Source organism: Papio anubis, chromosome 4 (assembly GCF_008728515.1).
Source record: "Papio anubis isolate 15944 chromosome 4, Panubis1.0, whole genome shotgun sequence".
Taxonomy (NCBI): domain Eukaryota; kingdom Metazoa; phylum Chordata; class Mammalia; order Primates; family Cercopithecidae; genus Papio; species Papio anubis.
The window spans coordinates 162,103,777-162,175,865 of NC_044979.1; the positions used below are offsets into that span (position 1 = coordinate 162,103,777).

The following is a 72,089-nucleotide window of genomic DNA, read 5'->3' on the forward strand; positions in this document are numbered from 1 at the left end:
TCTTCTATTCCTTCAATATGATTGTATAATGTTACCATTTTAACCACTAAAATATTAGAAGACCAAGATGGGCACTTTTGGCTAAATCAATAATAACTGTACTTTGAGACTTGAGCAAAACTGTGGAAGATTTCACAATGGATAAAACAGATGATTAAAATATCCTTTCAATGAAATGCAAGAGCCTTTGGAGATTATGTGGAGCTATGGTGATGTGTGCCTTCATCTTTAACTAGGCTTTTTTTGAGACGGAGTCTCAGCTCTGTCGCCTAGGCTGGAGTACAGTGGCCGGATCTCAGCTCACTGCAAGCCCGCCTCCCGGGTTTATGCCATTCTCCTGCCTCAGCCTCCCGAGTAGCTGGGACTACAGGCCTCACCACCTGCTTTTTTTGTATTTTTTTAGTAGAGACGGGTTTCACCGTGGTTAGCTCAGGATGGCTCATCTCCTGACCTCGTGATCCGCCTGCCCCGGCCTCCCCCAAAGTGCTGGGATTACAGGCTTGAGCCACTCATCCATAGGGCTTTTTTCCAGCTCTATAGAGGTAGAAGTGAACTCGTAGAAATTTGGTAGGAATGGAAATAGTTTCTGTTGCTAAAAATGCAAATTATATCCCTTGGATTATAATCGATAATGTACCTCCACTAAATCTCCCAAGCTTCACAACCAAAAAACCAGACCAAAACGAAAGAAACCGTCGTAAGAACCTGAAATTTGTGTTGAAAGCAACTGACTGATATTGCATTAGGTAGCCAACGTGTCTTGTTATAACTGGTGGCTCTGAAAATTTGCATTTTGAATATATCTAATAAATTAAAACTCTAGCTAGGAAGTTTTAGAAAATGACTACAATATAGTAAATTTATTTGTATGCTGTGAGAAAAGTAGACAAATGAGAAACCCATATAGCTCATGCCTTTTCTGGATTCAGATAGAGATCAGTAAATGTTTTTCAATTATAATCATATGGTTATTTCGAGAGCAAATCTAGAAGGATTGTTTGCAATCACCACTGTAATTCATAAGTAAAGATTTAAATGGAAAATTTTGTGTGTTTTGTGTGGGGGTGTGTCCTCTGAAGAGTTTATGCTACTCACTACAATGTATACTTTGGCTCATCTGATTGTTCCTGGCTCAGGAATATAGACGCTATCATTGTCTTGAGACCCTTGAGCTTACATTCAGCCAGATTTCTTTATCTCCTTCCAATATCAGCCTCAATCTAATTATCTTTCTCTTTCTAAATTTTCCTTGGTGTCCTCTTTTCAGGCTGACTTGCCTGTCCAGAGAAGAGGGTTTTTCTTTATTGTGGTAAAATATACATAATATGAAATTTACCATTTTAACTATTCTTAAGTGACATTAGCTACATTCACCTTGAAGTAGAACCATCACCATCATTCGTCTCCAGATCTTTGTCATCATTCCAAATAGAGACTCTGTATCCATTAAATAATAACACCGTATTCCCTCCTTCTCCGTGGGTTGGGTAACCCCAATTCCACTTTATCTCTATGAATTTTACCTCAAATGTAAAATCAGACAATATTTGACCTTTGTCTCTCTGCCTTATTTCACTTAGCTTAATGTCTTGAGGATGTTGTAGCATATGTCAGAATTTTATTTCTTTCTGTGGCTGAATAATATCCTATATACAACATTTTGTTTATCCATCCAATGATAAATATTTGGGCTGTTTCCACCTTTTGCCTGTTATGAACAATCCTGCTGTGAACATGGATGTACAAATATCTGTTCGAATCTTTGCTTTCAGTTCTTTCTGGAATATATCCAGAAGTGAATTGCTGGATCATATGATAAGTTGATGTTGAAATTTGAAAAGAAATTTTTAAGGAATTGTTTAAGGAAGCACTGAGATTGAAAACAATTTGAAGTAGGAGCAGCCTACGGGTGAATGTGTTATTTAGTGACATTAAAAATTATGTAAATTTACTGTTTTCCTAATGGTTGCACTTCATCCATATTATGTCAGTGCTTGATATGCATCGTTTGACTCTAGGCCAATCCACCACTGCCTTCATTACAGCATTAGAGTCAAAAACCATTGTCTCCCTGGTTTTCACCTCTAACTAACTTCATTTCTGAACGTGCTTTGAAATAATTTTTCCATTCTGAGGGAAAGAAGCCAAAACAAAAAAAGTCCAGCAAAACACACGAAGTTTCCCACATGTGAGGATTTGTTTGCTGCTTTTATCTATCACAACATTCTCTCTAACAATCTCGTTCACAATTGTGAACTACTCAGGGTTCTCCAGAGAAACAGAATCAATAGGGTGAGTATGTGTGTGTGGGGAGAGAGAGACAGAGACAGAGACACACACACAGAGAGAGAGAGAGGGAGAGAGAGAGAGAGAGAGAGAGAGAGAGAAAGCGGGAGATAAATTTATCTTAAGGATTAGTTCACATATTTGTGGGGCTGGCAAGTCCCATATTTGCAGGATAGGACATCAGGTTGGAGACCCAAGGGGAAGTTGATGTTGCATTTGAGTCCAGAGGCAGTCTACAGGCAGAAATCCCTCTTCCTCAGGGAGGTTAAGTCTTTTACTTAAGACCCTCAACTAATCGGATGAGGCCCACCCATGTAATGGAGGATAATCTGCTTTACTTAAAGTCTGATTTAAATGTTAATCTCATCTAAAGAATACCTTCACAGCAACATCCACAGTGAGTTTGACCAAATATCTTGGTACTATGGTGTAGCCAAGTTTCACATAAAATTAACCATCACAATAATGCACTTCTTAAAAAAAAAAAAGTGGAGGGGTGTTGTACAAAGCTTAAATTTTGTAACCTCATTTGGTTTGGGTTATTATTGGCTAACTTCTCATTTATCTTAGTTGTTAAGCAGATTTCAGTCTACTCATAAATTATTTTTGTGTGTTTCCAATTTTTTTTAGCATAAATTTTGCCTTGACAGTTGGATTACATTTTCCTTAAGCTTGGGTCAAGATTTATTTGGTAATATCCTACCTATTACCAATACCATCTATCATAGCACTCAGAGGGAAGTCAGTGTTTACCAATCACCAAGTAAATACTTCGGCAGTATCTGAAGCCTCAATTTAGAGCTAACTTCCTTCCTGGCATCACCAGCACCGTCCTTTGTAGCCGTCAGGTTTTTATGGAATCTTTATTACTTATAGTTATCTCCATTTTGTCTGAAGTCCAAAATGTTTTAATGGGTCATTCCTTTACCTTTTTTTCCCATAATTTCCCTGAACTAAAACTCTGTCCTAAGCTTCCTTCTACCTCTAAGATTTTGTTCCAATTTCTGCCATACTTGGAGGAATGCCATTCTCAGCCTATCCCAATCCCACCCATTGTTTAGATCATAGCTTAAATTCCTTTTCCTGCACAGATTTCTCAAGCATCCTGGTCTACAGTACTCTGTGTTTAATCTATTGCCTGTTTTATCTGTAACTCGTCATGTTGTTAGGAAAGCATGTAATGCCACATCTTGTTGTTCAGTAATTTTATATGGGAAGTTGACTTCCCAAAGGTAAATGTAAATGTACAGACATACACTCTTTTATTTGTCTCACCTTTCCCTCAAAAGTAAATCAAAAGCTCCATATAGGCCAAGTACAGTGGCTTACAACTGTAATCCCAGCACTTTGGGAGGCTGAGATTGGGGGATAGCCTGAGTCTAGAATTCAAGACCAACCTGGACAAAATGGTGAAACCCCATCTCTACAAAAAAAAAAAAAAAAAAAAAAAGTCAGGCGTGTGTGCACCTGTAGTCCCAGCTACTTGGGAGGCCGAGGCAGGAGGATAGTTTGAGCCTGAAAGGTTGAGGATGCAGTGAGCTGAAATCATGCCAAAGCATGCCAGTCTTGGCAGCAGAGTGAGACCCTGTCAAGACAAAAAACAAACAAATAAACAAAACAAAACAAAACAAAAAGCCCTTTCTAGAGAGATAATGAGTAAACATTTTAAAAAAGTGAATTAATGAAAATATACTGGGATCTTGTTCAGTATAAGGTCTGTCCCATGTGTTTCTGAACTTTACCTTGAGTTTGTAGTCAATGTATACGTGTTAGGTAAGTGTTTTTGACTTTATGTTTATGTGTGACTTGGAAACAATATTACCTCATTTGAATTACTGGCATATGAATGATGTCAAAACCTTATCTTTTGAGCATTTTTTCTACTTAAATTCAGAGCTGTTTCATCTGAACACTGTGTTTACCAAGCTGAAAAGTCTCATGTTCTCTTGGATAATCTCCAGCCAGAGTTATCTATAAATGATACTTTAGGGACTTTCTTTACAAACTGAATTTGTTTTTCTTTGCACAATGCAAATAAATAAAACCATAAATTAAAGTACACGAAAAAACATTTGAGCCAGTTATTTCTTCAGCTAGCTCACATGCAGCTGTTAAAATCTGTATCGACCATTAGTTTCTGTTCACAGTCCCATTATTAATATTTTGTAGAACTTTTCTTTAGCCATTTCTCATTTTCAAGCTGGTCTCCTGTTACTGAGAGTACATTGCAGCGTTTGCCATTTTGTTTGGGATTGGGACCGTGATACAGTACTTCAACATTGCTTTCATTTCCCAGTATGTCAAACAACATATAAATGTCAAGTATTTTTAGTCTCTGCATCATCATCGTTAACAGGATACCAGACTCCCAACGTGCATTCCATCTCCAGCGTACAAAATCACCGTGAGTCATTTCACTAGGGGATAAAAGAGCTTTCCACCCAAATGCTGTTACAATTTTCATACCTCAAATGATATGTTAGAGTCTTAAAGCATTTGTAGTCATAGCAACTGGTTTTTAAATTTTGCATATAATCATTTTAATGATTAGGTATTTGATCTAAAATATAAGGAAAAGTTAATACATGTATGAAAGATAAATAGGCAGGCTTTTAAAATTACTGAAACCTCTACATTTTCTAGGAAAGAATTTAGTATTGTTTGATGAAGTGAAAACATTCAAGCTGTCAGTGGGACAGTTCCCACTTAGCTCCACTAGAGGTCTCAATTGATATTGTGTGTGTGTGTGTGTGTGTGTGTGTGTGTGTGTGAGTGTGTGAGAGAGAGTATATATTTGTGTGTGTGTATATATGTGTGTGTATTGTGTATATCTATGTTTCTGTGTATATATACATACATATGTATATATGTACATCCATAAATGTGTATGTACATACATATGTATATCTGTGTATGTGTGTATATATGTGTATATGTGTGTGTAGATACATACCTATACACACACAAATATATATATATACACACAAATATATTTTTTAAGAGAAAGCTAAAATATTGCACTGCTCTTGTGGATGATCTGATAGCAATATTGCCAAAAGGAACAACCACCATAGGAATAATACATTTTAAAAATCATTATAAATCAAAACAAGCTCTAGTACCTTTCTTTTTCCAAGGTTTAAAACTTTATTGTACATTTCCCTTTAAAACAAGTACCATATTTAAAAACACCTTTTAAAAACTCCCAATACTTTTTATACACACAAACAAATATAAATAGCAAATGTTTCTTTATATAAAAAAAAAAATGGGAAATTTATTCGGGGTCATTTGTTGTGAACTTTTTTTAAACCACCTATAAGCTTGCTCTGTATTATAGCCATAATTTTATATATGTGTAATAAAATAACATAATAAAAATTATATGGTCATAATTGTTATTTTTAGGAACTCTGACTTTCCATCATTAAACTTATTGATCAAAAGTGTATGCTAGGCCGGGCGCGGTGGCTCAAGCCTGTAATCCCAGCACTTTGGGAGGCCGAGACGGGCTGATCACGAGGTCAGAGATCGAGACCATCCTGGCTAACACGGTGAAAACCCCGCCTCTACTAAAAATACAAAAACTAGCCGGGCCAGGTGGCGGCTTCGCAGTCCCAGCTACTCGAGGCTGAGGTGGAGAATGGCTGGAACCCGAGGCGGAGCTTGCAGTGAGCTGAGATCCGCCACAGCACTTCCAGCCTGGGCGCGACAGAGCAAGACTCCGCCTCAAAAAAAAAAAAAAAAAAAAAAAAACAAAAAAAAAAAACAAAAGTGTATGCTACTTATTTTCTAATTTATTCTGAAATGTGAACCAAGGAAAGGGGAACATGAAATTTTTGCTTCAAGGGCCTAGACAGTATAAGTAGTGTTTAGAACCTTAGTCATCTAGGATAGCCATCACCCCATCAAACAACTCTTATTAATTATAATAAAAAAATTTCTCCAAAAGCATTTTCATGAAGTTGGGAATTAGTTACATTTAATAGAAATATATATACATGAATATATATATTTTTATATAGTTTCTATTTTTAATATAAAATAGAAAAAATATAAAATTATATTTTAATAATTTTATTTAATGTTATGATAAAATATAATTATATACTAAATAATTATAAAATTAATTATAAAATTATATAATTATAAATTAATATATAATATATATAAATTTATATATAAATATATAAATTAATTATAAAATTATAATAATTATATAATTAATAATGTGTTATATAATAATATAGTAATACAAAATTATATAATTTTGTATTATATAATATATAATTACATGATTATGTATTCTATATTGTATAATTATATGTCAAAATTAAATTATATAAATTTATTTTATTGTGTATTACTATATATACTCACTATAACATATAAATAACATAATACATATTTTTAATATATAGTAATATAATATATAAATATATTTATATATACATTATAAATAACATATATATTTATATATAAATGTATTGTTATATATTATAAATGATATATCATTATATACTTATATTTAAGTGCATATAAGTATATATAATTCTATATAAAATACTACATATTATTGTATATATTATGTAATAGATATATGTATTATATATAAAATAGGGAAAATATATACATTATAAATAATTGTATATTTATATAAAATAGATATTTATGTCTATTATATATACTATTTTACATGTAAAATATGTTTATATGTATCTATATTTTTTTCCTCTTAATTCAATACTTTAGGAAAACAGATATTTTTTACTTTATGATGGAATGTACCACTCACATTACTTGTTGCTTGTTACTTTTGGAATACTGTCCAGGACATAATTAACCCTAGCTTGCCTAAGCTTTTGTTGCAGCTGATAAACTTGTCAGCTTCTAGAAGCTTCCGAAGGCCAACTGAACTCAGATTCATTCTTTTTACCAAGATACCTTCTAAAGTAACTTGAGTCGTGTGTCCCTAAATCAGAGCAGGGTTGAGAGCAGTGAATCATCCAGAAGACGACTATAGTCAGCCATGTGCTCCAGATATTAATATCTCAGTAACATGTTTATTTACCCCGTGTGCCAGAAGTTTTATATGTAATATCTCATTCAGTTTAGAGTAATCTTTTAAGGTAGCTCCTCATTTTTATAAAAGATGAACCGGAAATGCAAAAAGGTAATTTGCCAGTTCCCAGAGAAATTTATAAGTACAGACATGTCAACTTCAGTAGCAGCAAGGGCATAAATTTCCCTCCACAGCTACTTGAGCCATGGTAACTAGTAAATGTTTAAGCCATGGTTGTTCTTTGCAGAAAGCCCAGATGTTTGTCAATGAGTAAAACTTTTATTGAGTTTCTACTATGTCTAGACTACAATTCTAGGAGCTCGACAGGAGGGAGAGCTATAAAAGAAAAAGATGTGGCTTTATTATTAAGAATCATAAAACCCACTTATAGAGACACAGCACAAGAGTATAAAATCTGGGTGAACACTTTTATAGGGAATGTGTGTCTGCTGGAGGCCTTAGCACATGAAAATGATAGAGTTCAAAGTGCAAGCCTTCAAGTGATTCTGTGCTAAATAAAGGCAATTTAAATCAAATATATTTCTTTTTTTAGTAAACAATTAAAATGACAGTATAATGGGGGGAATTTGAAAAAAAAATAATGTTTTAAAGGAAATTGCCTTGGCTATCATGGTGTGATATCCACCTTTGTGTGCATCTCTGTAACTTAAAGTCCGATACCAGGATATAATGAATTACACATGGCTTTTGGCTTGTGTAATTTGTGTTATTTGGCCATAAAATTAAAATAACTCAATTATCTTACCTTGTTGAAGAAATAACAGACCTAGAAATATTAAATGACTTGCTCAAGGTCATATACTTGGTTTATAAAAGATCCCGGACTTCAAACTTAAAGACTGTAAGCAGAAAGGATTGAAGAAATGTTTGCCCATTCATTTTTAATGTGCTAAAGTATAGCATGAAAGCATAGCAAGGGCTTCATGCTGGGAAACTGAAATGGCAGACAGAGCAAACAAAGACTCATTGTCTCATTATGAGCTAAGATTTTGAGGAGATTGTGGGTTTACTATGAAGAGCTTAAGGAGCACTAGTTGGGGAGGGGAGAAGTATGACTTTATGCATAGATTTAAGGGACTCTGGGCTTTTTGGGGCTTTATTCAGATATACAATAGTTATCATAAACTATAATTATTATAAGTTACACCCGTTTCCTCCTAGCACAGATACAGTGATATGCGTGTATGTTACGCATTCTCTCAGTACACTCTCTCTGCCTGTATAGTTATATTCATTTAGTAGAACCAAAAATGCATCTTATGGCAAATTTTAATTTCAAGTTGAAATACACCAGTCAGTATGGAGAGTGTTGTCCAGAAATGCAAATGGTTCTTTGAAGGAAAGTACAATCAAACATGGCAGAGAGAGTCTTATGTAACAAATAACAGGGCTGATGCCAAAGTTCTTTGCCAACAGAACAAAGTATGTACACCATTAAGCACTTTGCTGTCTTCATATGATAATCTAAACCGTTACATAAATATCTACCACTGTGTTAGGATTAGGAGTGCTTACTATATATGAGATACTAGTTTAAACACTTTGCATGTATTATGAGTGGGATAATTGTACCAACTGAAAGAAGTACATTACTGTTTTCATCATTCCCATTTTATAGATGGAAAATCAAGGTAAGGCAAATTAAGAGTAAGGCAAGGAAATGGAAGAGCTGGGATTCGAATCCAAGCAGCCTGATTCGAATTATCCGTGTTCAGTAGCTATGTCAACAACATTTCAATATGACTGAATCTTTTTCAAGAGAGAAACCAAAACCCACATTCGAAAGCACTCTGTCCCTTTTAAGGCTGTCATTTCGGAAGTACATACACCTTTCCTAAGAAGGCTGTCATACCTTAAATATTTCTGAAATGGATACCTTGGAATTAACGTCAGAGCCTGCAGCTCATTCTTCGACTATCTCCTGTGGTGGCAAATCTCTCTTTGAAGGAGGATTTTGTTTCAGATGCCACCAAAGTCCCTTGCAGCCAAATACCATGACTAAGGTGGGTCTCTAATCTGGGTGATGCCATTTTTGGTCAAAAAAGTGAAACACGCCTAGGAGGCAATGGGACAGATTGTTTCTCTAAATTGGCTCTGAGGACAGTTCCAAGGAGGAGTTCCAGAGCCATTGGAGCAACTGCCTGCTCTGGGTTCATGACTTGCAGTCCAAAGTGATTCGACTTGGGGTGAGGGGGTGGTCAATTTAGATATTCAAATCTGGACATGTTTCTCTTCAAAGGTCATATTCCTTGCCTCTGTAACTTGGATTTAATTTTTAAAAATTTATAAATCCAAATAGTCAATAATTTCTGTAGATAACTTTTTGGAAAATTAAGTTGACCTACCTAGTTGAGTGAACAGGGATGAAGCTAGCAAAACAGGAGGCATCCATCTGTGTCTTTACTTTTTGCTCCCTGCTGGGAGGGTTTCCCGTCTACCCAGCATTACCTGGTGGTATTACCTACACATGCCACTCATCAGTATGTGTGGCTGAGCAAGAATGGATCACATGCACCAGACATTTTTGTCCCTATTATTTCTTCTCCAATATCTGGAACACATCTCCTGCCTATTTTCATTACTTTCAACTCGAAGTATCATATGTCCCTACTACTTCCTTGACCCCTTGACCTGAAGTGATCCCTTGCTTCTGTATTCCTGAGCTCATGTTATTCATGCAATTCATTGGACTCACTTTCTTGTATTGTTAATTATTTTTTCTTTTGTATGCATTTTATTCTCCAGCTATACTATAAGACTAAAGGCAAGAATGTTTTTTTCTACCCATTTTATCTTCCTTTCTTTCCATCCTCTTTCCTTTCTCTCTTCCTTCCTTTCTGCATCCTTCCTTTCTCTTCTTTTTTTTTTTTTTTTTCCTATGGGCTCTTATTCAGGCCTTAGGACAGTTCCCTATACAAACTAGTAGCCCAGTGATATTTACTGATTCTTACTCATTCTTGTCATATCAATGGAATGAATAATCTAATTCCCCACTCTGCATATTTATCTTTCTTATTATAATTTTCTTAAGAAAATGTTGTTTTCCTTCCTTTGCTTCTTCCTTTCTTTTTTTCTTGACAGATACTACTTGAAGGGTTGTATTTCAAAAAAAGGCAGCCTTAGCTAAACATCTTTTTTTATTTGTTCAAAGTGATAGAGGGCAAGTATACTGCTAAAATTGATTCTATCTTCTTTGCAAGGGATGTTTTGGTTAAAGATATGCTATTAAAGTATAATCGATTCCTCTTGCTACATAAAACCTTTGGGGTCTACAATTTGATTCTTCAGAAGTCTTTGTCAAAATATTGCTTAAAAGTAAGCATTTGTTTTACCAGTATTCATTTCTTATATTTTGGGAGTTCAAAATATAATTAAGTGTAATATCCAGCAATCTAAAGCAACTTTACTTTTATTGATGCTCCATAATCAACAAACATTCACATTTATTCACATTTTAGATTGTACCTTTTTGTGTGTGGTTATTGATAAAGTCAGGTCTGATAAAAAGAACTAATGATATGGTCCCACAGTTTGTGGGTAGGAAAATTGCTCAGAAAAGTGTTCAGTTCTCTAATTTTGCACTGTTAATAATGCCTTCTTTTTCACTTGTAAAATGATGCTCTTTCCTTTCTCCCAGTCATGCTAAGAACTGCATTTTACTGCTTCAAACGTGCCTGCAATTTCTAGGAGAGTCCCAAGTGAGGTTTCTTAGAAATGTTTACAAATGTAGAGGATCAAAAGCTTTTCTAAGTATTTAGCTCTGTTTACATTTTAATCTTTTAAATGGCTCACATGCATATGGATGTTAAAAAAAAGGAAAAACAACACTATGATGACCTTAGGTGGATAACCCATGTCCTTTGTTTTAAGAAAAGAAAAGAAACTAGAGAGCAAAGATAAATAGGATATTCTGCATTTTGTTAGCAATCTCGTACAGTTGTATGTTACATTTGAAGGCCAAATTTAAGTTATGCTGAAGGTCTATAAGAGAATATTCTGTTATCACTACTGTCAAAGGAAGTCATTGGGGCATTTTAATTAGAAAACCACAAGGTTTAACTAATATCTAACTTCTAAAAGAAATTGACTTTGTATTATAGAGCATATTCCAGAGTATCCTGTAGTTTGATAACTAGATATCATCATCTATGTGGGTCTTTAAGAGCAAACGATCCTGTCCATAGGCTTGGGTTAGCCTTTGAGAATATGTATCCTTATTGTTTCAAATGAAGGTCTCCAGCCAACTTCCATTTATTTGGAATTAGTTTATCAAACCAAAAGATGATATACACCCCTGCTTTTCTTTTCTTTCCCCTGAAGTATCCTTTGGAATTAGGTTAGTTTTTATTATTACCTCTGGCATACTCTGGGAAGAGAGAGATAAAGCCAAGCCTGTTGATTCTACTCCTGTTAATAACTTTGGTGAAACCACTGAAGGTGAAATGTTCTGGAACATTCAGAACTGAATAAAACAACTTGAAATTAATGAAAAGCCAGAGCAATATTGTAATGCCAGCATAGCCAGAAGTCGGTCAGCATTTGTGTTCTTTATTTGGAGAATTTCTCTGTTTTTATGCAAGATACAGCAGGGGTCTGATAAATTCTTAGCCCACTTTAAAGAAAAAAATGAAGAAACTGTGCACATAACTAATCTAATACATATGGTGAAGAGCTTCAGATAGAAACCAAATATCTTTGAGATTTACCTATTTCCTTAATCTTTCAGCTGAGCTCCCTCATCTACCAATTCAAGGTTGCCAAATGATATGGTCTGGCTGTGTCCCCACCCAAATCTCATCTTGAATTGTAGTTCCCATAATCGCCATGTGTTGTGGGAGGGCCCTAGTGGGAAGTGATTGGATCATAGAGGCAGTTTCCTCCATGCTGTTCTCATGATAGTGAGTGAGTTCTCATGCGATCTGATGGTTTTATAAGTGTCTGGCATTTCCCCTGCTGGCACTCATTCTTTCTCCTGCCACCCTGTGAAGAGGTGCCTTCCACAATGATTGTAAGTTTCTTGAGGCCTCCCCAGCCATGCTGAATTGTGAGTCAATTAAACCTCTCTTCTTTATAAATTACCCAGTCTTGGGTATTTTTGTCATAGCAGCATGAGAATGAACTAATATACCAAGTATGACCTCTTCCTGCTTTACCAATGGACTCTGCTTCCTTCAACTTTGGGAGCTGAGAATCTCTCTGATGGTCTACATATTAATTCCCTTCTCTTCACTCAGCATTTCTTTCCTCAAAAAAAAACTTCCCTTGATATATGCTTCAGGTAGTCATAATACATTTATCTTTTGTCCTTAAGATTAAATCCTGAGTACATGCAAGCAAAAAGTGGTTTTTCTTTTTCATTCTCTATGTAATTTTCTTCCTCTTGGTGGAAAATTGGAGTTCCAGGAGACTGTAATATAAAATATTGAATTTTTTGTATCCTATGATAATATTTAAATAATACCTCTGTAGGAAAAGTGATAAATTCACAACCCATTACAACAGAGAATCCGTTTAATTGACCTATATTTTACACTGCTGCAGAGCATAAATATGCCTTCCTTCCTTCCTTCCTGCCTGCCTGCCTGCCTTCCTTCCTTCCTGCCTTCCTGCCTGCCTGCCTGCCTGCCTTCCTTCCTTCCTGCCTTCCTGCCTGCCTGCCTGCCTGCCTTCCTTCCTTCCTTCCTTCCTTCCTTCCTTCCTTCCTTCCTGCCTTCCTGCCTTCCTGCCTTCCTTCCTTCCTTCCTTCTTTCATTCCTGTTTCTTACTTTAGTTACCACATAATGATTTCCTCCTGCACTCTGTACTGAACCCTGTTTTAGAGAGTGTTTCTGTATTTTTAAGTGTGAGTACTTTGAATGCATTTATACTCCTCAAAAAAAGCAAGAGTAGAAAAGAACACTAATATATGTCATATTTTAAATTGCTTCAAATACTGACATTGATTTGTAAATTAGACAAAAGAAACATAACTTCTCCTCAGTTTATTTTTAACCTTTTATTGTAGGAAAAAAGTCTCATTATACAAAAGTAGACAAAGAAGTATGAGTCTCTATCACTCGGCTTTAACAATTATTATCATTTTGCTCATCTGGTTTCGTCTATCTTCATATTTTCTGTTTTTGCTTAAAAAATTTAAAGAAAATTCCAGACGTATTATGTTACTTCAGTATCAGCTTTAGTTTTTGAAACAAGATACAATTTAGAAATATCTACCCTAATTTTGAGAGGATAGGATCTTTCCATTGATGTGTTTTGGTTCAAGGTAATAAACACCACTGCATTAATAGGCCAGTGTGCCATTTTAATATGTTATATGATGTCAGTACTTATTGGATATTCTTTTTTCTGCTGCTAAGGGAAAAACTTCCTCTGCCCCACTGACAGTTTCGGTATTAGTCCATCCTCACGTTGCTCTCAAGAACTACCTGACTCTGGGTAATTTATGAAGAAAAGTGGTTTAATTGACTCACAATTCCACAGGCTGCATAGGAAGCACCGTTAGGGAAGCCTCAGGAAACTTACAATCCTGGTGGAAGGTGGAGGGAAAGCTGGCCTGTCCTATGTGGCTGGAGCAGGTGGAAGAGAGAGCGAAAGGAGAGGTGCTACAGACTTTTAAACAACCAGATGTTATGAGAACTCTTACCACGAGACAGCACTAGAGCAGTGGTGTTAAACCATTAGAAATCAACCGCATTGGCTGGGCGCGGTGGCTCACGCCTGGAATACCAGCACTTTGGGAGGCCCAGGAGGGCAGATCACAAGGTCAGGAGATCGAGACCACCCTGGCTAACCAACCAACCAACCAACCAACCAACAAACAAAAAATTAGCCGGGCGTGGTGGCGGGCGCCTGTAGTCTCGGCTACTTGGGAGGCTGAGGCAGGAGAATCGCATGATCCCGGGAGGCGGAGCTTGCAGTGAGCCAAGATCGTGCCACTGCGCTCCAGCCTGGGCAACAGAGCGAGATGCCCTCTCAAAAAGAAAAGAAAAGAAAAAGAAACGACCCCCATCATCCAATCACCTCCCACCAGACCCCACCTCCAACACCGGAGGATTACAATTCAACAAGATTGTTGAGTGGGAACACAGAGTCAAACCATACCAGTTTCCAGAAGAAAAACGAAGAGAGTTGAAAAGGATAATTGAAGAGATTTTGAAAGTTATTTCTACAAAACTTCTGTCATAAAGAGGACTATCATCATCTCACCTTGACTTTACTCTTTATTTGTATGCCTACAATAAAAATCATAGTTTATTCTTTCACCCTTAGCTTTTGGAGGATTCTTTGGTTCCACAGATAATCATGAATACTTAGGACTATTGTTGTGGGGCTTGAGCCCAGCCTTTTCCTCGATTCTCATGTTTGGCTACTGGTGCCCCCTACATTGCTTCAGAACGGAAGGACTTAACGTGAAAGGACTTAATATCACATGTGACACACAAAGGAATACTCAGTTTATGTGGATTTGATGCCTACTAGGGATCCATGAGTTTGATTCTCCCAGATCTCCCCTAGTTGTAGGGTATACTTAAAAAAAAATTAAACTCTTACTAACACAAAATTCTTAGCGTTTTCCCATTCATTCATCTTCTTCAGTGAACAGGGACAGAGAGATGGAAAAATACAAAATTGTGGGAAACCCAAATAGGTTTGAATTTGAAATTAAATTTTTGTACTTTTAGTTAGATATAGTATACATCTCTTTGTAAAATAATTTATATACTGAAGTTAAGATATGAAATCTCTTAGTAAGCAACTGACCAATTCATCTATCTTGAAATTATTTACCTTCATGCTTGGAAAAGCCATCCTCACCTAAATACCAATATAACTAACTTTCTTTTATTATATCATATTACAAAAATGCTTCAGCTTTTTGAAAACTACCTGTTTTGGGAACAATTTAAATAACAACAGAAACTATTTACAGTATCTTTAAACCACTGGTGAGAAAGTCTTCACGCTTAAGGAAAACCACACTAATTAGGGTTTTCCCACCTTTTAAAAAACCACATTTTTTGATGATTATAAAAATGATATAGTGTGGTTTTTTTGAAGAAAACATGGAAAATTCATAAAGTTACAAAGAAGAAAACAAAAATAGCCAGTTAGGTTACTTTTGTATCTATGTATTGTTGTGTGTGTGTGTGTGTGTACACAACTTGGCAGCACAATACGGCTTAATACTTAAGAGTATAGAAGGCGTATGCTCTTGAGGTTGGGTTCTTGTCTTGGTCCATTTACTGTTGCTATAACAGAATATGTGAGCCTGGGCAGTTTATAAAGAAAAGTTTATTTGGCTTGCAGTTCTGCAAGCTGTACAAGAGTAGGGCATTGGCATTCACTTGGCTTCTGGGGAGGGCTTTCATGCTGCATCAAAATATGACATAGAAGGTCTAAGCAGAAGTGGGCAAGTGTGAAGGGAAACCAAAGCCGGGGATGAGGGATGTCTGTCCTAGCTTTACAGCAACCCACTCTGGAGGGAACTAATCCATTCCCAAGAGAACAAATGCCATCCCTACAGAGTGAGAACTCATTCACTGTGGTTAGATTGCACCCAGACATTCGAGAGGGTTCTGGCTCCCTGATCCAAACACCCTCCACTAGGCCCTACCTCCCACCACGGCCACATCGGGGATTAAATTTTAACATGAGATTTGGTGTGGACAAACAAACCACATCCAAACCACAGTGGCACCTGAGTTTGAACCCATGCTCTACCTCTTGCTAACTGCCCTACCTAGACCAAGCAGTTCAACCTCCCTTTGCCTCTGTTTCCTTATCTATAAGATGGAAATTATAATAATGTAGCTTTTTTAGGATTAAATGAGTTAATTTACATAAAACACATTGTAAATTTCAAAGAATGTTGATTATCAGACTGGCATGGTGACTCACACCTGTAATCCCAGCACTTCGGGAGACCGAGGCTGGCAGATCACTTGAGGTCAGGAGTTCAAGACCAGACTGGTCAACATGGTGAAACCCCATCTCTACTAAAAATAGAAAAATGAACTGGGTGTGGTGGCGCACGCCTGTAATCCCAGCTACTCCCAGGAGAATCACTGGAACCCTGGAGGCAGAGGTTGGAGTGAGCCGAGATTGCATCACTGCACTCCAGCCTGGGTGATACAACGAGACTCCATCTCAATTTAAAAAAAAAAAAAAAAAGGTGATTACCATTATTACTATCTGAGATTCAACTTTTCTTATGTCAATAAATACAGTGTACCTCTTTGCTGGCTACATTCAGAGTTATGTAACATTCATATATAAATCTTTGTGAAACCTTCAGATTATTTATTTAGCACAGATTCCTAGGAGTAGAAATATCTATATCCAATAATTTGAGATTTTTGAGGGTTATTTATTAAATAAAAATCATATCTCACAGGCATAGTTTTAGGAGTTTGGGGAATGGTGAGCAAAATAGACCCAGAGTTAGAAAAGGATATGGTTTCTATGAAAAGTGACAAGGGAGAATGTACAGAGTACTTTGAGAGTGCAATCTAGCCTGGGGGGGATTTAAGATAAAGTGACATTGACTTTAAGATCTAAAGAATGATTAAGGATTAATTAAATGGCCATTTGGAAGCAGGAGGTGAAATCAATGGCCAGCAAGAAGGTCCTGAAACAAGTTTGGGAGAAACTTCAAAGGAAGCCAGAGGGGAGGAAGAGAGCTTCTAGATGAAGAGGAACAGTTGGGCCAGATCCTACAAGTCTGGTAATCTGTCTGCAGATTTTGGTTTTATCCTCTACATAGTCAGAGAAGGGTTTGAACAAAAGAATGACATCCATTCTTAAGGTGATGGTTACACTAAAAGCCCAGACTTCACCACTATGCAATATATGCATGTAACAAAACTGCACCAATACCCCTTATATTTATAATTTTTTTAAAAAATGACATTCATTTGTATTATCACAAATGAAACAAAGAACACTCTGGTTGTATGTATTGGAGGGAGCACTGTAAAGGAATGCGGCCTTCCCCTTAAGAGGCAGACAGAGAAGCCTAGTGGTGGGAGAGACGGCAGCTGGGACTAGGGTGCTGGTGATGAGGAGGCAGAGGCATGGAGATGGTGAAAAGACTTTGATGCAGTAGCACAACCTGCCGATGGGCCACGTGTGGAATAGGAGTGGGGAGAAGCTCCCTGCTTCTGCAGCATACTGAGAAGAGAAGTATGGAGGTAGCAGATCTGTTAAGCTGGAACTACAGGTTGAATTTAACTTTAAATATACGAATTTTGAGGTTGAAAATCATGATCACAACTTCAAGAAAGAGTATTATGATTTACATCTCACCAGAAGGATTTGAGGAGGCTTTCATACAATCATATCAATTTTTAATATTATTGTAATTTTTACTAACATTATTTTTAAACTTTGCCTATTTGGAACCTGAATTTTAATCTTGTTTAAAAACATGCACTCTGATTTCTAATAGTCTGAGTATTTTTTCTGAACTTTATGTACATGTTGATTTTTTTTTCAATTGTCTGTTCAGGTCCTTTGACAATGTCTTGAGTACTTATTTTTATCTATTTGTATGAATTTTTTCTATGTAACAGATCACAACCCCATACCTTTTGTATTTAATGAAATACTTTTTTCATATTTTTAAAAGAATTATCTTGAAACATGGAGGTATAGAGCTTTTAAGCCAATCAAATCATTCCATTTATCTGCGTGTGTGTATTGTGTATATATGTGTGTGTGTTTGTGTCTTGGCTGTGTAATCACATTCATTGTTTCTGTGTTCACATATACTCTCCCATCTAGGGAGCAGCCAAATATATCCTTATATTTACTAATACTTCTTAAGGTTTTTGTGATGGTGGACTTTCTGTGTCAACTTGACTTGGCCCTGGAGTACCTAGATATTATTCTGGGTGTTTCTGTCAGGGTGCATTTGCATGAGAATAACTTTTGAATTGGTAGACTGAGTAAAGAGGCTTGGCTTCCCCAGTATGGATGGGTCTCATCTGATTTGTTGAGGATCTGAATAGAACACAAAAACTGAGTAAGGGAGAGTTTTCTCTCTCTGCCCAATTTCTTTTGAGCTGGGACATGGATCTTCTTTTGGCATCAGACTTAGACAGAACTATACCATCAGCTCTTCTTCTTTTTGTTTTTTAAGAGATTGCTTCTTGTGACTACCATTCACAGATAGCCATAGATCAGACTATGGATAGATAGATTAGACTAGATCTAGATAGAGATAGATAGATAGATAGATAGATAGATAGATAGATAGATAGATAGATAGATCGATCTAGATATAGGGAGATAGATAGACAGAGATTTACTATAAGATTCATTTACTATACGACAGATATATTCCCACTCAAACAAAAACAAACAAACAAATAACCCAGAAGAACAATACAAATCTTTGGAGTCATCCAGAATGGTTTTTTCTTTTCCTTTCATATCACGTTCATCTGCAAATATCATTGTCTTGAGCTGTAGAATTTGACCTCTTTTATAACTTCTATAGCTACATAGATAGGCAGAGAGACACAGATAGATCTATACAGAGAGATAGATTGGTATCTATATAAATTGATAATTACAGGTATATTATAGGTATAGATATCGTATTGGTTCTGTTTCTTTGGAGAACCTTGACTATCACAGTTTTCATTTAAATGTTTTTAACTATTTATGTATCTAGAATTTAAGCTGATGAATAGTCCAAAAGAAGCCTCTGAATTTATTTATTTTTTCCAAACATTTTTCAGGGCTATGTTTTGAATGGTTCTTTTCTGCTCACAGATTTATGCTTCTAACTATCATCTAGTAATAATTTGTGGTTAAGGTTACTAAGATTTGTTTCTGAGCTATTTTTTTATCCATTGATATGTTTATCAATAATTCTACAACTACCATTTTGTTTTCTAATCATAAGATTAGGGTGAATTTACAAATCAAGTTAAACAAGTCTCTTGTATTATACCATGTTTTTCAGTTTTGTTTCTCTCTGTTTTTCATTACCAAATTTATTTCTTCAGATGAACTTCAGAATCATGTTATCAAGTTCCAAAAATTTATGAGTCATTAGCCAATACTTGAAATTTCATTAAGTCTACTCGTTATTTTAGGACAAAATAAACAGGTTATGATTTGGAGTCAAACTCAAATAAATTTGTGTATCTTTTGCTTTATTTGAGTCTTCTTTTATGTTTTTGTAAAGGTTGGCTTTTTTTCTTACATATTTGATCTGTCCTTAGCTAGAGAGAGATGTTAAAAATAAATAGAATAGTGCTCTCCTATTGATTATCCTTTGTATTTTTTTAAAGTTTTAAATTTATAGGTAGATGTTTTATTATCCAGGACACATATTTTATTGTGACTTGTACTTTCAATTCACAAAAATATTATTCTTTATTTTATTTTTTGTGTTTCCATCTTAAAAATAATTTGGCTGAAATCAATTCTGTTCCTATTTTCTCTGTGTTTGCCTGATAAATCTTTGTACTTCTTTGAAAAAAAAAATGTCATTTTGATTTAGATAGTTTCCTTTTACTTATCATGTCCTTGGATTTTATTTTTAAGCACATCCTGAAGATATTTGTCTTTTAATAGAAAAGTTTAAACAATGTGTTTCCATAATGATGTAATTGGAATTCTGTCATCTTATTTTGTGTTTTTACTTTGCTTTCCGTTCTTTATGGGTTTCATGTGCCTTCTCTTTCCATGAAAGACTTTTGTGTGTGTTTGTTTTCAAGAAATATCATTCATCTATAGTTATCTAATTACCAAACTCAAGAATTAAATTATATTCTTTGATAACTCCCAATATAATTTGAGAAAATTCTTTTATAATTTTGTAAATATGGCCTATGGTTTTGTACTTGAATTATTTTTACGAAAATATTTCACATTATATATCCTCTTTTTTAACAACTATCTTTACATTTCCAGATAATTTTGAAACCATATTATCTGCAATTGTTTGTACTTTGCTATAGGTGGAACTGGTTTCAATAATACTAGAAATCTTGTATTTTAATTTCTGTTGATCTCTAAGTAGAACACAGTACACGTATATGTTGCACAAAGTATCTCCCCATCCAAAACAAAAACAAACAAACAAACAAAACAGAAGAACAATACAAATTTTTGGAGTCCTCCGTGATGGTTTTTTCTTTTCCCTTCACATCTATAAATCTGCACATCTCATTGTCTCGAGCTGTAGAAGTTGACCTCTTTTATTACCTCTATAGCTATCACCCTAGCTCAGTCCACCATTGCCATTTATTGCAATTATGGCAATGGTCTTCTATTGAGTCCTCTTCTACAATGGCCTCGATTAAAATGTTAGGTAAGCATGTCTCTCCTAGGCTCAGTTCCTTTCACTAGCTCCCTAACTGACTCTGAGAAAAATGCAAACATACTGCCTACTGTAATGGAACATGGTCTCTGCCCTCCACCAACCTCCTATCCTCATTGTTCCAGCCACATTGGCCTCTTGCTGTCCTCTCCAAGAAGTGAAGCATACTCCCACCTGTAGTGGCCCCCTCTATTAGCACATCCCTCTGAGAGCTATCCCCTTCCATCTCTCTGGTTTCCATCCAAATATCTCCTCATTTAAGAAACCTTTCTATATTATTTTTCATAAGATTTCACTCCTCACCTACTTCACACCCTAATAAGTAATTGTTTTGTACGTCTCTTAAGAGCTGCAGAACAGAAAACAATAGTAATGCTAAATAAAAAGAAACTTCCCTAGCTAACAAAACATGCTAAATTTCAAACAAATAATTGTACTTTTAGAAACCTACCCTTACATAAAGGCAGTATGACTGCTAGAAGGGGCTGTAAGGAAAAATTCAGGTTTCCGAATTACAGAGACAAGAACACATTGAACAAAGGCTATATAAGGAAGTTCCAAGACTTTGTGACCAGATGGAGACAAGTGGGGTGACTGGGCATTGTGTATGGTTCTGAATTCCTCTGTGACTTGCTGTGTTCATGAGTTACTATATTTTATGTTTTGCTGTTCCAATGAGAAAGCATAAAACATTTACTTTGTTGAGAAAACATGTAGATGAACCAAAACACCTTCCATCTTCAATGACCTCATTCCCTTTCTGCTGATGTCATATGAGTTCACCCATGTCACAGAAATATGTGCATGGCAGAACAGACTACATTTCTCTACGATAGCTTTTCTTAATTTCCTTGATAGTCCCAGCACACACAATCCTAATATTAATAAGTATTTTTTTCTTTTGGGAAATCAGTGAGGTTAGAAAATTATGGCTGCCGTATATTGTTCCTCTTTCATTAAGATCCGTAGTGGACTCTTCTAGAAGAAAAATAAAGAGCTGGGAACTATTTTTGCCAATCATAGGTGAAATCTCTGATCCGAAAATCGTGCTTGGATTTTTTTTTTTTTTTTTCTAAGATGGTGAACTGGAGGCATTGTTAGCAGGCCTCCACTTGAAAAGACACTCAAAAAGGCAAAATATTGTGTAGAAATTCATGCTGTGAACATTTTTCCAAGAAGCAGCATAGGAAACTCATGGAAAAACTGAAAGAAACCACGGACTCATTTCAAAGAAGTGGTGAGCAGAGGCTTACACCGTGAACCGCACAAAAACCTGTGTGTCTCCTGAGCGTGAGAGGGAGAGACTGCATCTGTGACACCCATTCTCACTGAGGAGCCAGGCAGTCCAGGCCGCGCGGGGAGGCCTTCACTCTATCCAGCGCTGGAGCTGACTTACTGAGTGGTGGGGAGTATTTGAGCAATGGCGTCCACACCTGCTTTGAGTGCACTCCCAGAATCCAGTGGTGATGGAGGGAAATCATGCCTGATCCTACCTCAAGGAGGACCCCGCAGAAGTCTGCCAGCTAATTGAATTAATGGTCATGGGATGAGAGAAGCTCCCAACAGATGTGTGGTATAATTTTGAGTGGGAATGAACCCCGTTGGCCAGAACTGAGAGTCAAGTGGGAAGTGTGCTACAGCCACAGGCACAGAAGCTGGGTGCCCACGCTTTGCTGGAGGACCAGAAGAGGTGTGGCCTGAAAGGCGGAGTGTCTGTCTCAGCCCGGAATGCTTCTGGCCTGGGGCAGTTTGGAATTCTGAGTACAGGCTGTCTGGAATCCAGCTAGCTGCTGCTAGTAGAACACTGTGGATGTGTAGACCTGCTTTGCCAAGTGTGTGGGGGCTGAGTGGGGCTTACTGCTGCCTGCTACCCCCAACTCCCCATGTGAATGCATTTGTACTGCAGAGGCAGCTGCACTCCTCCCTGTAACGTTACCCAGCAGGCAGGGAGTTGCCCTCTGATCACCACCGGGGCTGCTGCTTGTACTCACAAGTGGAGAGCCAAACAGCAAACTTACCTGACCCAGTCCCCACCTGGCTTTGGCCCTTCATCTGCCCTGGTAGTATAATACAATGGACAGAGACTCCTGGGAGCTCCATGGTCCTGCACATTGCCTGAGACCCCAGAGTACGCCCCTCCCTTCCCCCCCGCTCCCCTACCCATGGTAACATAAGGCAAGCACAAATCCCAAAACTACCATCACAGTTGGCGTTCTTTTGCAAGTGCCACCACCGGGCTGGAGGCCAAGTGGCACAGCCCATTACATCTGCAGGCACAATAACAGTGCCCAGGAAGGAGAACACTTTTGCAAAACCTCAACTATCACCATTGCCTGCATCACCCTGGCTAACCAGTAGATCTTGAGTCTGTCCATGTGCCCAGTACATGACCACCACAGCTGTATTTGAGAAGGCCAACACACTAAGGCTATTTATAACCATGGAAATCTCACAGGGTCTAGTTTACTCCCTTCCCACCCACAACTGAGCTGGTACTCGTACCCACTGCTGGGGGACCAGACAGATCACATCACTGGATCCCTTGCAGACATTCACCACCACCAGCATGGAGGATGGAAACCTCACTGGGGATGAGACCCAGAGGAGCAGCCGCATTCACAGTAGTCTGACCCTCAGGGACCACTACTCTTAGGGATGTGGGAGTGCATCACATTCAAGGAGCATCCCACGGGACAAAGGAAACCAGATGCAGGCCTTGAGTCTCTGATCTTTCCACTGTGGAAAGTTTCTTTCATCAGAGGCACAGCTTGTCATTTATACCTGCAACAGGAGAGAGCACAAAATCTCTCCTTCTTTCAAGCCAGCGGTTAGTCAAGCTTATAAAATCGGGATGTGTGTTTTGAACTAATCTCAATTTGCTGCCAACATAGAGTATCTTAAACTACTCAGCCCACTGATGAAAAAAAAAATTTCACCAGCAGAGGGCTAAAAACAACGTGGCAACACCAGAAAGTTGTCTGACATTGCCTTGATCTGAGAGGATGATAGGAAATTGTTTTGGCTGATTTTATCTCTTAGCGTCCTGAAGTTCAGTGTCGTTACTCACGTCAAATCAATCTAAGCTATTAAAAAGAAAAGAATTCTGGTGAACGAGGCAAGATCCAAAAGTGACTTTTCAATCTTCTGAGCTATCATTTTAGATTTATGGATCTCATTTTCTCAAATGGCATGTATAGTCAATGAGGGTCACGGCATTTCTCATGTGTATCCTCCATGTCACTTACTGTGGGGATTTGTACTGCTCTAATGGAGACAAATGATTTATTGTGAGAGGTTGCTGTTGCAAGTGGCAAGTTAGGTCACTGAATTGAATGGTTAAATTCTGTGTTTAAATGAGTTCTGGAGGACCAAGAGTAGTTCCCACAATGTGAGAAGAGGACTTTAACTTTCAGTCCTTTGATCTAGTAGGTAGGAAAAAAAATAACCAGAAATCAATTTGATTCTCTGCACCTGTACACCTGACTGCTGAGAATGATATGTTCAATTGCTCAGGGGAAGAACACTTTGAATAACTGAGAGTAAGTTAGAAATTATCATCTATACGTAAAAACTAGCATGCTATATTGTAATACTGGTATGGTTTGGCTGTGTCCCCACCAAATCTTATCTTGTAGTTCCCATAATTCCTGCGTGTTGTGGGATCCTGTGGGAGGTAACTGAATGATGGGGGTGGGTCTTTTCTGTGTGCTGTTCTTGTGACAAGTGAATAAGTCTCATGAGATCTGATGGCTTTATAAAGAGGAGTTCCCCTGCACAAGCTCTCTCTCTTTGCCAGCCGCCATCCATATAAGACATGACTTGCTCCATCTTGCCTTCTGCCATGATTGTGAGGCCTCCCTAACCATGCGGAACTGTGAGTCCATTAAATCTCTTTTTCTTCCCAGTCTTAGGTATGTCTTTATTAAACTGCAACAGGAGAGGGCACAAACTCCTCCTTTCAAGGAAAAGGAGAAAAATGTAGAGTTCACAATGTCTGTGGTTAACCACATAATCTGTCTTCTAGTAAATACTATTTCCTGGGAGAAGTGTAGTTACTTTGGAAGGAATCTGAACTTTTAAAGTTATTGATGTACCACTTAGTATTTAAAAGACAGTGATTTACAAAACGACTACCCAGAAAGGCCTGGGCTTTCCAAGGTTTCTCCAAAACCCCTTAGGTATTCCTGATGAGCAAGTGAGACATTTAGAGGATTTAACTCACCATGTATGTCTACCTTAAATGTAATTTATGAGTCATTGTTTCCTAGTCAATAGCTAAATACTTTCACATATTTTTACTTATGGGATATAATTGAGGAAGAGATACAAATTCAAAAAGCATCCAGAAGTGAAAGCTCTTTCCATTTAATTTATGGTATATACCAGGGTTGGCAAACTGAACCTACAGAACAAATCTGACCCACTATTTGTTTTTGCAAATAGTTTTATTAGAACACAGCCATGTCTGTTCACTTACTCATTCTTTATGGCTACTTTTGTGCTACAACAGCACAGTTGAGCAGTTGTGACATAGATGGTATTGACAGGATAGGTGACAGGATTGACAAAGTTGCGAATATTTACCTTTTGGCTTTTTACAAAAGAAGTTTGCCAACCACTGGTGTATATTATTAGATACAGTAGTAACAAATGACATCATAAATTTCTTTTTAGCAATCATGTATACCAAGGATACAAAAAATATATTTCACTAGAACAGAATCTTCTATTTGGCCATCTTGCTTCACCTTCCTCTAGAACAAAATCTTATTGCCAAATAATTTAAGAAAATAATTTGGTCTTCTGATTCAATGTTTGTGTCTCAAGTTTCCTTCCCAGGAATTAATTCCCACTTCAAAAAACAGACACACACATTCCAAAAGTGTTCTTTTATTTCTAGTAACATATATTGTATAAATACTCTATTTTATATGCACTTTCACAAAAGCGATATAATTTAAAAGTTTTCTCATTAGAAATAAATGTATAAAAATAAATATGTTATTATAGGCATTTATTACTAACTATAGTCCTTCTTGGAAGGAACACCCAAACCAATACTTATAAAGTACATGTAATTTATAGTAACATATTTTACTATATACATATGGAAAAAATCGTATTCTCACAGAAGAGCTGAACAGACATTCATCAGGATATGACTGTTGGACCAGCTGCTGGAGATGGACCTGCTACCCCTCAGCAGCCTCCCCACCACAAGTGATCTCAATGTCCCCAAACCTGTGGGACCCTGTTCTACACACCTCATTTTTGTTCCGGCATTTCATCCTTCTTGTGTGATTTTACTGATTTTCATGAGACACAAGTTACTTCTTTACATCCATATTCCCAAAGCAGGGTTACATGGTAGGAAAGAAAGGAAGTTGGAGGTACTAATCTCACTGTGTCTCCTCTAGTTTTTACCAGCACCTAATGCTTCACTGCTTTTTTTTCCATTGTAGACTTTAATAAATACATGGAGTTGTTTTTTCCTCAAAATGAATTACACAAATAAAGACTGAGATGGTCAAAAAAGTAAAGAGGAAGCCGTTTGAGTCATTTCACGTTGCTGAGCTTTTCTCTCATGTTGAACAATCTGAAGTTTTAATTCTTGGTAGAAATAATGCATAAACATTCTCTGAAACCATAGCAGCCATAAACAGTGCTGGTCAAAGGTCCTATTTGTACTCCTTTCTCCCCCCTTGTTAGTGAGGTAAAGTAAAACAGGTCTTAGTAAAATCTCACCTTTCTCCTACTTTTCATTTCCCAACCCCCGTGATACAAAGTATTTGATAAGTACCAGGAAACAGGGGTTGTAATAGTTGTAACTTTTTTTTTGACAATTGCTTCGTTTTTTTCAAACTTGTAATAGATGTAACAAAAGAAATAATAATAATGCCCGGGGCTTTATTATGCTATATCACTGCTCAGAGGTTAATAATCCTCACTAACTATCCTATCAAATTTGCAACTGGCAGTTTACTCTGATGATTCAACTCCTTTTCTATCTACCCCCATAATCCCACCTTACTAATACACCTCACTGGTTACCGGCAAGATACGCTGGATCCCTCCAGCCTTCTTGCTTTCCGTGCACCAGCCCTTCCTCACTTTGCCTTGCCCTCAAAGCTAACACCACTTAACTGCATTCTGCCATGGTGCAAAAGTCTATGAAATGTTTAGGTTTCTTTAAAGGATCACAGCTCTCATGAGATAACACCCCCCCATCATGGGACAGACATTTCAAGCTTCTTTTTTTGTAACCCTTCCCACAGGTCTTAGAACATGATGACCACTCCCCCAGCTGCCACTGGGGACAGGGATGGTCTGCACAAGGTCTGGTGCTGGCTGGCTTCACTTCCTTTGCACACTCGGAAGCAGGCTGTCCATTAATGTCTCGGCATTCTACTAGTCTTCTCTGCCAACCCAATTCACATGACTTAGAACATTCGCCCCACTCTTCTATGACCCATGCTGAAAAGGTGGGGATAGCATTGAAAGATTCCTTCTTCTTCTTTACGAAGTAGGTGTATTTAATTTTAGGTCGAAGGGCATTGCCCACAGTAAGCACCTGGATGGTCAAGGGATCTTTGAGAGGGCTAAAGCTGCGAATTCTCTCCAGTGCCGCAGAGGAGCCGCTGTACCTCAAGACAACACCTTTGTACATAATGTCTTGCTCTAAGGTGGACAAAGTGTAGTCACCGTTAAGAATATAAGTGCCATCGACAGCTTTGATGGCGAGAAAGCTGCCATTGTTCCTGGACCCTCTCTGGTTCCGCTGTTTCACTTCGATGTTGGTGGCTCCAGTTGGAATTGTGATGATATCATGATATCCAGGTCTGCAGGTGACAAAAACAGGCATAAATCTCTGAATCACTGGCTAATTAGATTATGTAGCTTAAAAACACATTAATCTTTTATGAGATATGTTTTTTTCCCAGACCTGTTGAAAGGCCCATTTAAATTATAAGGTCTGCGAATAGGTGTTTTAAAACTTACTTTGCACTAGTAACTGATCCTGATATTTTCTTACAAGTAGATCCATTTCCCCCACAAACACCACATTTATCAAACTTCTTTTTGGAGTCTATGATGCGATCACAACCAGCTTTTACACACTGTCCTTGCACACAGACAGAGGTGGAATCTGGGCTACATGGAGTACCATCTACAACCTGAAAAAAGGACACATGTCTAGTGTTACATACAAGCAAAGGAAGGAGATGCTGCAATGACAAGTTTAAACATATTCTCTCTACTTTCCTGACCATGCTAATTAAAAACAGTGCCCTCTACATATTATGCATTTCATGCATTTACCCTTCACTTTGGCATGTTTTTCAGTACTGCATATAGACATCTGAAGAAATTAGAGGTTTTTAAAAATTATTTATCTATTGACCTAGCTCTCCTCCAAGTAAGGTCAATGAAGGTAGAGCTCTTTGTCACTTTGATTACTGCTGTATCTTCAGAGCTTAGAATAATTAATATCTGGCAAGAGTAAGTGCTTTATAAATCACATGCTGAATACTGAATCTGCAACTTGGGAGTATTTTCATAGCCTACGGTGCTAATGACACATGATCGTCTCAATCACATTAAATTCTATTTTCTATCTCAGAGCCAGATATATTCTCTTAGCAAAGCAGCAAAAGAAATGATGCTTTTCCTAGTTCAGTATGTGTTTTCAAACATAAAAATTATCAATACTGAGACTGCCATTTCAATTATTGTGTTTGCACCTGCTACTGCTAGTTACCCAGTAACAAGTATTTTGGACCATGCATAAACTTAAACTACTGGTTACTGTGTGAACATATAATGTATCTAACTATGAGCTGTATGTGAAGCCTAGCCACACGGGGGAGTGCTTGATTGTCCAAAAAGCTTCTCCTTGTATATGAAAGAGTAATAGTGAGCAATTGCAAGCATCTGAAGTGTTAGATTTAAGCTTCATTCAGAACTGAAAACAACACTAAACTCAAAGCAGGCAGTTGCCAATTAATGTAAAAGAAAAGGAGTTCAAATGTGACATTGAAGATATGTTCATATGGAAAGCAAAGAAAGTATATCAAAAATTACTTGAAAAGGTAGCAAGCCTACGCCTAAGTTTTTAGGTAAAAATAAGGTAAAAACTACCTTGGGCTGCAAAACGAAGAAGTAGCCAATGCCTTTGGCTTGGCAGATGAGCTTGCACCTGTCCTTTGGGGAGACGCCAGCGTACTTGGGGATCCATTCCACTGCAGGTCCACTCCCAAAGGAAGCTTTTGAAAACTCGTTGTGTGCCTCACATTGTTCCTCTCTAAAGGTTTTTCCTGGAAAGAGAATAATATGATAACATTATCAGTTTCTAATCTTGAGCCACCTGTCTGTGGGTACATCTTTTTTTTATCCCACTTCTTAAAATCAGAGTCCGTTGCTCCTCACCATTATTGTCTGGACAGTCCTCAATGTTACAGGATCTGTAACGTACTCGTTTGCCTTCACAGTACTTCCCTCCATTCTTTGGGACTGGGTTATCACATTCCCTCATCGTGTACTGGACTCCTCCACCGCACGTTCTCGAACAGTCTCCCCAAGGTCCCCACATCCCCCAGCTTCCATGAAAAGGAGTCTAAATGGAGACACAAATCATCAGCATTAGAATTCTCTAAAGAGAACTTTTAGGGTATCAAAGAAAACCACATGGGACAAAGAATCAATTCTAAAAATAAGCTATCTCGCATTCCTGCTAGAGGACACAGATGGGGATGTTTAACTTGGTATCAAATCTTTTACCATCACTTTGTTCTTTTCAATTCTGAATGTGTTTCAGTAGAAAAACTCACATCAAAATGCTTTCTGTCGGTTTTGTTCACACACTTGCCGTTGATACACCATTTCCCTTCTCCGCAGCTGGTGCCATCTGCCCATGGGAAGTGTTTGGTTTGGCACACCAGCACTCCGCCAGAGGTGCCGGTACACCATAAGGTGCTGCACGTGCTAGCTGCATCAGGGCAGTGTTTGGAGTCCTCCCCAAATGTAAACTGGCACTGCCGGTTGGCATCGTACGAGGTGCCAGGGAGATCGCCTGGGAGCTGTATGGGATTCTGGGGCTTGTCCATCAAACATTCCCCTGCAAAGCAAATGCCAAACAATATTAATACAGAGTTAGTGAGGGCATGCAGAGGTAGATCCCATTTCAGAAAATATCATATGAGAAAATAGATAGCAAAGTGATTTGAAAACTGTAAAGCTGGGGGAGGGAAATGCTAAAGAGATTTACATTACTATTAAGATCTTATCCTCAATGGAGTATTTCTATATTAACAATGACAGGAAGTTATTGATCTGCTAACAATGTGAATGAATGGACTTTGGGAGCTACTCAACCAGAAGCACTATTTTTTATTTGGAATTAAGATCTCAACAGTTAGGATCTTGACAGACAGAGGAAAAGTAATGTTTAAGTGGGGAAAATAAAAAGAACAAAAAGGAAAGAGTTCATTTAACTAAACTTTATGCATGAAAGGTTGGATGCCATCTAGAGAGAGTAGCTGGAACATCTCACCATGACCATTATCCAGAAATGATGTAATCATGTAGGCACTGCAAGGAGACCAAGGCTGGCTATGGTCCAAGTTGGAAAGCATTGACGCCATCATGTGGGAATCCTGGTTCACACCATTAAGACTGGCACACTGCTTTGCATCATCATGTGGCATGTTAAACACGTGGCCTAGGAAGCAATCCAAAACCCACATTAAAATATGGATCATGGCTCAGTGTGGTGGCTCACACCTATAATTCCAGAAGCTGAGGCGGGCGGATCACTTGAGGTCAGGAGTTCGAGACCAGCATGGCCAACATGGCGAAACCCCGTCTCTACTAAAAATACAAAAATCAGCTGGGTGTAGTGGCGTGAACCTGTAATCCCAGCTACTGGGCAGGCTGAGGTAGCAGAATCACTTGAACCCAGGAGGCAGAGATTGCAATGAGCCAAGATCACGCCACTCCACTCCAGCCTGGGAGACAGAGTGAGACTCCATCTCAAAAAAAATAATAATAAATAAAATAAAATATGGATGATATGCAGCAGGTTCTTTTTTCCCAACAGGGATTCATTCATTCATTTGTCCCAAAATAATATTTCTAAAGGAAGAAATACATTTAGGAGACCGGCTATTTTGGAGACCATGTCTACTTTTCACAGGGTGTAAACAAACATACACATTTCCAAATGTCCAGAGCTACTACTATCTTATTTTTTACTTTAATAAAAATGACCATGTTTGAAATAGTGAAAAAATATTTTCTATAGTTTCTAAGATGTACTAGGACCTAAAATAGCAATATAACCTACAGACTCTCCTTCTTATATTGTTTTACCAGTTTACATTTCTGAATTGGGCTTAACTCCTACTCTGAAGCAGCCTTACCTAATTCATGGGCTGTGGTGAAGGCAGCTTGTAAACCATCATCTTCTATGACAGAGCAGCTTCTGCTCGGATCACACACAGTTCCAACATCAGCCATCCCAAGAGTATCACATGTCTGGGACCCACACAAGTCCTACAAAAAGCAAAGGTAAATCCTTATTAATAAGGGGAGCATGAACCTTGGGATCTAATTTTTTTGGCAGGGTGTGCCTTCACATATGCTTTGGAGCATCTACATTCATTATTGTTGACATAAGATTGCATGTGACTTTAATCAAGCTTTTTTCCTAATGCTTTTAAAATAGAACTGTGAAACTTGAAATATTAAAATTACAGTAGAAATAAGTACGATAAACCACGCTAGCCAATTAAAAAAAGGTTAACTGCAAAAACACTGGTGAAATGCCTTGTATATGTCTTTTTGGTACAATGTAGACTCCTAAGAGGACAGTCTCACAACAGGTACTTTCTTCCTCTTACCTGTCTGGTGAAAAGAATTGCTGTGTCATAGTGCTCTGCATCCCGGTCACTGGGTGGGTTGTGCTGCTTTTGCCAGTTGCAGAAGTTCCGCAGAGTGAGGGCAGCATTGGAAGTCACTTCTGGCCCCTTCTGTTCATCGTGGATGACCAAGATCTTCACCACCACCAGGCTAACTGAATTACGAATGCTGGGGTGTTTGTACAACCTGGCTGCCACCGAAAACAACGTGAGAAGGTAATGCTTTAGACCACTGCCGTGGAATTCTGCCATCGACTGGTCTGCCACAAGCATGGTTTCCACATAGCGGTGACTGGACACAAATCGCTTCTTTCTTATGCTTCCAGTTCCTGTAAAGAAAAAAAAGAAAGTTTGCTACGGTCAGGCTGTTCCAGAATAGTTACCTTCCTAGCATATATTAGGAAAGCCTAACCAGTCAAAGCAAACAAAGCAAAAATATACCCGGGAACAACAAAAACAAAAATATTTGCATCTCTTCACTCAAAGTGTTATTTTAAAAGTTCTCTCCTCTCCTTTAAATAAAAAGACCACGCGCTCCTCTGCATGGTCAGGCTCTTTCTGCGTGTGTGTGAGCAGGATTTCTTCTGTTCTCTTTGAAATCCTACAGTCTGAACAAGGCAGTTTCGCACATCATCCTACCCAATTGTAAAATCTTGGAGCAAGGGTGGCAGGCAGAGGCCCTGAGTCACTCTTTCACAGGCGAGGGCTCAAATCCTGAATGAGATCATCGGGCTCCACGTGGAAGGCCTCGGGTAGGGCCTGGGCTGCTGCCAAGGGGCCGGGCCTTAAGGAATCTCAGACTGCACAGCTCTGCTGTCTCATTCCAGAGGTCCCTGGGGTGCTCCGCTCTTGCCAATTCCGGGCACAAGGACCACCCACTCTGCCCAGCCGCCTATGGCCCCACTCCCACTGCCCCAGGGAAATAAGTTCTGACTTCCAGGCAAGACTGATTATTTGGAACACAGTCTTCCACTCCGGACTGAGACCCAACCCCTGGGGAAAGTCCCGAACTGGGCTGCGACCACTTTGTTGCCAGGAGCAGAGGAGCAGGGGAAAAGGGGAGAATTTTTTAAAAAATGACACGTGAGAGAGTTAAAGAAGGAAAAAGGCACCAAAGTGATGAAAAGAACTGGAGAATAAGCACTGCACACCACAGAGAAGGCGTAGTAGGAAGGACCTGCAGTGACTTTCAACAGTGCTTGAGAGCAGAATTATGGCCGCGAGAGGGAGTGCAAACTGGGAGGCGGGGCAAGCCCGAGAAAGACCTCCCAAGCAGGTTCTTCGAAGGGGCCCCACCGCCTTCAGCAGACCGGGGTCAGCCTTATAAGGGGGAAAGCGGACAGAGCCTGCAGAACAGAGATCCTAGCGTAGCCGCTCAGGGTACCTTCCTAGGTCACCATTGGTCCTCTGCCCTCTCCACATCCGCCCTCCCGGGAGCGCAGGATGCACGCACAGGCAGCGGTTACAAAACTCAGCGCAACATTGCAACCCGGACAAAAGACACACACAAAATCGTTAAAAAGAAATACACAGAGTGGAAAGAACTCGCACAAGCTGCAACTCACTAAAGGTGGAAGGAGTCAGGTTACAAACTCTCCCTCCCCGGCCTAAATGCTTTGCTTTAGTTTGCAGAAAATCGTTTGTCAGTTTTTTTCTTGGTTATTCATTATTCGGCCAAATGAAAGTGTGTTTTCTAGCTGAGTTCACCAATCCAAACCTCAAACCACATTCCTCCATTCCAGGCCTCCGTTCTGTCCGCGGACTTATGCTCCTGCCTGCCAGCAGGAGTCTACCCTGAAGTCGCGTGGGATAGAGAAAGTGAGGAGAGGAGGATGAATGGACAGACAAACGAGAGCAATTCTTCTACCTGTGGGCTGTCCTACGCGTTGCAGTGCCGGGTCCTGCGGCGACCACTGAGCCCCTTCGTCCTCGCCCTCATTCCCTTCGTTCTCGTCTTCCGTCTCCGCTTTCCCAGTCGGCCGGGGCTCGTCGTCCACGACCCCGCACGTGCCGCCGCCGTCGCCCTGCCGATTCCGCCGCAGGAGGTGGAACTGTAGTGGTGCCGGCGGCTTCTCCCCTGGGGCGGCGGTGGTGAGGCGCTCGCTGGCTGCGGGCAGCGGCTGGATGAAATATGCCTCGCCCCGCAGGTAGAAGGCGCCGCGCACGCCCTCGCAGAGGCTGAGGGCGGCAGCTGAGCTGGGATCGCCATTCACGGTGCCGGAGTAGAAGCAGTGCGCCAGGTCGGGTTCCGGAAGAGGCGTCTCGGACCCGGGTTTGCGCCCCACGTTCTGGAGCGTGAAGCCGGGCGCCAAAAAGCTGCTGTCGGGCCGCAGCTCCAGATCCAGCTGCTGGTCAAAGGCGTGCAGGCGGAGGCGCGTGGTCCCGTGTCCTGGGGCGCGCTCCAGCTCCGGCACCACCAGCTCCTCGTCCTCCTCGGAGGGGCGCCCGAGTGCGTCCGACACCGCCAGTAGCGCCGCGGCAAGCAGCAGCAGCGTGGGCACGGGCCCAAAGCTCCGAGACCCCAGAGCCCGCTCCGCGTTCCCCATGTCGCTGCCCAGCTTGCGCCTTCCGAACCCCTCGGGTACAGCTCGCTGCATTGGAGCCCCAGGAGACACCGCTCGCAGCAGCGCACGGAGCGAGGGAGCTTTAGTTCGGGTCGGGAGAGCAAAGCCTCGCTGGCCTGCTCTTGATTAAAATTAACAATTTCTATTATTCGTTGGAAGAGCGCGCAGAGCCGGCTACAGCCGAAGCTCCCGGATTCACTAAGAGGAGGCGCTGCAGTTCTGCCGGCGCGCGGGAAGTTTTTCTTCCAGCGCAAAGTTGGAGACACTGAGAGGCAGGCGCAGGCAGAGTGGCTCTGCGGGGACAAGAAGCGCTCTGGGGCGCCTCCGGGGCTGAGGCAACGAGGAGATTGGTGCCTGGCGCCCCTCTTCGGCCTCCGCCTTGGCTGCGGTGTTGCTCACTCTGCGCAGGGCTCTCCCCTCTCTGTCCGGTAGCGCACCCTGGCTTTGCAATAGCCCCTGGATCGGAGCCGCTTTCCAGCGAGTGCAAGAACCGGGCAACCGAGCGGTCCTTTTATAGTGGACCGGGAAACCGCCCCCCCCCCCCCCCCCCTACTCCTCCCCTTTGGCCCTTTTCCATCCCAAAGACGCCGCCCCCGGCTCCGTTGGTGCTAAACCGCGCTCTGCGCTGCGGGCTGGGGAGGGGGAGGGGGCAGCCTCCGCGCTGGCTCCACGCCACTGCTCGTCAATCTAGGGGCGGAAGGGGCACTGTGACCAGCACTTTGTACTGCTGGGGCCGCTCCAGGGAGAAGACTCTCCCTTCCACCGCTCTTCTCCCTCGCGGGTTTCCTGGACCACCCTTCCTCCCCACCGCCCGGTTGCGGTAACTCAGTTACCGCGCTGGGCTGCGGTTCCTGGGCAGGAAGATTCGGGTGGAGAACGGAGTCCCTTCTTCAACATTTCCCTATCCTGGAGCTGCCCTGAGTCTCCTTCCCTACTCCCTCAGTTCCCTCTTCCCCAATCTAGGAGATGAGCTAGGGCTACACTTTCTAGAAAAGTACCCCACCCCACTTCTCCACCTTCGCAGCCTGCCAGGATCTCCTTAGCCGCAGCCTGCTCTCTCTTTGCCCCAACTTTTCTCGGGAAAGCTTGGTTGGCCCTGCGCTTCCCCCAGAAAGCATGCCTGGGTGAGGGGCCAGGTGACACTTCTTAGGGTCTGGATTTTAAAATATGTTTGCTTATGCCTTCACCCTCCACCAACCCCCACCCCACACGCCACCTCTTCCCCAGAGACGACTTTGTGAGGACCCGGTTTCACATTTCTGGAATGGGTGATCTGGGACGCGGCTCAATTCCCTAGAGCCTAAGGAGGGAGTTGCGCTTTCTCTTCTTCATTCGAGAAATGATCGGCTCCCGCCAGTCTGCGTGCTTCCACTCCACAGCAGCTGCAAGCCCTAGGCCAGCGTCGCAGAAACGGCCAGGAACCCCACTTTCCTACCCGGGGGCCAGCAGCGATCGCTGGGGCTAGCAAGCGTGCAGTGGGGTAAAGAAGGAAATCGGCTTCCTTCCCGGACCCCTCCTTCCTCTTCCTACCAGGAAGGGAAAAGACTATATCCGCGTTACGAAAGCGAGGAGAGCTGAGTCTTTCCACCAACAGGTCTTTAGGAAAAAAAACTGAGTGGCTTTTCTCTCCAAAATGTGGGAGGGGCTCAAGGACCCAGAGGAAGGACGTGTTTCACAGCGGAAAGCCGCGGGGACAATGGCGAGAGCGACCGCCCTAGCCCCGGGCAGACCCGCAACCCTCACACTAGCGCGCCCCCGCGTTAGTGCTCGACCTGGTCTCCGCCTTTCCGCCCCACCCCCGTCCGCTCTCTTGGTTGGCTCCAAGTTGATCTGGGTCCTTTCCTCGCTCCTCCCCAGATCTTCCCAACTTCAGTCGGCCCCAGCCAGAAGCGTCCCTTCTAGTTCTCCCACACGTCCCTCTTCCAAGCGTTCCTTTCCGGATGCTTTCCAATTTCTTTTTTCCTAGCGAGATTGCTTACTTGAAAAACGAAAACAAACACATTGCTCTCCACTCACCAGGAAAAATCAAATGAGCAAGAATGGCAGAGAGAAGCAACTCCGCTTACTTCTGCAAGGGCTTAGTAACGACCTCTAGTCCCTACACATTTAGGAGTGGGTGGTTTCGTAAATGTAATTTTGGTTTCCTAAAATCACCCTCATCGTTGAACGTTGAATGATCAACCAAGGCCTTAGATATATTTTGACAGCTCTCGATTAACATTCTGATAGTGTTTCTGCCTACCTCTTTTCACTGAGTCTCTCCTTTGCAGCCCTCGCTCTCTTCCCCGTTCCATTTCTCCTTCAAACTCAACATTGACACCCGCACACATGTGTGTGTGATTCTTTTCTCCATTGTCCAGCATTGTTCAACCTACCTCCTCCTCTTCAACTTTGAACTACGAGGATTATTCCTTCCTGTTTCCGTTTCCCAAGCGTCTTTTCCCAAACATCTGATCATTCCTACTTCCCAGTTTGGTTTTCAGACTTTTTTTTTTTAACATTGTTATCTTCTATTACAGTAATTTTTTGACGGTCCATTTTCTATGATTTCATTTTACTTGTTCTTTCTAGCTAGAAGAAAGGTAAGATACTTGAGAGAACATATGAGCAAAGTCATGTTAGACTTTCAAGATATTGACGTCGGGATCACAAAAGCATGAAGGCAAAGCCATCCGTACATTTTCAAACCTCTTGCTTAGAAGAGGGCTCAGAAGATAATATATGGTGACAAAAGTTAGAGTCTCAGAGTGGCTTTGAGATGGAGATTTGAGATAGAGATTTTGGACATTCATAATCTCCATCTCAAGGAGAGGTGGCCCAGGGGCTGAATGAAGATTAGTGAAGGTAGATGTGATTCCCTTAAATTGGGGTAAGAAGGGACAAAACAGCAGAAAATCTGTATCTTTAAAGACATGTTATGTATTTCAGTCTATCAACTTCTCTACATAAACTTTAGCTTTTAAAAATATGTTAATGTAAGTTTGATCTTTAGTGTGTTTCTACCTGTAGGGTATTCTTATTGGAGCTTTGTTTAAAGCATGCATTTCTGATCTTGAATGGGTTACTACAAATCCATTATAATTTTTTCATATTTCATGTTGCAGATACAGAGTTGAAAAAAACGGAGAGTTAAAGGCAAAAGGATGGCCGGGAACATGGCTTTTTTATTCTCTGGGTTTCTGTCCAGATTTCTGTTCTTTTGCATAATGACTCCAATCTGTTGTGCACCTGTAGTTCTGGGAAATGATTCTTTTTTAATCGCTTCAACAGAGACATGGATGTTGGAGTTGCCAACTACTAAGCGGAAAAACTCCATCCATGCTCAGAAGAACATTTAATCCACTCACTTTTTCTCTCTCTTTTTTTTTTTTTTAAAGATCAGCACTCATCAGGCATTTGTGGTAATATGCAAATATATACATATAACATATATGTATATTTATAAGCAAAATGTGAATTAGAAAAACATTTGAATGTAGAAACAGACCGCAGGAGTAAATTTGTACAAGGCACTAGTAAAAGTGACATGTAATGTTGGGTTCTTATAGTGAGTTTCTTAATCCAATTTTTGCCCTTTGATTTGAATGGGCACCCAAAGTAACACATGCTATCCTAATCCCTACTCCTCATGTTTTGGATCTTATTTTTATAGAATACATATGGGCTTATACAAGCATTAATCTTAACATGTTCCAATTTACATATGTAAGCCAATTTTTATTTCTAGAGATAATAGAACAAAACTCAAAACATTTGACATAAAATTATTGGAACAATTAACTGTTTGACCTATTAAACACATTATTGTCCTCTATGAACGGAGGGACTGTCTGAAAAAAAGAACAAGTTGTTTGCAGTTTAAAGTGAAAGATAAGCATTAAGAATTTCTATTTACACTTTATATGTTCGTATTTGTTTCACTGATTCATATGTTATAGACACAATATTCTATTCACAATTTTCACGAAGTCTATACCAAAGTAAGTATTCAACAAGTAGCCATGAAATGAGGAAATCTGGTAATACACAGAGCTATTAGAATTGTTTTCATGTAAACATTCTCTAGAGAAACAACTAGTGTGCATATTTTATAACCAGGAAATACTTTTTATTCCCATGTTAGTACCGGAAGATTGACTAATGAGAAGTAGGGAAGCTGTTTGGTATTAGTCTTCCTTTTGGGAACATATGGTCTAAAGTAATATTGGACAAATGGATATTTTATTTGATCACAAATGAGAAAGTAGTTAGAAAACTTCTAGTTTAAACAGGTTATGTGCCCAGAAGTATTGCAAATATTGGAGACAGAAAAATTATTGTAGCTTACATTTAGATTCAAAATTGATATTCCCTCCAAATCATGCACTTGGAGAACTAAGAGGAGTATAATCTGCCAAATCGACTCCGTCTGCGTAACTGATGCAGAAATGAGACTCAAAAGGGTTAAGCAGTTTTCCCAAGATGTCTAGCGAGAGACAAACTGGGGGCTTAGAAATGGCTCTGACTCATAACTTTTAATCAACTGTTTTGACATTTTAACCTATCTAATTGTGTAGGAGGTAATTATGTTGTCAGACTTTGGAATGATGTTGTTTCCAGTTAAGTTTTTTTTAATTATAAATAGGAAAATTCCGGCAATAAAAAGTTTCCACCTTAAAAGATTCACGGACTTTAGTACTACTTTCTCCAAACACAAGGTGGCGATGGTCTACAACAAATGATGCGCAAATCGGTTTTGGTTTTTGGTTTTTTTTTCTTTTTTATTCTTAACAGTTCAAGTTAAGAATTTGCAAAAGTTTTACATCTTCTTAATCATATTTAATAAATTCTAATTAAATATTCTATGTCTTGGTATTATGGAAAATATTTTTAAAATATTACAGTGTTAAATGAATTGATTCTTAAGGGCATAATAAAATGCTTTTTAAACCAACTACTTTTTAATTATGTATGTGTATTACCATAAACAAAAATCCAATTAGACTTTAAAGAAAGAAAACTGCCTCTGACAAAATAATACTGTGGACCACTTTTATTCATTACATTTGAGAACCTCCTGCCATTCAAATGAAAAGATTAAATAATTTGCAATCCATTAAAACAGATTAAAACTCATTCATTTATTCTATAGATATTAAGTACATACAGTATGTTTAGTATACATCAATACTTGATGATCAATACTAGCTAACTGGTTTTCTTGGTTTAGAAATTTTCCTTAGCAACAACATAAAGCTTAAAATGAAAAAAGTGAGAAAATGTTCTACCACCAGGTGGTGACAAAAGATAAAATTTAAAATCACTCTTAACAAGTGCGTACTTCATATAATTCTTGAATACTGCAAATATAAGTGACTTCCGAATGTCATGTGAATTTAAAATCATATTCTAGGAATATTTTATTACTGAAAGCAAATTAATATTAACATATTATCTCTAGTTTACTAAGAGCTGGAATTGGAAGTGGACAGTTTTAGTCAGCAGGCGGCACTTGAGACCACAGAATAAGATATTTTAAACTATCTCACTACTGCTTTTTTCCCCCACCCAGCTTACAATGATTGATTAGCTGATTGAGATAGGAGCTGGTCCCCTCCCTACATTTCCACTAGCAGGGATTTAATCAGAGGCTGAAAATCAATTGTCCTTTGCAAGTGATTTTTGCTAAACAGAAAGAGCAATATTTGGTTATATATCAGCCTCTGTCCTCCAACTTTATCACTTTATAATGCTCTTTTGTGTAAGATACAATAAATCTTATTAATAACCAAAAACTGAATTATGAATTATTGCCATTCATTGGCCATATACTTGGGCAATTACAACAGTTAGTAGCTCAGAAGCACTGATATTTGGACACTGTATCTTCAGATTCCCAGGCCTGGGTTAGGATGCTTGCCGCTGGAAACACTGGCTGGAAAGCTTTCTTGTTCCATGTGGCTCTCAGGTCACCCTGAGAACTGGACACACTCGTAATTGGTTGATGGTAGGCTTGTATATTCATGAAATGTTGATTGGAAAGGCCTAGACAATCTCTCTAAATACATAATTGGACAAGATAGTTGAAAGGATTAGAGTTGGACACCATTCTAAAGTGGCACAGTGTCTAAAGCATAGAGCTTGGGGGTCTTCCTGTTCCCTGCCCTTCATACCCTGAGAGCTCGTGGTGGAGAGCCACATAATCCACATCTGAATTCTGGCAATCTGACTGCTGCATCCTTACTTTGTGGCTTCAGGGAAGCCATTGATCATCCTTGAGCCTCCTCATGTGTCAAATGGAGATGACAACAATCCTGACTGGAAGGATAAAGCACAGTTGTATTTGCTTCCTCCTCTGTCTCTTCCTTCCTAGTTACCCCCTCCTGTTTCCTAAACTCACTTACCCTCCCCGCCTCTACAGGGACTGCATGCACACAAGCCCTTTTCTCAGGTTGTGCTTTCTAGGCTAACCTGAGTTGAAAACAATGAAAACAACGAGCATCAGGAGATCTTCTAGAGGGGACTGCTCACTGATTAGAGGGCAGTAGAACCCCTTTGCTGGTGGTGAATGGAATGGGATAGCCCCCGGCATGCAGTGTCAGTGCAATGACAAAGAGTCTCTGTGTGGGATGAGCTGGTGGTATGGGGTGAGGAGCAGGTTTATGCAGCAGCAGTGGCACTTAGACAGTATGAGGAAAATAACAATTGAAAGGAACATGTCGTTGGATGGGTTTTGATAGTTGCTTCAGAGCAGGGGCTGGCAAGCTATGACCTTCAGGCTGACCATCTGTTTTTGTAGATAAAGTTTTACTGGAACAAAGTCATGATCATTTGTGTATGTATTTTTCATGGTTGCTTTCACAATGCAAAGCAGAGTTGAATAATTGCAAACGAAAGCAATGTCCTCCAATCCAAAATATTTGTTATCTGGCCCCTTCAAAAAAGTTTACCAATGCCTGTTTTGAAGGTTATTTTGCAAATATAGAGATTACATAGTTTTTTAACTTAATTTCAAGACATGCCATAGAAGTCACTTTTATCTCCTGCAATCAGAGAGCAGACAATGCTGAAAATCTAAAAATGTATAATCTTATAGTTGTTTTATATTAAAGTTAGGGTCCTAATAGAAAAACTGGGATTCTGAGACATAACATAGAGACATTTGGAGGGATGAGCCCCAGATTCTCCCAGACCCTGCAGAAGCAGATGTCACCCCCTTGCTAGAAGGGAACACCCTTTTTTAGCCTAGAGACTGTAAAGTTCTCAGCAGAGGCAGGTGCCTCAAAAGGATACTTGTCTTGTTCATCTTCCACCCCATTTCCCCCTCATTCCTAGCCTCTTAAAGTCCAAAATTTCTGCGGGAACTTTTGTAAGAAACACTGGCCATATGTATTAGTCAAGATTCTTCAGAGAGATAGAACATATGTATTTAATGAGATTATGAGGAATTGGCTCACATGATTATAAGGCTGAGAAGTCCCATGACCTGCTATCAGCATGCTGGAGACTCAAGAAAGTCAGTGGTTTGATTTTAGTTCAAGTCTGAGAGGTCTGAGAACCAAGGGAGTCAATGGTATCAATCCCAGTCCAAGGACAGAAAAAGACTGATGTCCCGGCTCAAGCAGGCAGGAAGACAAAGGAGGGGGAATTCCTCCTTCCTCTGTCCCTTTTGTTCTATTCAGAGCTTCAGTGGATTGGATCATGCCCACCCACATTGGGGAGAGCAGTCTACTCTACTGGAGTTCACTGATTCGAATGTTAATCTCATCTGGCGACATGCTTGCAGACACACCCAGAAACCGTGTTTAATCTAGGCACCCCTTGGCCTGGTTAAGTTGACACATAAAATTAACCATCACATCATATGAATTTTATTTCGTAAATATTTTCCAAATTTAAAAAAATGGAAGCAGTAGTGTATGTATCTAATATTGAAAGCAATATATGTTGTAAATATAACATATATCATGTTGGAAGACCTCTCTCTCTCTCCATAGTAAAAATTCTGGGAATCTGGAGGGGTGATAGCCAAACCAAAACCAGGCCCAACTTCACTATGAAGCTTGGTGGTGGTTGTCCGTTCAGGTTTAATATCAACCTGATATTGATTCTAGTCAGGTATCTGACTGAGATTTCCAGGATCCAACAATGATTCGAGGAATCTTTTGATTTGTTTGTCTGATCTAGAGAGATTCGGTTTGAGGAATGCTCATTATGTGTGTTGTAGGGGGAGATCTCACACTTCAGGTCCCATTTCCCTGCTTCCAGGGCAGTGGCTGCCTGCTGTTTCCTGCCAGACCGATTCTACCCTTTATGTCACTCCTATCTTAGGAACTCCAGTCCACTGAAGAGAACCAGCTGGCAGGGGAAGGGAACTAATTGCCAATGACTTTATAATTGAATATATATTTTTCTACTGTTTTGCTGTGACAATAATAATAATGCCTGATATTTGTTTAGTGCCTACTATATACCATGCCTACTTTACATACATCTGCTACTTAATGCTCACATGTAGATTTATTACTATTAATATCTCTATAGCATTGATGAGGTTACTGAGGCAGAAATTTGGCTAGCCCACACAGATAATAATTGATGGAGTCAGGTAATCTGTTCTTTTAACCTTTAACACAATGTACCGTATATATACCTGTATTTAAAACATTGTGAGGGTGATGCGGTGTAGAGAAGAAAGAGGACTAGGTTGAGAATCAAAGTAGCCAGTTCCAGGTTGCAGCCGTCTAGCTCAATGGCCTCAGTTACCAACTCTCTGGGTCTCAGTTTCTAAATCTGGAATGGATTGAACAGCTCCAACTTGAGTATTCCATAACTCTTAGTGTAATTTTTGTACTTTGAATGATGATAGATGTACAAATTGATGAACCTTTGTTTTAACGGTATATCTTTGTTTCCTAAGTGATTTATTATATCATCAACAATGGTGAGGAAATTATTCCTCAATTAAACTTTGCCTCAATTAGAACATTGTTCGTATCAGAATATAAGACACACTTATTTCTATTTCCAGAAACCCACTGTCGATAATGGCATTATTGTCACCAGTGTCTGGAAACAATGAATTCAAACTCTAAATAAGGCTATTCTGTTTTAGGTAATTTCGCTCATAAATAAACTGAGAAATATGATGGTATACAACAGGGTTTAGTGGGGATTTAGTGACACTTTTTGTAGATTCTGTAACTTTAAAAATCATATACAGTCATGTGCCACAAAACAATGTTTCAGTAAGTGTTGGACTGCATATATGACAGTGGTCTTATAAGAATATAGCACTGCATTTTTACTGTACCTTTTCTATGTTTAGATATACAGACACCATCGCGTACATTTGTATATAGCATTCGGTACAGTAACACATTGTACAGGTTTGCAGCCTAGAAGCAATAGAGTATATCATACAGCCGAAGTATGGAGTAGGCTTTACCATCTAGATTTGTGTAAATACACTCTATGGTGTTCATACTGAGAGAAAGGACTAGCTGGATTTCCTAGGCCGACTAAGAATCCCTAAGCCTAGCTGGGAAGGTGACGGCTTCCACCTTTCAACACCGGGCTTGCAACTTAGCTCACACCCGACCGATCAGATAGTAAAGAGAGCTCACTAAAATGCTGATTAGGCAAAAACAGAAGGTAAAGAAATAGCCAATCATCTATCGCCTGAGAGCACAGCGGGAGGGACAATGATCAAGATATAAACCCAGGCATTCGAGCCGGCAACAGCAACCCCTTTTGGGTCCCCTCCCTTGGTATGGGAGCTCTGTTTTCACTCGATTAAATCTTGCAAGTGCACTCTTCTGGTCCGTGTTTGTTATGGCTGGAGCTGAGCTTTTGCTCACCGTCCACCACTGCTGTTTGCGGCTGTCGCAGACCCGCCGCTGACTTCCATCCCTCCGGATCCGGCAGGGTGTCCGCTGTGCTCCTGATCCAGCGAGGCGCCCATTGCTGCTCCCGATCGGGCTAAAGGCTTGCCATTGTTCCTGCATGGCTAAGTGCCTGGGTTTGTCCTAATCGAGCTGAACACTAGTCACTGGGTTCCACGGTTCTCTTCCATGACCCACGGCTTCTAATAGAGCTATAACACTCTATTAGTGTTATATGGCCCGAGATTCCATTCCTTGGAATCCGTGAGGCCAAGAACCCCAGGTCAGAGAACGCGAGGCTTGCCACCATCTTGGAAGTGGCCCGCCACCATTTTAGAAGTGGCCCACCACCATCTTAGAAGTGGCCCACCACCATCTTGGGAGCTGTGGGAGCAAGGACATTTTGGTAACCATGAAGGAACCTCCAAAGCAATGAGTAATACTGGACCACTTTCGCTTGCTATTCTGTCATATCCTTCCTTTAAATTGGAGGAAAATACCGGGCACCTGTCAGCCAGTTAAAAATGATTAGCATAGCCGCCAGACTTAAGACTCAGTTGTGAGACTATCTGGGGAAGGGCCTTCTAACAACCCCCAACCCTTCTGGGCTGGGGATGTTGGTCTGCCTGGAGCCAGCTTCCACTTTCAATTTTCTTGGGAAAGTTGAGGGCTGACTAGAGGCAGAAATCTGTCGTTCCAAACTCCCAGCTGTAGCCGGTTGAGATCATGGCGCAGCCAGAAGTTTCTACTCAACAGTTGCCCATGTGTGAGCCCTTACCTTTCCTTCTGACCCATACCTCCTGGGTCCCGACCACGACTTTCTTGAAAGTGTAGCCCCAAAATTCTCCTTACCTCTGAATCTACTTCCTCTGATCCCTGCCTCCTACGTACTAATGGTTCAGACTTTCATTTCCTGTAGCAAGTTGTGTCTCCAAAGGGATCTAAGGAAGGTCTATGCCGCCTCCTTAGACATCTAGGCTATAAACCCAGGGATTCTTGCCCCTGGTGTTCCTCCCAATTTAGGCATACAGTTCTCGACATGGGCAGTTATGTGGGACCCGTTCCCCACCACCCTTGCCAAGGCCCCAAGTTTGTAATGGTTAAGAGGAGAGAGAGAGAGAGACAAAGAGGGAGTCAAAGAAAAAAAGAAAGAGAAAGATAAAAATAGTAAAAAAACACACACACCCCCCCAAAAAAAACCCACACAAAACAAAACAGTGTGACAGTGTGCCCTATTCCTTTAAAAGCCAGGGTAAATTTAAAACTTATAATTGATAATTGAAGGTCTTCTCCGTGACCCTATGACACTCCAATACTACCTTGCTGTCAGTGTAAACAAGGGTGTAGCCTGAAAACACTGAGGCCACTGACAACCCGGTAGCTTTCCTATCAAAAAATCCTTAAGCCAGTAACCTGCAGATGCATTCAATCTGTAGCGGCAACTGCTTTGCTCACAGAAGCAAGTAGAAAAGTAACTTTTAGAGGAATCCTCATTGTGAGCACAACTCAACAGTTCAGAATTATTCTAAGTCAAAAAAGCAAAAAGGTTGCTTACTGACTCAAAAGTCTTAAAGTATGGGGCTATTCTGTTAAAAACAACAACAGAAAAGGTAATTTAACACCAACCACTGATAATTCCCTTAACCCAGCAGGTTTCCTAACAGGGGATTTAAATCTTAATTACCGTACAAAGGTCGGACCAGACCTAGGAGGAACTCGCTTCAGGACAGGACGATAGATGGTTCCTCCCGGGTGACTGAGGAAAAAACCACAATGGGTATTCAGTAATTGATAGGGAGACTCTTGTGGAAGCAGAGTTAGAAAAATTGCCTAATAATTGGTCTCCTCAAACGTGGGAGCTGTTTGCACTCAGCCAAGCCTTGAAGTACTTACAGATTCAAAAAGACTTTCTCAATCCTGACTCAAAAGATTACCTACACCCTCTCTGAAATGAATTTGCATAAGAACTGTTGGTTATGGGAATGCATCTTGATGGGGCAGCTGGATTGTTATGAAATACTCAGGAACCCAGCCCAGCTCTAGGACTCACCCCTGAGCACAAAGGCAGTGTTGGGCAGGCTGGTAAAGGACCACTAGAATCCAGCAGCCCGACACCTTTCTTTGTGGCCAAGAAAGGCGGGAAAACAGGTGCAGGACTGCTACCTCGGTGAGCGTAACTAACCCGATAAGCAGAGGTCCATGGGTGGTTACGTATCCTGGAAAAGAATAAGCATTAGGCCCTTAGAGGATGCTCTAGGACTAACGCTCACTGGAAAATGACTAGGGGTGCTGGCATCCCTATGTTCTTTTTTCAGATAGGAAATGTTCCCCCCGCCCCAAGGCAAAAACACCCCTAAGATATATTCTGGAGAATTGGGACAATTTGACTCTCAGATGCTAAGAAAGAAATGACTTGTATTCTTCTGCAGTACCGCCTGCCCACGATATCCTCTTCAAGGGGGAGAAACCTGGCCTCTTGAGGGAAGTATAAATTATAACACCATCTTACAGCTAGACCTCTTTTGTAGAAAAGAAGGCAAATGGAGTGAAGTGCCATATGTACAAACTTTCTTTTCATTAAAAGACAACTTACAATTATGTAAAATGTGTTATTTATGCCCTACAGGAAGCCCTCAGAGTCTACCTCCCTACCCCCGCGATCCCCTGACTCCTTTCCCAACTAATAAGGACCCCCGTTCAGCCCAAATGATCCAAAAGGAGATAGACAAAGGGGTAAACAATGAACCAGAGAGTGCCAATATTCCCAAGTTTTGCCCCCTCCAAGCAGTGGGAGGAGGAGAATTCGGCCCAGCCAGAGTACATGTACCATTTTCTCTCTGACTTAAAGCAAAGTAAAATAGACCTAGGTAAATTCTCAGATAACCCTGATGGCTATATTGATGTTTTACAAGGGTTGGGACAATCCTTTGATCTGACATGGAGAGATACAATGTTCCTGCTAAATCAAACACTAATCCCAAATGAGAGAAGTGCCGCCATAACTGCAGCCTGAGAGTTTGGCGATCTCTGGCATCTCAGTCAGGTCAATGATAGGATGACAACAGAGGAAAGAGAACAATTCCCCACAGTCCAGCAGGCAGTTCCCAGTGTAGACCCTCAATGGGACACAGAATCAGAACATGGAGATGGGTGCTGCAGACATTTGCTAACTTGCGTGCTAGAAGGACTAAGGAAAACTAGGAAGAAGCCTGTGAATTATTCAATGATGTCCACTATAGCACAGGGAAAGGAAGAAAATCCTACCGCCTTTCTGGAGAGACTGAGGGAGGCATTGAGGAAACATAGCTCCCTGTCACCTGACTCTAAGCATACCTCCCTGTCACCAACTAATCTTAAAGGATAAGTTTATTACTCAGTCAGCTGCAGACATTAGGAAAAAACTTCAAAAGTCCACCTTAGGCCTGGAGCAAAACTTACAAACCCGATTGAACTTGGCAACCTCGGTTTTTTATAATAGAGATCACGAGGAGCAGGCGGAACAGGACAAATGGGATTAAAAAAAAGGCCACCGCTTTAGTCATGGCCCTCAGGCAAGTGGACTTTAGAGGCTCTGGAAAAGGGAATAACTGGGCAAATCGAATGCCTGATAGGGCTTGCTTCCAGTGTGGTCTACAAAGACACTTTAAAAAAGATTGTCCAAGTAGAAATAAGCTGCCCCCTCGTCCATGCCCCTTATGTCAAGGGAATCACTGGAAGGCCCACTGCCCCAGAGGACGAAGTTCCTCTGAGTCAGAAGCCTCTAACCAGATGATCCAGTGGCAGGACTGAGGGTGCCCGGGGCAAGCGCCAGCCCATGCCATCACCCTCACAGAGCCCCAGGTATGCTTGGCCATTGAGGGCCAGGAGGTTAACAGTCTCCTGGACACTGGCGCAACCTTTTCAGTCTTACTCTCCTGTCCCGGACAACTGTCCTCCATATCTGTCACTATCCAAGGGTCCTAGGACAGCCAGTCACTAGATACTTCTCCCAGCCACTAAGTTGTGACTGGGGAACTTTACTCTTTTCACATATTTTTCTAATTATGCCTGAAAGCCCCACTCCCTTGTTAAGGAGCGACATTCTAGCAAAAGCAGGGGCCATTATACACCTGAACACAGGAGAAGGAACACCCGTTTGTTGTCCCCTGCTTGAGGAAGCAATTAATCCTGAAGTCTGGACAACAGAAGGACAATATGGACAAGCTAAGAATGCCTGTCCTGTTCAATTTAAACTAAAGGATTCCGCCCCTTTCCCTACCAAAGGCAGTACCACGTTAGACCCGAGGCCCAACAAGGACTCCAAAAGATTGTTAAGGACCTAAAATCCCAAGGCCTAGTAAAGCCATGCAATAGCTCCTGCAATACTCCAATTTTAGGAGTACAGAAACCCAATGGACCGTGGAGGTTAGTGCGAGATCTCAGGATTATCAATGAGGCTGTTTTTCCTCTATACCCAGCTGTACCTAACCCTTATACTCTGCTTTCCCAAATACCAGAGGAAGCAGAGTGGTTTACAGTCCAGGACCTCAAGGATGCCTTTTTCTGCATCCCTGTACATCCTGACTCTCAATTCTTGTTTGCCTTTGAAGATCCTTCAAACCCAATGTCTCAACTCACCTGGACTGTTTCACCCCAAGGGTTCAGGGATAGCCCCCATCTATTTGACCAGGCATTAGCCCAAGACTTGAGCCAATTCTTATACCTGGACACTCTTGTCCTTTGGTACGTGGATGATTTACTTTTAGCCACCTGTTCAGAAACCTTGTGCCATCAAGCCACCCAAGCACTCTTTAATTTCCTCACCACCTGTGGCTACAGGTTTCCAAACCAAAGGCTCAGCTCTGCTCACAGCAGGTTAAATACTTAGGGCTAAAATTATCCAAAGGCACCAGGGCCCTCAGTGAGGAATGTATCCAGCCTATACTGGCTTATTCTCATCCCAAAACCCTAAAGCAACTAAGAGGGTTCCTCGGCATAACAGGTTTCTGCCGAATATGGATTCCCAGGTACGGCGAAATAGCCAGACCATTATATACACTAATTAAGGAGACTCAGAAAGCCAATACCTATTTAGTAAGATGGACACCTGAACAGAAGCGGCCACTATACTCAGCTAATTTTTTTTTTTTCCAGACAGGGTTTCACTGTGTTAGCCTGGATGGTCTCGATCTCTTGACCTCATGATCCGCCTGCCTTGGCCTCCCAAAGTGCTGAGATTACAGGCATGAACCACTGCACCAGGCTGCATAAATTCCATGTTAAGGAACTGGAGGAAAAGAAGTTTTCTTATCAATCGAAATAAATTTTAAAAGATTGTATAATTTTTTTTTCAATACTCATTTGTGATTTTTAATTATAGCAAATTAGAGCTAAAAGAGGGCTTTTAAATTGAATATAAATATTGAAGTATAAAAATTTAGAACACATAGTCCAATTCTTCTTTTTTTAAAATTATTATTACACTTGCAGGTTTGTTATATATGTATACTTGTGCCATGTTGGTGTGCTGCACCCATCAACTCGTCAGCACCTATCAACTCGTCATTTACATCAGGTATAATTCCCAATGCAATCCTTCCCCTCTCCCCCTCCCCATGATAGGCCCCGGTGTGTGATGTTCCCCTTCCCGAGTCCAAGTGATCTCATTGTTCAGTTCCCACCTATGAGTGAGAACATGCGGTGTTTGGTTTTCTGTTCTTGCGATAGTTTGCTGAGAATGATGGTTTCCAGCTGCATCCACGTCCCTACAAAGGACACAAACTCATCCTTTTTTATGGCTGCGTAGTATTCCATGGTGTGTATGTGCCACATTTTCTTAATCCAGTCTGTCACTGATGGACATTTGGGTTGATTCCAAGTCTTTGCTATTGTGAATAGTGCCGCAATAAACATACGTGTGCATGTGTCTTTATAGCAGCATGATTTATAATCCTTTGGGTATATACCCAGTAATGGGATGGCTGGGTCATATGGTACTTCTAGTTCTAGATCCTTGAGGAATCGCCATACTGTTTTCCATAATGGTTGAACTAGTTTACAATCCCACCAACAGTGTAAAAGTGTTCCTATTTCTCCACATCCTCTCCAGCCCCTGTTGTTTCCTGACTTTTTAATGATCGCCATTCTAACTGGTGTGAGATGGTATCTCATTGTGGTTTTGATTTGTATTTCTCTGATGGCCAGTGATGATGAGCATTTTTTCATGTGTCTGTTGGCTGTATGAATGTCTTCTTTTGAGAAATGTCTGTTCATATCCTTTGCCCACTTTTTGATGGGGTTGTTTGTTTTTTTCTTGTAAATTTGTTTGACTTATTTGTAGATTCTGGATATTAGCCCTTTGTCAGATTAGTAGATTGCAAAAATTTTCTCCCATTCTGTAGGTTGCCTGTTCACTCTGATGGTAGTTTCTTTTGCTGTGCAGAAGCTCTTTAGTTTAATTAGATCCCATTTGTCAATTTTGGCTTTTGTTGCCGTTGCTTTTGGTGTTTTAGACATGAAGTCCTTGCCCATGCCTATGTCCTGAATGGTATTACCTAGGTTTTCTTCTGGGGTTTTTATGGTATTAGGTCTAACATTTAAGTCTCTAATCCATCTTGAATTAATTTTTGTATAAGGAGTAAGGAAAGGATCCAGTTTCAGCTTTCTACTTATGGCTAGCCAATTTTCCCAGCACCATTTATTAAATAGGGAATCCTTTCCCCATTTCTTGTTTTTCTCAGGTTTGTCAAAGATCACATGGCTGTAGATGTGTGGTATTATTTCTGAGGACTCTGTTCTGTTCCATTGGTCTATATCTCTGTTTTGGTAGCAGTACCATGCTGTTTTGGTTACTGTAGCCTTGTAGTATAGTTTGAAGTCAGGTAGCGTGATGCCTCCAGCTTTGTTCTTTTGACTTAGGATTGTCTTGGCAATGCAGGCTCTTTTTTGGTTCCATATGAACTTTAAAGCAGTTTTTTCCAATTCTGTGAAGAAACTCATTGGTAGCTTGATGGGGGTAGCATTGAATCTATAAATTACCTTGGGCAGTATGGCCATTTTCAATGATATTTATTCTTCCTATCCATGAGCATGGTATGTTCTTTCTCCCTTTGTTTGTGTCTCCTTCTTTTATTTCACTGAGCAGTGGTTTGTAGTTCTCCTTGAAGAGGTCCTTTACATCCCTTGTCAGCTGGATCTCTAGGTATTTATTCTCTTTGAAGCAATTGTGAATGGAAGCTGATTCATGATTTGTCTCTCTCTGTTTGTCTGATTTACACTTTATGTGACTTCAATAATTTTAATTCTCTCCCTCTTTCTTTTTTGAACGGAGTCTCAGCTTCTGTCGCCTAGGCTGGAGTGCAGTGGCTGGATCTCAGCTCACTGCAAGCTCTGCCTCCCGAGTTCCCGCCATTCTCCTGCCTCAGCCTCCGAGTAGCTGGGACTACAAGCGACCGCCACCACGCCCGGCTAGTTTTTTGTTTCACGTGTTAGCCAGGATGGTCTCGATCTCCTGACCTCATGATCCGCCCATCTCGGCCTCCCAAAGTGCTGGGATTACAGGCTTGAGCCACCGCGCCTGGCCTCTCTCCCTCTTTTCTTCCCTCCTCTCCTCCTTCAGTCCTCTCTTTTTACATTTTTTAAAATTAATTAATTAATTTATTTTTCTGTGTACTGTGCTTAACACAGATTTTTAAATGTTTATTAAATTCCTACTTTGTGTCAGGTGCTGTACTGGGCACTAATGGTATATTCTTTGCACCCAAAGACTTCACAGTCTTATCAAGAATTGTTAGAATACTCGCTCTTTAGTGTAGCTAGTGATCTACAGGGAAAACAGGCAGAATAGAGAGGTTGGGACCATTAACTTCCTTCAAGGGCATGAGGAGGGAGCAGAGACATTTTACAAAGGGAGAGTTATTGATCTGATTTTCTTCATTATATTATTTTGAGACTTGATAGATCTATCTTGTGTGTGAATAATATTTCCATTTCTGTTCCTTCTCTAAAAAGTTAAGAATATGGAACACTTCACTTCTTTTGGAAAGTTCATGTTTTCTAGAAAAGATTTTTCAATTGAGGTTCTACTGATTTACATTAGCACATTTTACTCTGTGTAGCTTAGTTTCTACATTTTAAATTGTCCTTATTAATTTTTCTTCTGTTTTAAAGCAATATAAAATCTATATGACCATGCACAGATATTCACACATGAAAAGACTTTATTACTGAAAAACAGCTTAGTAACTTCAGGAAATAACAAAGAAAATTATGCTAAATCTAATTTTAAAATCTAAATCTAAAGTATGCTAAAATCTAATTTTAAAAGCATAGTGAATAGCTATTATTGTTTAACTCTTTCTGCTTATCTGTAAAACTTTTCTTTAGCATCATTTAAGAAGTTTATCAATGCCTCTTTGTTCTCTGAAAAAAAGAAAAATATGAGAGCTTATAAAACTCAAACTCTAAAGTGTCATTCACTACTTAGTGTACTTAGGCATTTTTTCATTGTAAAGAAAAACTTTAAACTTGGAGTCTTCAATTTAATATTAAAATATTTTAAATATTTTGCATTACTATTTTCTCCTTTACATATGGTTTACTTATTCTCTTTAAAATGATTGTGTATGAGTAATAGGAAAGGCTTTTTGACTTCTTGTATTTTTTGCCTACTTTTCTAATTATTTCTGTTAAGGATGGTACATAATAGTGAAACGATTGATGAGGAGAATCTTATCTTCCTAAGAAAAAACTTGTTTTCACTTCATTTTTCTTAGAGAAGAGGGAAATGCATATACTAAGAAGTAAAAATTGCAAATGAAAAATAATTTAGTTTTTGTCCTATACTTATTTTTTGTAGACTACATTATATATCTATATTTATATGTATACACACAAACATTCATACATTAGAGCAATCAATATATGCCTTTACTTATATTTTTACAAATTGTGATAGTCTTACAACCTTGAATGTATTATCTGAATTGGCACTTTGAATAATATATCATTTTTAATGTGAATCATTTGAGGAGTTGAAAAGTGCCATTTGAATGCAATATGTTTTCAACCTGAAAGGTCTTTTTTCCTCATTCATTCTCTGGTAGATATTAATGTAAATGTTAACATATAGGCTCAATGGTTCCCCGAGAAACCTAAAAGAGTAAAGAAAATAATCACAATGAAAAATGAACTTTTCTGATTAATAAATGGTTCAAAGACAAAAATCATTCACAAAATATTGGACAATCCAAGACAAACATATATAAAATATTTTTAACAATACTTAAGTAAAATTGATTTAGCTATAACTCACAAAAATGATGATGATAGTGGTGGTGGTATAAAAACTCACATTTACTCAGTACTGGGGTTTTTAGACACTACACTAAATACTTCCCATGTATTAGTTTATTTCCTCAAAAGAGCCCTATGAAATATTTTCTATTAATTGTTGGAAGCTTAGAAATGTTAATTGAACTACCTAAGGTCCCATAGCTAAGAAGCAGTTTATGTAGTCATTATAAACTGTCTACCAAATATTTCTGGTTCTCTTTCCAAGCACATGTTAGTATTGTACTTCCCCACCCACTTGAAATTAGGTGTGTCTGTGTGACTTGCTCTAGTAAACTGTGAGCCAAGTGACTTAAATTGGCCAATAAAATGAAAGCAGAATATGACTTCCAGTTGGAAACTCTGAAGCCACTGAGTGATTTCCCATGCTCCGTTTATTTTCCTCTGTAAGGACAAACCGTATGTCAAAATCACTGGCTGCTCTATAAGCCTGAGTCTTGGAAGAATGACAATGACAACAGAGCTCACAACCATAATGGACAAGCAGATTCGAGGTGCTGGCACGTTCAGTGTCTGGGGAAGATAGCTCTTCAGTTCACAGATAACTGTCTTCTAGCTGTGTCCTCACATGTTTGAAGGGGCTGGAGGTCTCTCTTGGGCCTCTTTTGTAAAAGCACCAGTCCCACTAATTAGGGCTCTTCCCTCAATGACCTAATCACTTTCCATAGGTGGCTCTTCCTAATGCCATCATCTCGGTGAGGCAGGAGACTAGAGTCTGCAGGCAGGAAACCTAAGAGCAATTTATGCTGACTTCCTAGAACTAAATCAAAAAGAATCCCCAACTTTCCATGCCCAAATAACAAAAGGATCAAAGGCTACTCCTTTTACAGCCCTCCCCTTTTGTACTTTGGAGATAAAAAATGGAAAGTACCTCGGATAGGTCCCCTCCTGTAACCAGTCAGAATGGTGGTGGGCCTAGTCTAAATTTGCAGAGGGATGTAACTTTGTAACTTCACTTCAGCCTCTGATTGGTTGCCTTCCACAACCAATCAGACTGGCTGGGGGCCACTCCTTCATTTACATACGATGTATACCAAGTAACCAATGGGAAACCTCTAGAGGGTATTAAAATCCCAGAAATTTCTGTGACCAGCACTCTGGAACCGCTTGCTTGAGTCTGCTCCCACTCCGTGGAGTGTACTTTCTTTTCAATAAATCTCTGCTTTCATTGCTTTATTCTTTGATTGCTTTGTCTGCGTATTTTGTCCAATTTTTTGTTCAAAATGCCAAGAACCTGCACAATTGGTAGTCAAAACCCTCCATCTGTAACGTTAGGGGTTAGGATTTAACATACAAATTTTGGACGGGACACAAACATTAAGCACATAGCACTATTTTACTGAAAACTAAGAAAATCAAGTAAAAACTGTGTACAATGTAACAGCATTGTCATAACTTTCACATATATAAAAAGCAAGCAGTTTAAAGATATAATGTGCCAGGCGCGGTGGCAGAAGCCTGTAATCCCAGCACTTTGGGAGGCCGAGGCGGGTGGATCATGAGGTCAGGAAATCGAGACTATCCTGGCTAACATGGTGAAACCCCGTCTCTACTAAAAATACAAAAAACTAGCCAGGCGAGGTGGCGGGCGCCTGTAGTCCCAGCTACTTGGGAGGCTGAGGCAGGAGAATGGCGTAAACCCGGGAGGCGGAGCTTGCAGTGAGCCGAGATCGCGCCACTACACTCCAGCCTGGGCGACAGAGCGAGACTCCGTCTCAAAAAAAAAAAAAAAAAAAAAAAAAAGATATAATGTAAGCAAAGCTCCCTTCACAACAATAAAAAATTATTAAAATCTTAAAAAGGAGCATGAAAAAATCTATTAAAGATGTGCTGAAAAATAATAAAGTTAAAACAAACAACTTGTGAGGGATGCAAAATGATTTGATCAAATGATGTCATACCTTACTGTGAAAGGTTGAGTACGTGGAAGACTCAACATTATAAAAATATTAGTTCTCCATAACTTATACACTTAACAAAACCACAGTAAAAATATTAACAGAATATTTTTCAGAGGGAACCCAGAATAGCAAGTTTAAAATTTATATGGAAGAACTAATTCAAAGGAGTTCAGCTTTTGCTAAGGATGTATAAAACTGTCAGAGAACACTGTTAGAAAAATCTGGATGATAAACAAAATCATAACTCTTCTTGAACTGTTCCTAAAGCAGCAGTCATAAGGAACTAACTACACTAAATTCCAAAGTGTAACAAACCCTTCCAAGGTGAGAACACACAATTTTTTTTTTCACCATTAGTAGAGCACTAAGAAGAGTTACCTACTGCAAAGGTGAGTAAGAAAAAAAAAAAAAAGCCAAGTATTAACCAGCATGTCAGGGAGTCCAAACATGAGAAAGTTCTGCACTCACTCACAAGCTGGACGTTTTCCTCCCCTTGGTGATGCTATGTACAAAGCTCTACCTACTTTCTAGAATTATCTCTTATTTGGAACCAAAGTTAAAGGGGAAGAATCTAGTAACTCTGGGGGTGGAAACTAAAACAAAACTATCTTCCTTGGACAGGGGAAGGGAAAACAAAGTGAAATAAAACGTTCCACTCCTGGAGGAAGAGGGAAGAGACCCAGGAAGAGGTGAAATTTCAGTTTGATTCCAAAGGCAGGAAAAAGCCAATGTCTTAGTTCAAAAGTAGCCAGATAGGAAGAATTCTTTCTTACTAGGGAGAGGGCCCACCTTTTGTTCTATTTAAGCCTCTGATTGATTAGACAAGGCCCAGTCACATCATGGAGTTCAATCTGCTTTACTCACTCCATTGATTTAAATGTTAATCTCATGCAAAACATCCTCCCAAAAACACTATGTTTGAGCCCAAATCTGGGCACCCTGTGACCCAATCAAGTTCACAGATAAAATTAACCATCACTATGTGCTTTTGTGTGTGTGTGTGTGTGTGTGTGTGTGTGTGTGTGACAGGGTCTTGCTCTGTCACCCAGACTGGAGTGCAGTGGTGTGAACATGGCTCACTGCAACCTCAACCTCCTGGGCTCAAACAATACTTCCACCTCAGGCTCCCGTGTTGCTGGGACCACGGGTGTCAGACTTCATGCCCCACCAGCTTTTTATAATATCAAAGAATCAAAGAATGTTCAAACATAAGCAATTTCAGATAAATTAGAATACAGGCATATGATTTAGTGCTATGCTGCATAGAAATGCCCTGAGAAGAAAATTTAAAGTCCTGGTAAATTTTTATGATATACTTTTAACTTATTAAAATGTTTACAGAGGATTATGTTTTATGTGCCCTTTAAAACTGTGTAAAAATGCATGAAAGAGACATAGATATGTGTATGTAAATGAATGCATGTATAATATATGTATTATGTGTATATATATGTCAAACAAACCAATTTTCTTGTTATACTGGTAAGATGGCATATTTCCACTAAAATGATAATTATATTTAATAGAAATGCATAGAAAATACTATAGAAAATGCTAAGTCAAAAGGCAGAGATACAATAAAGAATAAAGAAACATATGCATGTTTCGTGTAGTCCATCTTCCACAAATTTCAAAAATGACATTTTTGTTGTATGAGTTTGTTTGCCCCTTTGGTACTTCAAACAAAGCTTCCTGGTCATTTAGAAGATAAAATCCAAACTCCTGTCTTTGCCCTGGGACAACCTTTCTAGTGTCAACTCATCAGAAGCCCTTCTTGCACTGTGAATTCTCATGGTACCAAACTCTGTTGTTTTCTGCACACACAATGCTGCTTTATGTCTCTGTACTTTTACCTAGTCTGTATTCCCTTCCTAGATCTTGAAACATCCTTTACACTCTCATGAGCCTGAAAAATATTTATTATTTTTAATACTCTGCTCTTCTGGTGATGTCATGTTGAAGAAATCCCACATAGTATCAGTTTTCTCCTGAGAAACAAACAGGCTGAAGTAGGAATATCTTCCTTTCTTCTATTTTTATTGCTATATATACTGCTATTTTATTACCCTTTATATGTATAAAATTGCTGTAATTGTTTAGTTACTGATACAGTTTTCCCACTGGGGTATAAACTTCCCAAGGACAGTAGTTGTGTCTTATCACCACCTATAACTCAAAAAAAAATTTTCAGGCACTCAACCAACAAATGTTTATTTCAAACTAATTGAAGTGAAAACTATTAAGATCAATATGGAAATGATGTTTGTCTATGATAGGATTCAGAGGAGAGCATACTTTCTTAAGTAAATGTTATGGTGAAGGAATTATTAGGAGGCAGATTTCTTAACGTCCTTTGTGTTTCTTAGTTTGAAGTAGCAATTGTTAAGCCATATAATTGTTTTAGGTAAGAACCGTTAATACAAGACTTGGCTAACTGGAGGTTTTTATTTAAATTTACAATACAGAATTCAAAAATTAGTACACTTTTCTTTCCATTTCAGGCGGTATTTTGGACTAGATTGCCTTAAGATTCCTCCTATGGAAAAGAGCTAAAAGAGACAGAGAAAATGTAACAATAAACTCTTTATGAGTGCATCTTGTAAATACACAAGAAAGTAAGGAATTTTTAGAGGGCAAAGAATCAACAGAGGTAAACAAAACTCAGATGTAAATTCTCCTTAAGGAAATTTTCTGTAGGGAGAAAGTTTGTTTACAGGGACTGTCCATAAGTGGGGAACACAGGATCAACTCCATGTCTATACAAGATGGATATTCACAGGGAATCACTTCTCTACATCCCATATATTTACCTCTCAGAAGAAGACAAGAAAAATAGTTCTTCTTGGAATTTGATGCTGTATAGAGGAAAAAGAAAAATTTTCTTTCAGACTTTGTAACCATAAGCCATCTGATTTCAGTTTTATAGACAGAATTCATACTTCCTGGGTGGTCTCAGTTCTCAGCATACACTCAGTGTAATGTGGTCCTGGTTACTGGTGTCCCTGGGACCCGCCAGGTCCAGACAAAAGCCCTCTGCCATGAAAACTATCACAGCTTGGAGCTCAAATAATATCCATAGAAATATGAGCTCACAGTAAAAACAAAAGTGAAACAAAGCAAAATAAAGTAAGCAAGAGTTGATGAATGAGAGCTAGCAGAAAAAAACAAATCACAGAATCAAATCTGAAAAAAAAAAAGTTAAATGTTGGAATTATCAGACACAACATATAAAACAATGATTTGAAAATAAGTTACAAGTGAGAGTCTGTAAAAATGACTGAATATAAAATCCAAATATGATGGGTTTATTAGCAGATTAGACAAAGATGAAGAGGAAATTAGTGAACTGGAAAGAGATATGGAGAAATTTTAAAGAATGTAAGAAAGTCCATGGGATGAAAGATAGAGAAGACATGTTAAGTAAAATGAAAGATAGAGTCAGGTTAAAAACAAGAAATTAATATATAAACAGTAAATTTATCATAACAGTAAAAATTTAGGTGAGCAAAGATAAATCGAAGATTTAACCCTTTTCCAGTTTAGAAAAAAAAGTGCAACTCACTGCCAGCACAATTTTACATAAATATGCTCTTTGAGGCTAAAGCAAATCTGACTGATTTTCAACGTGAAAATAAAATACATAAACTGTTCTCAGAGTTATTTCTAAGCAGAACTAACATCAGAATTGTCTGAATCATGAGAGTCGTCTATTTTGGAAAAATCAGATTCATCAAATGAATCTTTGACCAGCTACTCTTCAAGAAAAATGTTAACATCATGTATAGGAATGCTGGCTGGGCACGGTGGCTCACACCTGTAATCCCAGCACTTTGGGAGGCCAAGGTGGGTGGATCACAAGGTCAGGAGATCAAGACCATCCTGGCTGACATGGTGAAACCCCGTCTCTACTAAAAAATATAAAAAAATTAGCCGGGCGTGGTGGCAGATGCCTGTAGTCCCAGCTACTTGAGAGGCTGAGGCAGGAGAATGGTGTGAACCAGGGAGGCAGAGCTTGCGATGAGCCAAGATCATGCCACTGCACTCCAGCCTGGGTGACAGAGCGAAACTCCGTCTCAAAAAAAAAGAAAAATCATGTATAGGAATGCTATGTTTTCTAGGATTTGATATTTTTAGCAATAGAGAATTACTATATTTTGTAAATGGAAATACCACTACTAAAAACAGAATGATGTAAATAGAATGCTGTAAATAGAATGATGTTTTCTGTTTCTGAAGTTGATATACAAGAACAATGTGAAAATAATAATACAAGCAAGATATTTTGTGGCAAATTTATCTCGGGGTAAATGCTGCAGCTGCAAGCACTGCTGGCGAGTATTCTCAGAGCAAATGGGAAAAGTGTTACAACCTCACCCAGAAGTATAGACAGCTATGTTCAGTTGGATTATAATTATTCTGAGAAATGATTTCTCCACAGCATCAGTGAAAGCTTGAAGAAAGTGAAATGATGTGTTTAATATCCTGAGAGAAAGTAACTGTCAGTGCAGAATTGTATACTAGAAAAATCACGAGAATTAGGGCAAAATAATGGCAGTTTCAGATAAAACCTAACAGTTTGTCCACAATAAAGTAAGGAAAACCTAAAATACACATTTCAATGTAGGGTCCAGCCCTACTGGGCCTGTGGATTTTTCTCTTAATGTGTGGAGACAAGAGATCACAGAAACAAAGACACAAGACAAAGAGATAGAAGAAAAGACAGCTGGGACTGGGGGACCACTACCACCAAGGCTTGGAGACCAGTAGTGGCTCCGAATGCCTGGCCACACTGTTATTTATTGTATGCAAGGCAAGAGGGCAGGGTAAGGAGTGTGAGTCATCTCCAATGATAGGTAAGGTCATGCAAGTCATGTGTCCACTGGACAGGGGACCCTTCCCTATTTGGTAGCCAAGGCAGAGAGAGAGGGGACAGCTTACGTCATTATCTCTTTTATGTGTTTCTCGGAGAGATCAAATACTTTAATACTTTCACTAATTCTGCTACTGCTATCTAGAAGGTGGAGCCAGGTGTACAGGGTGGAGCATGAAAGTGGACCAGGAGCGTGACCCCTGAAACACAGCATCACAGGGAGATGTTTAGGCCTCTGGATGGCTGTAGACGGGCACGACTGATGTCAGGCCTTCCGCAAGAGGTGGTGGAGCAGAGTCTTCTCTAACTCCCCTGGGGAAAGGGAGTCTCCCTTTCCCGATCTGCTAAGTAACAGGTGCCTTCCCAGGCACTGGCGCTACCGCTAGACCAAGGAGCCCTCCAGTGGCCCTGTCCGGTTGAGACAGAGGGTTCACACACTTGTCTTCTGGTCACTTCTCACCGTGTCCCTTCAGCTCCTATCTCTGTATGGCCTGGTTTTTCCTAGGTTAGAGTTGTAGAACAAAGATTATTATAATATTGGAATAAAGAGTAATGTTACTAACTAATGACAGATAATATTCATATATAATCATATCTATAATCTATTTCTAGTATAACTATTCTTATTGTCTATATTGTCTTTATTATCCTGGAACAGCTTGTGCCTTTGGTCTCTTTCCTCGGCATCGGGGTGGCTTGCGCCCACATTTCAGGAGGAAAGAATATTATCTTAGATGGAAGTTTTTGTCAGGGGGTCAAGCAACAACTTGATTGTTTATATAATGATTCCAGAGTATATAAAAAGAAAGAAAAAATCAGCTCTTTATATGAAAATAGCATAAGTTTGTTAGCAAAAGCCCCCTCAAAAATGAATGAGGAAGGAGATATCAGGTCATCTCATTGTGACATTGATGCAAAAATGTTTAGCCAAATATTAGCAAGCATAACTGAGCAATGTACAATAAAGAATATAAATACTCTGTAATCCCAGCACTTTGGGAGGCCACGACGGGTGGATCACGAGGTTGGGAAATCGAGACCACCCTGGCTAACATGGTGAAACCCCGTCTCTACTAAAAATACAAAAATTAGCCGGGGGCAGTGGCGGCGCCTGTAGTCCTGGCTACTCCAGAGGCTGAGGCAGGAGAATGGTGTGAACCCGGGAGGCGGAGCTTGCAGTGAGTGGAGATCGCGCCACTGCACTCTGGCCTGGGCGGCAGAGCGAGACTCCGTCTCAAAAAAAAAAAAAAAAAAAAAAAAAAAGAATATAAATACTTTTTGACCAAGTGGTTTAACTCAGAAGTGCAACAGAGGTTCAACATAAAATCAGGCCAGATGCAGTGGCTCATGCCTTTGATCCCAGCATTTGAGGAGGCCAAGGTAGGAAAATCGCTTGAGGCCAGAAGTATGAGACCAGCCTGGGGCAAGATAGCAAGACTGAGTCTTTATTTAAAAAGAAAAAAGAAAAGAAAATCAATAAAAGCAAACAAATGCATTAATAATGTCAAGAGAAAAACTTGGCAATTGTATGAAAAGATACCTGAAATTAGTAAGTTAAGAAAAAGAAATAACAAGATGGCACAAACAGAAAACAAAGCTAATCACTGTGAGTAGGTACATCAAAGGCAACTGTACTGAATATTCCAAAGACAAAGATTAAAGATTGTTAGATCAAAGTATTAATAATAAAGAACCACTTGTATAACTCTTACATGGGACATAATTTTTTAAGAAGGATAAAATATAGATAGGTTGAAAATAGACACTGGAAAGGATATACGTATTAGGCTATTCTTGAATTGATATAAAGAAATACCCAAGACTGGGTAATTTATAAGAATAGAGGTTTGATTGGGCTCACAGTTCTACAGGAAGCATACCGCCGGCATTTGCTTCTGGGGAGGCCTCAGGAAGCTTTTACTCAGGGCAGAAGGTGAAGCTGGAGCTTGCATGTCCCATGGCAAAAGCAGGTGTGATAAAAAATTAGAGAGAGTGGGAGGACGTGCTACACACTCTTAAATGACCAGATCTTGTGTGAACTCAGAGTGGTGAAAGCTTGCTCATTACCAAGGGTATGGCCCAAGCCATTCATGAAGGATCTATATCCCTTTGACTCAAACACCTCCCTTCAGGCCCCACCTCCAACACTGGAGATTACAGTTCCACTTGAGACTTGGGAGGGGACAAATATCTAAACTATATCAACATGCAATAAAACCTTAAGCAAATATATGTATTGTGAATGTCTTGTCCCAATCTATGCAAACTTTTTGAAATGCTACATGATATCTTCCAAAAATCAGAAGTTTTCAGTTCTATTGCAGTATAATTTATCAACTTTTCCTTTTAGGCTTAGTATTTTCTGAACTTTGTTTAAGGATTTTTGCCTAATTCCAAATTATAAAGATTCTCTCTCTTTTTTATTTAGATGTTTATAATTTTACCTTTTACGTTTAGAGCAATAATCCATTTCAAATTAATATTTGGGTATGGGAAGTGAAGTAGAGGTCAAATTGTATTTTATTTTTTATATGGATATATAATTGTTTCAGTACTGTTCTAGTGATCAATTTCTGCCAAAAACCAACCAAACAAAAACAAACAAAACTATCCCAAAACTTAGAAGTTTAAAATAAATAAAGTGAATAAATAAAATAAAATAAAATAAAATGGGTAAAACGCTCATTTTATTTTTTTCCGTGATTATTTGGATCAGGAATTATGGAAAGGCTTGGCAAGGTGGTTCATCTCTGTTCTATATTATCTGCTAGGACGCCTAGCTTTGAAGGATCTACTTCCACAATGGCGTCTTCCCTTCTATGTCTGGTGCCTGGGTTTCTTGGCCCCTCTCTATTTCTTAACTCATGGTGTCTCATCCACTAGGGCTTCTCAATGTGGCTTGGGATTTTCATAGAACAGTGACCTCAGAGTAGTTGGACATTTTACATAGCAGCTCACGGTTTCAAAAGACCAAGGTGGAAGCTATCAGCCCACTTATGACAAGGTCCAGAAATAGCATTATAACCAATTCCACTATGCTATGTTGGTGAAATCACTCACAAAACAGCTCAGAGTCAAGGGAAGGGAAACTGACCACATCTCAATGGAAAAAAAAGTGAACAAATTTGTGGCCATCTTTTTTATTATTATTATGCTTTACGTTCTGGGGTCCATGTGCAGAACGTGCAGGTTTGTTACACAGGTATACACATGCCATGGTGGTTTGCTGCACCCATCAATCTGCTATCTGCATTATTTATTTCTTGTAATGCTCTCCCTCCCCTATCCCCCCACCACCCGACAGGCTCTGATGTGTGATGTTCCCCTCCCTGTGTCCATGTGTTCTCATTGTTCAACTCCCACTTATGAGTGAGAACATGTGTTCTTTAATTGGCCACAGCATCATATAGAGAAAACCATTCTTTCCCTCATTAAACTGCATCATAGTTATCATAATTTAAAGAAATATTTGCACATGAATCTATTTCTAAACTCTTTATTCTATAATAAAATTAAACATGTACTTACTATAGGACCTAGTAATCCTACTCCTCAGTATTTACACAATATAAATGAAAAGTTATATTAACATAAAAACCACCCCATGAATATTTACAGCAGTTTTATGCATAATTATCCAAAACTGGAAATGATTCTAACGTTCTTCCATCAGTGAATGGATAAAGAAACTGTAATGCAGTGATACAGTGAAACTTATTTAGCAAATAAAGGAAATAACTATTAATTTACACAACAACATAGATGAATCTTAAATACATTTTGCTAAGCAGAGGAAACCAAATTCAAAATGTCACATATTACTTGATTCCATTCATAAAGTATTATATACAAAGCAAAATTATAGGATGTGTACTTGTCAGGGTTCTGCCAAGAAACAGAAGCAATAACATATGTATAGAGATGTATAAGAGATTTATTATGGGAACTGGCTCATGCGAGTTTTGAGGCTGAAATCTACCCTGGTATTCTATCTGCAAGCTGGAGACTAGAAAGCCAGTGGTGTAATTCAGCCAGAATCCTAAGGCCCGAGAACCAGGGGAGTTGAGAACAGGGAGGGTGGTTCCACTGGTGAGAACTGAATGTTCCACCTCCGAGAGAGAGAGACAGAGAATTCACTTTTCTTCTGCCTTTTTGTTCTATCTGAGCCCTCAGCTGATTGGATGGATGCCCGCCCACATGGGTGAGGGTGGATCTTCTTCACTGGGTCCACTGATTCAAATGCTAATCTCTTCTAGAAACACCCTCATTAACACACCCAGAAATAATGTTTCATCACGGAAACATCTGGGCATCCCTCACCCCAGTCACGTTCACACCTAAAATTAACCAGCGCAGGATGAAAAAGAAGTCTGTAGTTGCTAGGTGTTAGGGTGAGGGGAGACGTTGACAGCAAAAAGTCACCATAAAGGAATTTGGGGGCTGATGAAACTTTTCAGATCACAACTATAGAGGTAGGCCCATGACTCCATTCATTTTTCAAAACCAGTAGAACTGTATACCACAAAGAATGGGTAATTTAAAGCTAAATTTAAAAAGAGCATCACATACACACTGCATTGCAGTTAGTAGCTTTGTTTCTTATAGAGATATGGGTTAGTTATTCTGAAACTAATTTATGTGGACACTATGGTTGAAAACACAAATAGATATATGTAGAAATAAAAGCCGGGTTTCTTTCTCATTGTTGAGAACAAAAGTTTCAAAGAAGTAAAGGAGGAAGGTTAGAATGAACTCTGTGCTGCTGGACTGGAGTTGGAAATATCTGTATAAAGTTGTGTGTGTGTGTGTGTGCGCGCACAGAAATAAATATACAGTGTGTATGTATGTATGTATGAGGTAGTATACAAACACATTTCTTCACACTCTGTCTGCTGAGAGAGTTTAAAAGCAATGACAACCCAGTAGCAATAAGAACACTTGAAGCCCAGATTTTGATTTTCAAGTGCCATTCTCCAAATAAAGAAACCACGCTCCTTGGTAAAGAGGTTGCTTGGACGAGGAAAATAGAAGATGTGCTTGAAATATCTTGTGGTACCAGAAAATAAAGTAGTTATAAAAATAAATTACTTGTATTAAACATAATTTTTGGCAAGCAAAAGTATATTGCAGAATATATGCAGTGTCATTCTATTTGTGTGACGTCTAGAAATATCCCAAAGTAGACATATTGTTAAAGGATGCAAACATACATGGCGATAATCTAAAGAAAATCGAGGACATGCAATTCAGAATGCTAGTTTTCTTCTTTGCTAAAAACAAAAACACTGTGGAACTTTCAACAGCTTAATGGCTTCCACAGTCAGAAAGACTTTCACTTCCTTTATCTCACATATATCTTTGTATTGCTACAATTGCTTCCATCTGTTTGGGGTTCAGTAGATCTAGTGATTGCATCCTCTGGGTAGTAGCCAAGCTTAAAATTGAAGATTGATTTTAGCTGTCTTTCTCTAGGGTAAACGATTTTTATATCTTAATGCTCGTGTTCTCTAATCATTTAACCATATTTGCATTATTTCTTTGGTCTGCTCTGAGTTTTCCTCATGCTTTGGCTTGTAAACCTTGTAATGCTGTGGAATTGACTACTCCTAAACATAATGAGTGGATGGCCTCTTAATTCCTTCATGCTGTGCGCTCTACGGTATCAGTGAGCAAATCCAAAATATATTGGCTCTAAATGCAATTTCCAAAAAGGCCTTAATAAGGTAGCTTTCTATTCCACAGTTCCCCAGAAAAACACCCAAGCCTTGAGTGGTTAAAATTATCTGTCCCCGCTCTCTCTAGTTTCTTAGGATTTGAGAGTAGCAACTCTATGCAAATAGTCCATTTATCTAACCCAGATAGTTTTTAGTCATAGAAATACCTCTATAAACAGTACAAATAATACTGTAATGAATATATGAAAATATAAATTTTACTTTCTCAGATTGTGTGAATTTATTATTTCAATATTTTCATATCATTAAATGCTTACACAATACACTAAATGTAAACAAATGCACCATGAGAGCAAGATGAAAAGGATAATTTTACTAGAAGTTATGAAACTCATTAGATACACTTCAAAGTTTTCTCTAAGGTTCGTACAACCTCTTGGCAAATAAATGTATTAGATTTATTCTTACATCACATATTTTAATAATAATCAAGTAATATTTATTATATTAATTATACTTATATATTTATCCAAAATAAATGTAAACATGTTTTTAGAAAAAAGTGATCTAACTAAACGCAATGTGATATCCTGTATTAACTTCTGAAACAGAAAAAGAATTAGAGGAAAAACTGGTGAAATCAGAGTAAAGTCTGTAGTTTAATTTATCAATGTATTGATATTAATTTTTTAGTTTTGACAATTAAGCCATGGTTATGTAAGAGGGTTATATTAGGGAAATCAGACTGAAGAGTACATGGAGCCTCTATGTTCTTGCAACTAAAACTATTCAAAATAAAAAGTTTATTTAAAATATTTTATATTATTTTTAAGTAAACATTTTATTTCACTTAATGTGTATCCTAAGTCTTTTGACATTTTTTACTTAAAAGAATAACTTGCACAAAAATCTAAAAATGTAGTTTTTAGGCCAATTATTTAAAAATATAGATTAAAATTAATGGTGGTCTTTATTTAGAATTTTCCTATCATGTAAACTTATATAAGATAATAAACATGCATTTTTGTTTTGAATTAATGCTTTGAAACTGTATTTCCCAGAAATTGGATGACATTTATTGTCATTTTGTAATTAGAGGTTATATAACTTAAATGTCTTTTATTTGTGCAATATAGAATTTATAATTGCCTGTAGAAAATATCATTCTATCTTTTATGAACAATATTTCTTTTAGATGAATTCAGTTATACATTTGGTATAAAAGTCCTTAAGTACCAAATAGACCTTCTATTACATACATTTTCTGTTAGGAGTCACATGAGCAGTACAGATAACTATTGACATTCTTCAGGAGTTTAAAATATAAATATGTACAAGACAAAAGTAGTACACAATTTTAGTGTGAAGTCTAATGAGGAAATCAGACCAATGAACTTGGGGGAAAACCTCAACTCATTTCTGATGCTGCATTTCCCAATTTGTGAAAGAAGAAAAACCAAATATATTGTACTTCTTAAATATGCCATGAAGACAAATCCGTGGAGGCATTTAGCGATTCTGGAGGATTCTATTTAGGTATAAACAACAAATTAACTAATTTGCTGCATTTCGTGGACAACAAAGAAATAGTACTTTATTATGGATGATGCATTTTTTCCCCATTATTGAAAGTGATGGTTTCTTGACATACTAACAAAATAGAGAAAATAATAACATTAGCACGGTTTAAATATGTGTTTATTTTTCAATTAACACTACCCTGAATTTAAACCTAATAATGACTCTGAGAAGTTGTGAAGTACAGTTTTTCCTGTTTGTGGACATTTATGTTGATTCCCAAACAGAGCTGGCTTCCACTCTATGGAGAGCAGTACACAACATTGATTGGCTTTAAATTGTTGTCAGTGTACACACCATAAAGTGGGCACAGTATACTTTCAGAGGACACGACCTTTATTTTATTTTATTTTATTTTATTTTTTGAGACGGAGTCTCGCTCTGTCACCCAGGCTGGAGTGCTGTGGCCTGATCTCAGCTCACTGCAAGCTCCGCCTCCCGGGTTTACGCCATTCTCCCGCCTCAGCCTCCCGAGTAGCTGGGACTACAGTCGCCCGGCACCTCGCCTGGCTAATTTTTTGTATTTTTTAGTAGAGACGGGGTTTCACCGTGTTAGCCAGGATGGTCTTGATCTCCTGACCTCGTGATCCGCCCGTCTCGGCCTCCCAGAGTGCTGGGATTACAGGCGTCAGCCACTGCACCTGGCCATATTTTGTGTTTTTTTACAACAGAGTCTTGCTGTATCGCCCAGACTGGAGTGCGGTGGCACAATCTGAGCTCACTGCAAGCTCCACCTCCCGGGTTCACACCATTCTGCCTCAGCCTCCTGTGTAGCTGGAACTACAGGCACCCGCCACCACGCCTGGCTAATTTTTTGTATTTTTTAGTAGAGACGGGGTTTCACCGTGTTAGCCAGGATGGTCTTGATCTCCTGACCTCGTGATCCGCCCGTCTCGGCCTCCCAAAGTGCTGGGATTACAGGCTTGAGCCACCGCGCCCGGCAACACGACCTTTAAAACAAATTTGTGTTTCATCATACCATGTGGCAGACAGTAAAGAATCTTTTATTTATTTATTTATTTATTTTTTTGAGACAGAGTCTTGCCCTGTTGCCTAGGCTGGAGTGCAATGGTGCGATCTCGGCTCACTTTAACTTCCGCCTCCTGGGTTAAAGCGATTCTCCTGTCTCAGCCTCCCAAGTAGCTAGGATTACAGGCATGCACCACCACACCCATCTAATTTTTTTTGTATCTTTAGTAGCGATGGGGTTTCACCACCTTGGCCAGGCTAGTCTCGAACTTCTGACCTCAGGTGATCTGCCCGCCTCGACCTCTCAACGTGTTGGGATTACAGGCGTCAGCCACCACGCCCGGCCAGTAAATAATCTTAAAGGTTAAATAAACTCAGTGAACATGTTGTGGTATTGTGTGGAATGTATTCATTTATATAATTGATGAATTCTAGATTTGTACAGCTTGTTTTCTCCAGTTACTCCTTTCTCACACTGAGGCAAAGTTTCTCAAAATGGGTGGGTTCAGGAGGGAAGCACTGAACCACTGGTCAACCATGGGGTGAACTCAGTAGGTGGGTTCAGAAGGAAGTATAGGTACCATTTCTCAAAAAGTATCCTTGCCTTTAGTGGATTACTATCTGTAATTCACTGTCATAAATTCTTAAGTACATGACCAGAATGGTTTTGCTTCCAGTAAGACCACCTGACTGCTACATGGTAAACTCCTGCTAACCCAGCTCTTCAATCAGACCCAGTGGGCTTCATAAGCTTTCTCTTGAGAATCTTTAGCCATGGCTCTGTCTGTTTACAAGTCTTCATGCCGGCTGTCTCAACATGTTTGATACATTCTTTTCTCAATTTATCTTGCATTCACTCTCATTGTCTTTTGCTTTACCTCTCCATTGGCCTTAGCTATGACCCGTGAAATCTTGGAAGGCTCTTCCACCCTACTCTTGTCTGATGCTAGCTGCAGCAACCACCTCTTTCCTGGAATCCTTGAATTAACCCCTTTCATTTTGGCACTTGTGCCACATCCAACAAGATTTAAGATAATTTGGAAAAGCAAACATAACAAAAGGCAGAGCAATTTGGAATGAAAACAAAAACAGAACAGAGGTCACCAGCAAAGAGTAGAAAGAGTAAACATGAACAAATACCTGAGATTATTTAATTATCATAATTGGGCATGAAGTTTGATTTGCCTGGAAGCAAAGACATTTTTTAGTTACAAAATTTAAATGATACCAATTCACTTAACAACTTTTTTTTTGCAGGAATTGAATGTAAAAGAGGTGCTTTTATAAGGTATATTAAAAATCAATGAAAAACGACTATGGTTTTACCAAAAAGAGATCTAAAATTGTGTTTAAAGAGATGATGTCTTTACTGACCCAATAGCTGAATATTATATTATAAACTTTTCTTATGGATACTGCATTAATATTTTTTAGATTTATTGCTCAATGATCTACTTAATTATCAGAATGGGACTTTGAGAATCTAGGTGAATGGGTGGATAATATGCCAAATAGACTCTTTAATGAATGACCTGTCAATGGCAGATCTTGGGTGACAGTCAATAATATTTTACATTTCTAACCTAAAGCACAAAGATCCTTGTTCTTAGTCAAATTCAAAACTATAGTTTAAAAAACCCCAGATGTTAGTGTAAGTAAGTAATTTTATTATTTTGCTGTAGAATTTTGAGAGGGGATTTTATACCTCACCTGGATTTCAAGCCACTTTATCATGATATGAGTAAGCAAAGCAGAGGACATTTGTTAGAGTTACTATATATATTTTTCAGAATGCATAAATGTAATTGATGGAGTTACATTGATAAGACCTAGGTTTGATTTCAGCTCCACTACTTGCGAATCATGAGGCATTAGAAAAGCAATTCAATCTTTTCCGGTTGTGTCAATCAATGATACAGATCCTCTAAGCAACTGTAGGAGTCTGCTTATTTTTAAGTTTTTTAAAAGGGAAAGAGTAGGTATAATTCAAAGTCAAACTTTGTATGAATGTAAGTTCCGGGGGTTATATTGAGGGAGCAGGATATAAAGGATGAGATTGGCGGGGGCTGAATCCCACGATTCAAAAAACTCTACTAAGGAAACTTCGCAGTTTCTGTTTTATTACAGAAGACAAGTGAAAAATATCTCTATCTAAATAAACTGTGCAGTTAATGTGGACAACTAAGAGAATAAACTTAATATGCTAAAGTTCAATTATAACACACACACTGAATTTCCAGCATTTCAATTTTAATGTTATGTAATAACAAGACCACCCAAAAGGTGGCACTAAAAAAACAGATATGTGACCTCCAAGTAAGTAGAATTTGGTGACATAAAAGAGAGATGGTAGAGAAGCTTTAGTCTTCTTTTATGTTTAAATACTTAAATTGCTTCTTAGCAACTTGTAAATATTAAGCTGTCAATATTTTGAAGAAAAGCTTCTATTTTCAGTCCAACTTAAAGCATTTGAAATTCATTTGTCTTGTAGCTGTATATATTTAATTTAATATCTTTCAGCCTACAAAACTAGTGATTTTTTGTGTGTGTAATCATCAGAGACATTGTCATATGCAGGCTAATCTGATTTTCTTTGGAGTCACGCTTGTACCATAAGTTTTGAATGAACAGATGCTCTCATCTGAATCCAACTTCACACTATTGTGTGCCTCAGGGTTATAGAAAATAGACTCTTTAATGAATGACCTGTCAATGGCAGATCCTGGGTGACAGTCAATAATATTTTCCATTTCTAACCTAAAGCAGAGAGATCCTCGTTGTCGGTCAAATTCAAAACTGTAGTTTTAAAAATACCAGATGTTAGTGTAAGTGGATAATTTTGCTATTTTGTTGTGGAATTTTGAGATCAGATTTTGTACCTCATCTAGAATTCAAGCCACTTTATCAAGATGTAAGTAAGCAAAGCAAAGGACATTTGTTAGAGCTATTTTTCTTTTTTCAGAATGGGTAAATGTAATGGATGGAATTAGCATTCCTTTTGAAAACTGGCACAAGACAAGGATGCCCTCTCTCACCACTCCTATTCAACATAGTGTTGGAAGTTCTAGCCAGGGCAATCCATCAGGAGAAAGAAATAAAGGGTATTCAATTAGGAAAAGAGGAAGTCAAATTGTCCCTGTTCGCAGATGACATGATTGTGTATTTAGAAAACCCCATCGTCTCAGCCCAAAATTTCCTTAAGCTGATAAGCAACTTCAGCAAAGTCTCAGGATACAAAATTAATCTGCAAAAATCACAAGCGTTATTATACACCAGTAACAGACAAACAGAGAGCCAAATCATGAGTGAACTCCCACAATTGCTTCAAAGAGAATAAAATACCCAGGAATCCAACTTACAAGGGATGTGAAGGACCTCTTCAAGGAGAACTACAAACCACTGCTCAATGAAATAAAAGGGGACACATATAAATGGAAGAACATTCCATGCTCATGGATAGGAAGAATCAATTCGTGAAAATGGCCATACTGCCCAAGGTAATTTATAGATTCAATGCCATCCCCATCAAGCTACCAATGACTTTCTTCACAGAAGTAGAAAAAACTACTTTAAAGTTCATATGGAACCAAAAAAGAGCCTGCATTGCCAAGTCAATCCTAAGCCAAAAGAACAAAGCTGGAGGCATCACACTACCTGACTTCAAACTATACTACAAGGCTACAGTAACCAAAACAGCATGGTACTGCTACCAAAACAG

The 72,089-nt window shown here is 39.4% G+C and overlaps 1 protein-coding gene across 1 annotated transcript; it reads right to left on the reverse strand.

The window, feature by feature from the left end:
* Positions 1-25,579: 25,579 nt before the first annotated feature.
* On the reverse strand, positions 25,580-34,667 carry ADAMTS1 (ADAM metallopeptidase with thrombospondin type 1 motif 1). Its single transcript, XM_003895580.3, has 9 exons — positions 33,489-34,667; positions 31,604-31,950; positions 31,124-31,256; positions 30,256-30,423; positions 29,534-29,820; positions 29,133-29,319; positions 28,845-29,020; positions 27,705-27,880; positions 25,580-27,544 (listed from the first exon to the last, which is right to left on the reverse strand). The coding sequence occupies exons 1-9, from the start codon at positions 34,216-34,218 to the stop codon at positions 26,845-26,847; spliced, it is 2,904 nt and encodes a 967-aa protein (XP_003895629.2). The 5' UTR covers positions 34,219-34,667; the 3' UTR covers positions 25,580-26,844.
* Positions 34,668-72,089: the final 37,422 nt, after the last annotated feature.

Bases quoted from the DNA above. Each gene is read 5' to 3' on its own strand.
- ADAMTS1 (XM_003895580.3), bottom strand. From the start codon at position 34,218: ATGCAGCGAGCTGTACCCGAGGGGTTCGGAAGGCGCAAGCTGGGCAGC. The intron at 27,881-28,844 runs GTAGTTTTTACC...TCCTTTTTTCAG, and splicing joins TCTTCGTTTTGCAGCCCAAG to GTTGTAGATGGTACTCCATG. The intron at 27,545-27,704 runs GTAAGTTTTAAA...TGTCACCTGCAG, and splicing joins GGATCAGTTACTAGTGCAAA to ACCTGGATATCATGATATCA.